A 72,089-nucleotide genomic window follows, 5' to 3' on the forward strand; every position below is an offset into this window, starting at 1 on the left:
TGCTTCTCCCTATAATGAAGTTAAGTTCAGCCACCATGTCATATTCTAAGACAAAACAAAAACACCTAAATACAAAAGAATAGGTAGGCGGTAATTAAGCACTTTACATTAGAATCTAGATTAGTGCATAGGGGAAATATATGTCAGAACTAAGAACACACCGTATATATTTGTGGAGTAGTAGTATTGTTACTATCTTTCAATGCGATTCTGCCTAAAAGCCCATTAACCACTTCCACAATGTTCTTGATGAAGTCCAACTCGGAGATCGAACTGCAAAACAGAAAGTTTAAAGAAAAGATAAATACCCTTTAAGATTATGGAAGATTTAAACTTCTTCTTTTGCTAAGACGAGATTTAAACTTCTAATCATACCTATTTTCTCTATACGACAATCCAATTGATTTAGCCACAAATCTCAAAGCTTTCTTCCATCTCAAGACCCTGAGGCGTGGATGCTTCTTCTGCAAGTTTGGAAACGGTTTGCCAAAATCTCCGGTCTGTTTCTCAACGTGGGAAGTCTTGACCTTATAAAAGATGGGTATCACGAAGTCAAGTTGCTTCCTCAACAAGCAATTCCTGATCTCAGCGAGCTCGTCCAAGCACCACCGTGACTCCAAGTAGCTTATGGAGAAGATGACGATCACGATCCGAGAGTCTTTGATATGGTTAAATAGTTCCTTTAACCGTTCTCCCGTTGCGTTGCTGTCCGTGAATACATTTACGTTGCAATCTTTCAGATGATGTTTGATATGTGGCACTAGTGTCAGCCGCAGGTCTTTCCCTCGGTAACTGATGAACACTTGAGGCCTATTCTCCATCTCAGACAACAGTTTTGGATCTCTTTTTTCTTGAGGGTGATTTGAGGAAAGTCAACCAAACAATCTAGACTCTGATTAAGCTCGTTGTTACTTAATTATCAAACTTTTAATAGTAGAAGTTGAAAAATCACCAGGTAACTAGCTAGGAAGCATCATTTGCATGATTTTTGTATTTGTTTAGAAAAATATGTTATCGAGTAGTTGACCAAACCTAATTAAAAAATGTGACACCAAGGCAACTATCGTTTGCAGGTCGTCTGCAGCTCATCAGTTCGGTGATTCATAGTTTGACAAACTTTTGGATGTCCGCCTTTCGACTTCCGAAACAATGCATTAAGGAGATTGAGCAGTTATGCAGCGCTTTTCTATGGTCCGGACCTGATCTCTCATCTCATAAGTCTGCAGAAGTCAACATTGTTTATGGCAGGAGTGGAAGATGAGGACAGGATCCAAATCCTGGACCAGTTTCCCTTTGCGGCAGGAGCTATGCCGGTTCGATACCTTGGTCTCCCTCTGTTGACAAAGAGAATGTCAGTGCAAGATTATAACCCCCTTATTCAGAGAATCAAGCAACGAATCAGCTCATGGACAGCAAGGCAACTATCGTTTGTAGGTCGTCTGCAGCTCATCAGTTCGGTGATTCATAGTTTGACAAACTTTTGGATGTCCGCCTTTCGACTTCCGAAACAATGCATTAAGGAGATTGAGCAGTTATGCAGCGCTTTTCTCTGGTCCGGACCTGATCTCTCATCTCATGAAGCTAAGATCGCATGGAAAGATGTGTGTAAGCCACATGAAGGAGGAGGTTTGGGTCTGAGGTCACTAAATGAAGTGAATTTGGTTTGCTGTCTCACATTGTTATGAAGAATATTGTCAGCTAAGGATTCGCTTTGGGTTTGCTGGATTCATCGGTATCTGATAAGGAAGGGCTCACTATGGAGTGTTAATGAAGAAAGCTCCTTAGGGTCTTGGATATGGAAGAAGTTACTTAAGTTTCGACCTTGCATCGACGCTCACGCGGATGGAGATTGGTAATGGATCCTATACATCTTTCTGGTTTGACAAGTGGTCTCCCTTGGGAAGATTGATAGATTTGACTGGGTCTCGAGGATGTATTGCTTTAGGCATTCCAATCAATACTACTGTGGAGGTAGTAGTCCAAACATACAGACGTCACAGACACAGAGTGGAGACTTTGGTTCAAATAGAGAGAGAGATTCTAAATCTTCGGATCAGAGGCCTATCACTAGAAGATGACACTCGACTGTGGAAAACAGGGGCATGGAACTTCCAGTCTTGTTTTAGTACGAAGCAAACTTGGGAGATCATAAGAAGTCACTCCCCACGTGTTACTTGGAGCAAAGGGGTGTGGTTTAGGGGCATGACTCCAAAGTATTTGTTCATAACATGGCTCGCTACTCAGGATCGTCTAGCTACAGGGGACATGATCCTAAAATGGAACCCACAAGCTGATACTCTGTGTTTGTTGTGTAAGAGCTCCATGGAATCAAGAGATCACCTATTCTTCACATGTTCTTATTCTCAAACTATCTGGTATGGCCTTGTGGGTAGGCTGTTAGCCTCTCAGTTCTCTAACAATTGGAATCAGATTCTGAGTATTGTGGCTAAAGGTACTAGAGGGATGCAATAACAACTTTCCTGATTCGATATGCATTTCAAACTGCAGTATACTCGGTGCGGCAGGAGAAAAATGGTCGTTGGGTGGGAGAACGAGAGTGGTCAGCTGCTCTGTTACTCTCAAGAATTGATAAGCAAGTGCGAAATCGCATCTCTTCAATAAACAGGATAGAACGTTCAAGACTACAAACTGCTACGCAACTTTGGTTTGGAAATCGATAGCTTATAGTTAATCTTGTACAGAAGTTGAGTTAATATCATTCTTTTTCAAACAATGATGCATTTATTGTACAAAAAGTTTTGAGATGAATAAATTTAGTATTCATTAAAAAAAAAAATTGTGACACGTTCTACATGCATATAAACTAAGCTTATCGTACTGAATTTGAAAACATCAGGAAATGTTAATATGATAAATCTTTGGGAGTGTAAGTGAAGAAGTGATGGTCAGGGTCTTGTCATGATTTAGCCCGGCCCATCATTTAAACCCAACTAACTTATTGAAAATGAAAACATCTCCCAAATCAAACTCATCTCAAGTCATCATAAATCTAATCGTTGCTTAATTAGTTAACTATTCTACTCACACATTTGCTTTTGGATTGTGATAGCAGATATTATCCATAGCCAAAGAGCGCATATCTCATAAGATCGTAAACATGCAGCCAAATAAAATTTCACATTAAACCCTTTTCAATCTGCCGTGAGTTCGGCGCATTTGTCTTTGACTACATCTGAACTGGATAACAGTGTTATTAATATAAACTAATCTGATTATTTTTATTAGTTCTGCTGTTTCTCCTTTATCCATTAAATTCCTCTTTAAATTCTAAAAGAACGCGTTTTAATATTTTTTCTTTATGGTTATATCGAACGCGTTTTAATTCATTTTCGTGGTTGCCATGTGACTGCGAAACAAAATAACAATAATTAGAATGAAGCTTATTTGTCGCTTTTGAATTTTGATTGGTAAAATGCTTTTGTGACAATCATACGATTTTATTGGTAGGGAAATATGCAGTTTCGTTCTACTCATGTATTTAGAAATGAAGTTATGATATTGATTGGGACTGTACGCGTCGTTTGTGGAAAGTTTATATCTAATGATCACTTTATACCGCCATGTGAATTTCCCATAAGCGGTAATTCTAGGGAAAAAGTATAAAGAATTAAAGTGATGCAAAAAGCAGTAAGTGGGTTTGTTCTTTTCCAACCGTCGTTAACGGTTAGTTTCACCGACCAAAGTAAATGACACTTAAAATTATTGCAAAGGACCAAGGTCTCTAAATAAAATATTTTATGCGCTCATGAACAGTGAAACTTATTTTGTCAACAAATACATCAAAATAATTTGAACAATTAAATTAGTACTCCCTCCATTTTTTTTTTAAAATGCATATTCTGAAAAAAAAATTGTTCCAAAACAATACATTTTTTATATTTCTAATCTAGTTTTTGTTAACTAATAATAAAAAAATAGTAAAGTTCAAAAACATTGTATTATTTTGAAACGGAGCGAATACTAATTTTAAAACATTATTATTTTGAAGCGGAAGGAGTAGTATTTAGTCTAGAAAAATATAATGTGACGGCTACATCCTTTGTGTTGAATCTGAAGATATTTATATAAAATTGAAATTTGAAACTAAAATAGCAGGCAAATGTGACGGCTACATCCTTTTTGTTACGTTACAATTTGAATTATCACGGAGGAAGATTTATAACAGAGATATTTAAATTCTTTTAACAATTCAGACAGTTTGATCTCCGAGGTAATGTTGTTTATAGTGTTCAGAATATTTAACTAGATAGGGAATCCTTCTGAACTTTTTTTTATAAGAATATTCAATGAAGTTTTTAAAAGTTATCAACAAACAACTTAATAAACAGTTATTTTAAAATTTTAAATATTATTTTATCATCACTTGTTTTTTTATTTATAAATTTTTACAATATTATTATTTTTTGTCCAATATATTATGACGATACTTTACGCAAACTACCAAAGACGAATATTCTCCACTCGGCGGATGCTACTAACATTAAAAAAAAAGTCTTTCGGACAAGACATGTCTTCCACCATTTCACTTCCTTCTTCCCCCTAATAAACTCCCAAAACCCTTTTTCAAAGTTCTCTCCTTTATCCCCGGAACCAAAAAAAAAAAAGGAACTCACTTTATCTTCGATTCACCCACACACTACTCCAATGGCGCCGTCAACGGAACTTCAAGGCTCCTCCTTCCTCCGCCGAATCAGCATCCGCCGCAACCAGATCGCCTCCATGGACGCCACTCACGACCAACACCTCGAGGAACTCGATTACTTCCAGAAACACGTCTCCGATTGCCTCTCGGAGTTACTCTCCCCACCACCGCCGCCTCCTTCCTCCGCCGCCGCCTCTCAGCCGTCTGATCCGATTCTCTCCATCCCTTGGCTAAAGAACCTCCTCGACGTTTACATGTCCTGCGAGACAGAGTTCAAAGGGGTCCTCTCAACGGTCCAGATCTCAAAGTCTCCGTCTTTAGAGAAGGGTTTGCAAGAAACGCTCGATCGGATTTTGAAATCGCTCGATATCTGTAACGCCGTAAGTAACGGCATTGATTCCGTTAGTCAGAGCCGACGTCTTGCGGAGATAGCCGTCACGGCGCTTAAACAGCGGCCGTTATGTAACGGAAGCGTTCTTAGAGCTAAGCGCGCGTTAACAAGCCTCCTCGCTGTGTTAAACGCCGACGGGAAAGATAGAAACGGCGGAAGTAGTAGCCGTCGGACGACTTCACGGTCGTGGTCGTTTGGACAGCGCAGTAGCGTCCACGTCAGCAAGAACTGGTCTGCGACGAAGCAGATTCAGGCGATGGCGGCTACTCTAGTGCCGCCACGTGGAGCAGAAGCCTCTGGAGTTTACATAATGAGCAGTGTTATGGTTCTTGTGATGTGGGTGCTAGCAGCTGCGGTTCCTTGCCAGACAAGCAACGCTCTCGCGGCGCCTTTGCAGCTTCCGAAACATCAGAGCTGGGCTAGCGCCGCGTTGAACATTCAGGAGAGGGTTGGCGAAGAGATGAAAGGGAAGGAGAAGCGTTGTGGTGGAGGGCTGATGGAGGAGATGGTGAGGATGGAGAGGGTTGGGTTGTCTTTGTTGGAGTTTACGGAGAGGTTTAGGTTTCCGGCGGAGGAGGAGGAGGAAGTGGCGGAGAAGGTGGAGGAGATGGATGAGATTTGCCGGGGGATGGAAGTGGGGTTGGAGGGTTTGAAGAGACAAGTGAGGGAAGTGTTTCATAGATTGGTGAGAAGCAGACTAGAGATTGTCTCGGTGCTTGATCAAGCTACTGCAATCTAATTTAGTATAAAAGCAATAATCTTTGGAAAAAAAAACTTGATGTGTAATAATCTACAACTCGTATACATACAGACACACATATATGTTTGGTTTCTGGTATATGAAAACTGAAAAACTCTAGATTAGTTTCATAGTGCTTTCCCGAACCTGTTCTTCTTCTCCTGACTTGTGATTGTTTCCAGAAGGTTCTGTTTGTTACCGGGTCGGTTTGGTCCTGTTCTGCTTCTATTAGTGTCTGAAGCAGTTTGGCAGTTGTTTCTGATGAAGCTTCTTTGTGATTTTGTTTTTCTTGGTCTGTAAAAAAGAATCAATGATTATTTATGCATACAATGAACAAAGTGGTGATTTGATTGGATATGTGTTCTTGTTCTAAAGGATATTTACTCTCTCAATTGGTCAATGGACGTAGTCTGTGAATCATTGGTCTCGTCGTCGTCTTGCTTATTACCTTTGATTTAAAACAATGTCTTGAAACAGACGACCAAAGCAGAATTTCACATTAGAGGTTCTGAGATTCTGCAAGTCCTGTGCTTTTAATGTCGAGACTAAAATTTTTACAAAAACCAAAACAGCCTGGAGATGCAGGAAAACACATGAGAAACTTAAGGAGAAAAACAAGTGTAGATACTGAGCTTGAGCAACAACGTTTTTGAGATCTGATTAAGAAAGGAATAAGGTATACTTTAGTTTTATAATCTAAATGGATTTTGGTGTGAAGCAATGATAAAAAAACAGAGGAAAGAAGCTCGGGTGACGATAGGCAGATCTCTCAGGGTCTTTCTATATCAAGACAGATAATGCAGACACTGCTCCACTCCTTTTGTGAGGTGATGGTCCAGAAATATAACCTTTTATAAATGATGGGAGATTTAGTTGTAATATGGAGCTCTTCCATGCACTTGCCATTTTAATAGATGACGACATTTTTCAGGAAAACTTTTAAACCTTAAAGTCTGCACTGATCTCTGTGTCCGAGACTGTGAATACATCGACAAGAGTCTGAATCAACTCTGCCGAGCTTGATACCAAAGCCTTCATGGTTTTAGCTGAAGCTTTCTTGGAATAGTGAAATCTACTTTCATTTCTCTAGTGGGGCTTAGGCATTCGTTTGTTCCGATTTATAAGCATCTAAACAAGGAAAAACTGCTCTCGTAGCGTCTGGTGACCGATGCTCAGACCATCGTATTTTGCTATTTTTACCTCTAAGTAAAATAACTCTATAATAGAAATAAGATGTACTCCAATATATTCCTCTAAAATAGCAAATCTTTAAATGTAGAGTAAGAAAATAGATGAATGTATTTCTTACTCTATAAATAAAGAAAAAAATAGAAATTTCTATTATAGAGAAAGAAATAGAGGTGGGTTGAAGTAATTTCACCTCTAAATGCTATTTATAGAAGTGGAAATAGCAATGAGTTGGAAATGCTATTACACGAGGGCCAGGATACACCGGATTATTCAGAAAAAAAAAACAAGGAAAAACTGAGTGAGATTAAACTGAGAGAAACAATAAAATACTGCATTAAGTAAATACAAAGGAATCCGCTAGTCTGGACAAATTTTGGTGGGGGCAGAATACACCGGATTATTAAAAAAAAAAACAAGAAAAAACTGAGTGAAATTAAACTAAGGGAAACAATAAAATACTGCATTAAGTGAAATACAAAGGAATTCGCCTGTAGAGAAACGGCCACGGCTTCATGCATGAAAGATTTGTTCTTGGTAAATTCAACCATCAGTTTGGCTAGAAGTGTCTCCAGTTGCATTTTCCCATAAAGTGGGCAAGCTTAAAAATGATATTCTTTGCAAGAATATATGAAAGCTCTGCTGAAACAATGGGAGATTGAATTAAATATTTCTCCTAAGATATGTGTTATTCACACCAATCTTAATAAACAAGACAAGCTTCCCTCGGTCTGGATATTATTTGTATCGATGAGGCTACGCATCAAATCTTTCAATGTAACTGAGGCTTCGGATGCAAAGTCATCCTCCGAAGTTAGACGACCTAAAGCACAGAAAATGAAAGTAAACCATACACTCTATCACTTGCTTTCTTGATAAGCGTTTATGATCGAAGAGAACCGAATAAATTTCTCAAGACGCTCTTGAGCACATCTTTCTAACCTAACAGAGCAGATACACAAAACAAAGATTGCTTGTCACCACAATTACGATATTTCGTGCGACGCAAGAATAGTTTCGATACCAGCAAAAGTCCACTAATATATAACTGAAATGTACTAAATGAATTCATCAATGTGATACCATTGGACGTTTATCAGTGGAGAACTTGAGAAGTGGAGCAAAGCCTACCTAAATAGATTCCCAATCATGAATGGAGAATGAGACTACGAGTTTAGAATGGAGCGCATTTCGGCGGCGGTGGTGACGAGATGGCGGTGCTGCGAGGCGGGATGACTTTGAAGTAACGGTCCATAAGCTGTTGAGAGATGTCAATGACGTCATCTTTGAAGGCGATGTAATTGTTTTCATCTGATCTGTTTTCATGCCCTGCTTTAAAGTCCTCCATAGCTCGTAGAGGTTTTGTTTAGGGTTTAAGGAACAATAATAAACAAGTTCCTCCCAGTGACAGACAACAATAGACCGGAAAATAATCCGGTTTAGTTTACCATCTCTAATTGTCAGTTGGTTTGATTTGATTTGGTTTAGACCAGTTGATCCGAATTGATTTATTTCGTAGTTTTCTTTCTTTCTATTTTGACAAAAGAGCATTCAAAATAAACACATTAACGTTTTAGAGACAAGAATTCATAGTCTTACCGCAGAGAAAAGTTTGCATGAACATTTCCATGGTGGTTAAACTTTCTGATCTACGAAAAAATTATGCAGAGATTAGAAGAACCAACAATGAAATCAAAACTAGTAGCTAGTAAGAACCACGACCAATCCACCAACCATTACTAACCATGCTTTCCTCTCCCTTGTACTAAGATTTAAGCCTTGTTAGCAACATGTGTCAACTTTTCTTAAAAACATATGTCAATCGATTGTTTTTTCCTCACTCTCAAAAATTTGATTACAATTTGAAAACATTTGCTAAGACCAATAACAACTTGGTTTACAAATATATAATTGATTAGTTCAGTAATGACACGAAAACGCGTATATGAGAGACATATCACATCAAATCCAAAGTAATTTAACAGACGGATAATAATAGTTTTATTGGCTTAAGTAATCATTCAAGCAATAATAAATATATAGGCAAATTTGGCAAAAAGGAACAAAACCGTGCAATGGAAAAGTCTATTTTTATTCGTAACATAGAGGTTCCTTATATAGGAGATTATACCGTCATAGATAAATGAAAAGATTACAAATCATAATCTCTTGGTTATGAGCCATCCACAATCTGGTTCATAACACTCCCCCTTGGATGTCATAACCATTTAGAGCTTGTAATGTGCTTTAATGTTGTCTCATTAAAACCTTACCAGGAAAACCCAATTGAGACAAAACTATGGTGAAGGAAAAAGAGTACAACACACATTACTCCCCCTGATTTGGACATTACTGAAGGTCCCTTGGACCTCTCCAATTTTCTGCAATCCGTGGGTAATGAAGATCTTAGGCAGAATATGCTTCGTCCTCGAACATGATAATTGGTTCTTCTTTACCATCGGCCATGCCATAATCTGAACGAACATATTGAGTCATCGACCTCAAATACACACACACAAAATCTTGGATGATGTTGCCGTGATATGCGTGTACCACCATGTGTAAAACATAACATGTCTGAAAACAAATCAACAAAACCAAATAACCCCTCTTTGGGCTGGTTAGTATACAATAAACCAAAATCAAAGCCTTCTTCATCGTCCTTCTTATGGACCAATCAGATCAGTGTCTAAAACAAGACTTTTGCACCGTCCATCTCAGGACTAAATGGACTTCTTTATCGTCCACCTTTGGACTGAATGGATCACTGTCCAAAACAAGTGATCTCACGCCCATGTACTAGATAATGGGTGAGACTGGTCCATATTAAATCTCTTGAGTACCATTTTCTGTATATACTATTTGATGCACAAGGATTTCATTGTTAATGTACTCAAACTGTAATCCCAAACAAAACTTTGTTTTCCAAGATCTTTCATCTCAAACTCTTTCTTGAGATATTCAACTGTTTGGGAAATTGTATCCAGAAATTCCTAGGATATTCAGATCATATACTTTGTTGATTATCAATATTGTTCTCGATAACTTGCTGTACTTTCAGCTCAATATCCTCTAGTACTTTCATTATCCAGTGGACCATATAAATATGCAGTCACTACATCAACTTGCTGCAAGTCTAATTTTCTCTCTTATATAGCCAGACTTATGAGAAATCTAAAAGTAGTTGCATCCACCACATAGGAGTATGTCTACTCATAATCTATTACTGGACTTTGTGAGAATCCTTGTGCAACATCAGCTTTATATCTCACGATTTATATTCCTCACAAGACCCATTTATATTCACTTGTTTTAACATCATATGGCGTCTTAATCATATGGCCAAATACGCCTTTCATCCTTAAACTATTTAACCCCACGTTTCCATTCAATCCAGTATGTTCTACGAGTGCGCACTCTTATATTGACGTGAATTCATGATCCTCGCTTATATTCATAAATTCAAGTGCTACCTTGTATGCAAATAAATCATCTTATGTCGACATTCCTTATTGGTTCTATTATGTTCCAGACATGATATAATCGATTGAGATTCATTATTATCAGGACCTTTAATACTTTGCAGCTTGGCGTCCCAAGCTACATTGTTTGGTGCCTGTACCTTAGAGCCGGCCGGCCTTATCTCCATGTCTGAGATGGTTTCCTTAGTAACCTCGGATTTGGATTTTGATTATCATTCTCTGCACCTTTCTTTTGTTTCCGAGGATTCTTATCTTTTGGAACCTATTAGTCTACCACGTTTCATACGTTGTCTAGACTCTGTAGCAACTTGACTGTGTCTCTTCTTGGACATCAAATTCGTTGGTGCTTTACAAGCTTGTTTTTATATGACTTAGTCATTCTTTTTCGGGTCAGCAAATGTTTCTGGCATTTGATTAGCTAGCTTTGTAAATGTATAATCTTTGGACGTCTATTTTACATTCTTTAGTCCGAGAATCCTGCCAAGACATTGATGGTTGATTTCATTCTATTTCTTTTACCATTCTTTTACCAGCTTTATTATTTTTCTTCTCCTGGTCTTAAAATAATCCGTGTACCTGGCCTCAAATATAATCACCCATAGTTGGCTCAATGTACTTTATTATTGTGGGAGAATCATATCCAACATATATCCCCATCCTCCTTTTGAGGTCCAATCTTAGTTCTCTGTGGTGGAGCAATTAGTACATAGACAACACATCCAAATGTCTTATGATGGGGTATGTCTGGCTCTTGACCCGTTAATAATTGTAATAGGGGATATCTATGCTCACTAAATGGTCTAATGCGTATTAACTTAGGTGCATGTAAATTTCGTGTGGCCCAAGCTGTGAATGAGAGTTTTTGACCTCATAAGTTATGGTCTATCAATCAGCTATTTGCGTTTTAAAAGTTTTCAGCCAAGCCGTTCTTGGTATGGACATGTATTACAGAATTGTCCACACTTACCCCCATGGACATACCATAATCATTTAAACGCTTGGGACATGTATTCACCAGTATTATCTAGACATATAGTCTTTATTTATGAAAAAGGGCTCGTAGCCGTTTTACTGGTGATGGCCTAATGAATTTTCCTTGTATACATGCTACACACGTGGGATTCTTTGGGATAACTCTTCTTATCTTTTAATGTGTGCCTTTTGAATATCAATTTTCGAATCATGTTTGAAATTCTTTTCACCATCTTTATAGACCAAGTGGGTTTCATGATTCTTCCCTTTCAGACTCTCTTTGATAGAGGTCACAAAAATGTTTGGGAGTCCTTCATATCTTAGCCCAATGGTTCCCCATTCCACATCTATGGCACACTGATTTGGCCGAGCTTTGTGGTTTAAAGGATATACCACGGCCACTGCCTTGACCATGGCTCAAATTGGATTGATACCCACGGCCTCTGCCATAGTGATTCTCACGGCCAAATGTGTTATAGTGGCCATGGCCACGTCTTTTCCACCCTCCACGGCCATGGCCGTGTAGTCTATCATTCTGGACGTGATTACCTTTTCTTTTCTTCTGCGGCCTTATTGATATCAGGTAATGGGGTTAATCCATGAGGTCTCAATTCACTGTTTCTCATCAGTAATCCATTATTTTGCCCAGCTAGCAATAGACTCATCCACGGACTTATAGTCCTGGATTCTGGGATTCCTCCAATCAAATAGGGCCTTTGGTAATAACACTGTTCTTTGGTGATCATATCTCGATTTTTAACTCTGTCCAAAGGTCTAGAGGATTCTCTATAGTCAGATACTGATATTTGAGACTCTTAATAAGATGATGGCTAATAATTAATATTGCCATGTATCAATCTTTCTCATTGGCATTATTGCCTTCTATGATACATTCACCAAGTCTTTTTGACTTTAGGATAATCTTTGTATCCAATGTCCACCGTAAATAATTATCTCCAGAGAGATTTAGGGTAGTAAAATCCAGGTTGATTTTCGACATCTCTAATCATATATCACTCAATATTTAGGTATAATTTTCATGCGGCCTTACTCTTAAAAATAATCAATTCGGATTTCAATCTTGTGAGGACAATGAGACTATCAATCTTAAAGACATTTAATCAATCAGTCAATTTCTAGCAAATCTCAGCAATACTATTTCTATGTGCTCATAATATTATGGTTTATCATGACTAGCAAAAACGGATTCAATTAATCATGCAATTAGGGTTTAACAATCAATGAATTTTAGCAAGACTAGTAAAAAGATTTATTAATCACTCAATCAGTTTCAAGGCTGATTTTAGCAATACTAGAATATAGATTTCAAGCATAAATTTCAATGAATCAGTTTCAAGGCTGATTGGTATTTAGCATAAACTATGTGTAAATAATTTATCTAGTATCCGAATTTATCAAACCTCAAAAACATATAATCAGATCAATCAATTTAATCGAACTTAGCATACAATCTTAAACCTCAAGACATTAGCTTTTATCATGAATCTATCAACCTAGCATACGGATTCTCAATTCTCAAAGACATCCAAATCAGATCAATATAACATATCATACAGATTATTTAGGGTTTCTATTTAAAACAGATCAGATTACAAAACTATCAATCCTAGCAGATGATATTAAACCTCAAGAATCATGTAATCAGATCATTCAGATTTTAAACAAGTAAACCTCAATCAATCTATCAACCTATCAGATTATATAAGCAAAGCAAGCTAGCAACCTATCGGATTCAATCAATGTTTTAACAGGCTGGTCGGTTTAAACAATTTTAAATCAGATGAACAATTAACCAAGCAGGATGAGAAAATAAATCTATCAATTTAACGGTCAAACAATTCTAGCAACATAGCATCAGATTCAATCAGATTTAAAACTTAAATGATCAAAACCAAAAACAGTTTTGATTTCAAAATATTTGATTAGGGTTTTAATATGTGATTTGATAATTATAGTATAATTAATTCTGATACTTATATTATTTAGGGTTTATAGATATAGGGTTAGGGTTTATCGGATTTTAACTTGTAAAAACCGATTTGGGGTTTTAATCATGTAGGAACATGATTTAGGGTTTGGGGTATCGAACTTTTAGAGCTTCGATTTACTCAATTAGGACTTTTGATCTATTACCCTATGGTTTTGATTCATAGAGATTAAGGTTTTAGGGTTTCATTCTTTATCAATCAATCCATGTTCGATTATGGGTTCTTAGGTTTTGAATTACCTTTTAACCTTAGATGATTGTTGAATCGGACCACCAAAGGAGTTGACCGCGAGCTGGACACGAACGGGACGCGAGCTGGAATGGATCGAGTCGCTTCTATCGGGTCGCGGACGTCCTTTGTTGCTTGATCGGGAACGCCTTGATCGTCGGACGCGAGCTGTCTGATCGCGAACGAGGAAGAGGCCGCATGCTGGAGCTGCTCTCGGGTCGTGAACGTCTGAGCTAGGATCAAGAACGCCTTGGACTGAAGCTGATCGGGGACGCGAGCTGGAACAGATGTGGGAACAAGAGACGCGATCAGGGTTTAGGGTTCGTCGGATCGCCGGCTAGGGTTAGGGTTTTAGGGTTTTTCAATTTGAGTATTAGCTTAGGGATTTAGAGTTTTGTGTTGATAACATATTATAAAAGTAAAGAAAAAGTCTATCTTTATTCATAACATAGAAGTTCCTTATATAGGAGATTACACCGTCATAGATAAATGGAAAAATTACAAATCATAATCTCTTGGTTATGACCCATCCACAATCTGGTTCATAACAAAAACAACTATACTCTTGTCCCCTTAGAATTAAAACCAAAATCATTGTCCCTATAGTATAAACAATAATGAAAATCCAATTTTGTTCTTTTCTTTAAAATACAGTTAATAAAATTAACATTTTACTTTAATGAAATAAGAAATATAAAGTAAAAAAAAAACAGAACTCTATCGTCGTCTCCAACTTCTTTCTCAATCAAAAAGGCGATTTCGTTTTAGCCGTCAGACACCTTCTTTCTCTGGCCCGTCTAAGTTCGTCGGAAAACTTCAACTCACCGTCACATCTCTCTGTTGTCCTCCTTCTTTTGTCTTTCCTCTTTGAGAACCACCAATTACAATCACTTTGTAATCTCCGCGGATTACAATCAGAGTTGTTAAATCTTATTAGTTCTTTTTTAGGGTTTCGATTTGGAGGATTTTTTTGGGTTTCGGTTTCGATTTGTCTTGACTATCTGTTTCTGTGTCTATGGGTTTTGATTTCGGTTGCCAATATGTTTAGGGTTTTGATTTTGGTTGACTATTTGTCTCTGTTGCTGTGTCAAGAGTCTTGATTATGACTATCTTGACAATTTGTTCCTGTCTTGAGTCTCTGTTTTTGTACCTGATTAATCTTTTCTCTGGTCTTCACTATATGGTTTATCTTGTATTTGATTTATCTTGTCGCTGGTCTTGACTATCTTATTTATATTATCTATGTGTTATAGTCTTGTTATAGTAGCTAATTTATATTGTTAATAGTTTCTGTGTTACGATTTTGTTTCTCTTTGTAATGGTTCTTTGAGTTATGAGGCCGGTGGAGGAGGAGAGAGCTCGGAGACAGTGGCTGCAAGATGATATGTTGTTGTATAGAGGTTTTATGAAGGTTAAAGAGAGGGGCTGCGCAGTTAAGGAGCGTATCAGTAAAATGAGTCAAGGGCTGTCTTTAAGGTTCTGCGTTTTTGGAAACAAAACCAGAAGGGCAACAAGGTTTAAATCTCTTTCTTGATTCCTCACTTAGCCTATATCCGCACCAGTTTATTATCTAGGCAAGTTAAAACCTTTGTAGTTATTGTCTGTGTTTATGTAGATAGAAACACACTTGGTATCAGATTGGATTAGCCTTGACTAAAAACCACTACCTATATACTTGTCAGGAGCTTATGATGATGAGGACCTGGAACACTTATCAGTTTTCAGGTGAGGTTACTATGATAGTATAATTTGTTCTGAATTTATCTTTGTTCTTTATAGAGGAGTTGTTGTGTCAGAAGAAGATTAGTGGTGGTGTGAAAAAGAATGGTGGTCAAGGCGATGTGGTGGTCGTTGGATTCACGTCACACAGATTTAGGTTGGATGAAGAAGATCTCTGAGATCCAGTGAGAAGGCGGATTCACGGTTGAAGGGTCGAGACGACTAAGAAGATACACCATCGTTCCAGCTTTCTTATTTGCTCTTCTCGATACAATTTTGAGTCCCCCTGAACTCTGAAAGGCGAGTTGCCCTTTTCTTTTATTATTCTCTTTATTGTTAAGTCATTTATATATGTGCTGAAGCTTGTGTTTTGTGGTTCTGTTTCTAGGTTAGAGGAGATTGGCTTTTATTTCAACATGAGGTACTTTGAAGATACGGTAACAGTTGGTGAATTTGGATGATGTTGAGAAGGTGGTGGCCGTGAGCAAGAGGTGTGGTGGCCATGAAGATGGTTTAGATTTTTTTTGTTTAGTGTAAACAATTTTTTTTTGTTTAGTTTGATAAACCGTTTTAATTTTGTAAACAATTTTGATTTATAAAAATATTTTAAATTTATTTTTTATTTGTATTTTGGGATTTATTTATTTTTGAACATTTCTTTTAAAAAGACCATATAAATGCTATTATAATGTTTACCCTATAATAACAAACTATTATAAATGCTATCATATAGTAAAACAACAATAGCATGTAAAAACTACTATAATATACATCAATAGATGTGCGTCCAATAGCAATAGACCAAAGTTTGGAAGAACTAGGAAAAAGAGAATAAATCCCAAGATGCACATCCAAAATTGTTGCGGTAACGAAGAAGACTCACATTTAAATTTTAAAAAAGAAATAAAAAAAAGATTTAAGAGATTTAGGGAATATTTTCTAATCGTTTTTTTCCTTAATTTTCGGATCTTGTTTAAAAATCTAGTAGAACTTACATTATATCAATGTTAGAAAAGAGATGAAGTCGTAGATAAGGAATATTGAGTTTATAGATAAAAGAAAACCGCGTATAATGTATGTTCTGTCAAGACAGATATGAGAATATTTAGTATGTCATGTAATCTACCAAAAATACATAACATAGAAGAAATTGTAGATTTATTATTCTACCACACTAGATGGATATGTTTTCGGTGTATTGCGCATTCTACGTATGGTAGATCATTGCGTTTTCGGTGTATTGTGCATTTTACGTATGGTAGATCATTGTGTCTTACCTAGACTGTATTTTCTAAGTCTCCGTAGATGGTAGATCTGATATTCTAACACTTTTAGCCCATTTTTGAATTTACTATTCCAAATTTTTTTTGAATCCAAATTTTTTTTTCATATATGCACATGCTTGACTACTTCATATTTTATATTTTTCTTAATTTTTTTGCATTGTAAATATAATGATATGAATTTTTAGTTACAAAAAGGGTAATAAAAGTCCAAAAGTAAAAAAATTGATTTTATACTAAGAAGACAATAGCACAGATTAGTTGTTCTTTTTTCCAAATTTCCCTAATAAATATCAATAGCTCTAGTCGACCCAAACAAAATTGTGACAACGAGAAGATTAATAAAAAAAACAGTAGTGACAATGTCATCTTATCACCATGTTATTAAAGAATGAATTCGTGCATTGAGACGTACGACATAGCATTCCTTTGTACGGTACTAACTTGTTTTGTTTAATTGTACGGAACTAATTTGTTTTTGTTTAATTGTACGGAAATAACTTGATTGATGTTATTAAATAATACTAAAACTAAAATATACCGATTAAGTTACTCAAAATACATTTATAATCAAGTGACTGGTAAATTCATTTTTTTGTCGATTTCCATTTGGCACAAAACACTGCGGATATATTTTACAGGCTAATGCATATAGTAATATATTTCTGTGAGGATACATAACATAATTCATACATAGATGACAGTGTCATGACAGTATCTATATATATGAGACAATGACTAGAATTTTAATCCTTTGTGCCGGAGTTGCAAAAGATTTAATAGGAAATTCATTAACTAGTCATGAATTATTAATCCATCAAAATTTGTATTGTTTTCTAATAAAGAGATAATCTATCGTCTGTTAATGATATACTTCTATAGTTTCTTATAAAATCTTTTTAAAATATTACACGTTTACGATATGTGGATCTAAACCTACATGATAGATCGGTTTCGGGGCATATATTGTTAGTTCTAGTGGTGTTATCAAATTAATGAACGTTAACATTCAAATCTGCTTAATTATTGCAACTGGTATTTTAATTTCTTAGTAAGTATTCAAATCTATGAACAAGTTTACCAAGGTTCCACTTTTTTTTTTTGAACATAGGTTCCACTTTCTTTTGAAGAGAGAGTAGTGCCAAACTCAAATATAACTCGGTAAAATTGACGGCAAAAATATATTTTGGTAAACTTATTAGTATGATTTATATATTAGATAACAACTGCAAAAATCTATCACGGATTCCTTTTCACGTATATATGGTTTTATTTAAATAAGGACCAATTATTAGAAAGATAAAACTGAATGGTCAATCTATAGTGATTTCATGCTTAAGAAACATATACATATAGTTGTTTATGTACGTTTACGGTATCCGCACAGCATATGCAGATTAACTAGTGCAAGTGGAACCCTACCCATGATGTCACGAGTGTTATTCGTAAGTATAGATAACTTGTAGAAATTAAATTCATTTTGAAAACACGGCAATGATGATGTAAGAGCTACCATATTTTATTTAATATTTGGTTATCACCAATAAAATATATTCACCAGTGATTTAGAATAATATTGAAATTTATACAATGGACGGAGACGCACCTGTATTGTCTGTATGTATCGGAATGTATATATAGAACATCAAGTTGGTGCAAGAGGGGATGAAGATTTCTTCCCAGTTGCAAGAGCTACCTGACTAATATCCTTTTAAAATGTTTTTAATGAATTATTTTGTTCACTTTGAGTTGGTTGCCTTTGCACATTGGCTTTTATGGGACTTCAATCACCCGTGCCAACTTCCATTCTCCCTCCCCTAAAAAAGAAAGGCTATCATCTATTCATCATGGACCTAAAAACTTTAAGAGCTTAGTACAAAATTCCACAAATGAATTTTTAAACAAAATATATAGAAGCTAATAATAACTATGAGATATAATTAAAAGTTTAACAAATGTATAGCTGTTGCGAATATAACACACTGGCCTATATCTACCTATCATTTTATTTTGTTTGTGTTTATAAATTCAAACTAATTTATGATCAACATTTGAATATCTCTGAGTATGTAATATATAGTTAAGAAATCGTAATTATAATTTTAAAGAAAATAGAACAAGCAAAAGAAGAAGATATTATTGGAGAATCTTTCTTTAGTCTTAGTTGGAAGATATTGTTCTTAAAGGTATCCCTATTCTAATATAGAGGCGTGGGGTTCTTGGACCAAACTACATATTACCACAAGGCTTAAGATAAAGTAATAATACCCTCTAAAATTTTTTTATACAAAAGACGGTTACTATCATATTTGGGCACTATTCTATAAACATACTTATTTTAATCCAATTGCTCGTTACGTGTACACAAGGTAAGCTAGACTTATGTGCCACATTAAACACACACAGTATTTACAAGTTTGAAATTAGTGACAAAACCAGTTTATATATAAAAATGCTAGTGTCCTGTGTACGTCATACATGCATGCATGTACAAATGCCGCTTTCAATATTTAATTTTAGTAAAAGCAATGATATCTAAATTTTCTCTAACTGTATATGCTTCAAAAAAACATATTGATATTGCCAATATGGATTTTTTTCTGAATTTTGTGTTTGAATGATAATTTGAGATATTTTGTCGGAGATGGATATTTGACAAGTAAACAAAATTGAATTAAAATCCAAGTTTAGGTACGAATTGACTTTTTCAAAAGTCTACTGAATAAATTGTAAAAGCTGAAATGACTAACGGGTTTAGATGGGAAACGGAAGAAAACCCTAAACAACAAACAGTCCATTTTTTCCTTCTTTATATAAACCAATGTTGCCCAAAAGGCATTTTCTCGTCAAAGAAAAAAAATAAGATAAAAGAGGAAACAAAATCTCGAAGAGCAAGAGAGATATGGGTGAGGTGGTTTATATGGACGAAGGAGACTTAGAAGCAATCGTGAGAGGCTACTCAGGCTCCGGTGAAAGCTCCGGCGGGTCTTACCTCCCATTTGAGGCGGCTAGTTTCTACGAACCGGAGATGGAGACAACCGGTTTAGATGAACTCGGTGAACTCTACAAACCTTTTTATCCTTTCTCTACTCAAACTATCCTCACGAGCTCCGTCTCTGTTCCCGAAGATTCAAGAAGTTTCCGAGATGATAAAGAACAACGAAGACATGGCTGTCTTCTGTCTAACGGATCAAGAGTTGATCATGTCAGAATCACAGAGTCCAAATCCAAGAAGAGGTTAGTTATACTTCTTGAGGTTCTTTAAATGATAAAAAAAATATCTTGAATATTGTTAGATTGTCATATGAATAAAACTGGTTTTAAGTTGTCTTAATTACGATTACAAATCACTAGTAAAATAGTAGTATAGGAGTATATTGTTACCAAAATTGTTGTATCTCCAACTTGGTTTTGTTTTTAATAATAGACGAATATATGCTCCTTGTTGAATTTAAAAATATTATGATTTTTATTTCGACAGCAAGAAGAACCAACAGAAGAGAGTTGTTGAGCAAGTGAAAGAAGAGAATCTGTTGTTGGACGCATGGGCGTGGCGTAAATATGGGCAGAAACCCATCAAAGGATCTCCGTACCCAAGGTCTTAAATAACTAATCCCGGTTTTGTTTGATCTTATTCTTACTCTTAGCCAAACGTAACCGGTTTAACTTAATCTCTCGACTTTCGGTTTCCTTTCTTCAGGAGTTATTACCGGTGCAGCAGCTCGAAGGGGTGTTTAGCAAGAAAACAAGTTGAAAGAAATCCTCAGAACCCGGAAAAGTTCACCATAACGTATACGAACGAGCACAATCATGAGCTACCAACCCGGAGAAACTCACTAGCTGGTTCAACTCGAGCGAAATCTTCCCAACCCAAACCGTCCATAACCAAAAAATCTGGAAAACAAGTGGTTTCTTCTCCCACAAGTAACCCGGTGATCACATCCCCTGATGAATCTTCCGTTGCTGTTCAAGACATGGGGATTTCTGAAATGAGCACGTACCAAGCAACCGAAGAAATAGAAGGCATGAGTACCAGTTTACCATCGGATTTGTTGTCTGGAATCGGAAATTTTCCAAGCTTTACTGGTGACTTCGATGAACTATTGAATAGCCAAGAGTTCCTCAATGGGTACTTATGGAATTATTAGAGAACGTTAAGTGTGTATGAATATATAGTCAAACTTATATTATAGTTGCATTGCGGCCGTTGAGAAAAATGTATAAATGTCTAGTCTCTGTAGGAGATTAGAGCGTCATAGTTTTCTTCTTGTTTCCAGCTTAACTTTTGAGTTTAACCTAATAAAATTCGTTTTTCCTTCTTGACATATAAATTCTAAGACAAACCACCATTTTATCCAAGTTCTTACATATCAATTACAAATATGATTCTAGAACGACTAAATCCATATTTGTCACTGTTCTAAAAAAGAGTCCGCCTAAACATTAGACGCGTAGGCTACAAAATGGAAGTGTCCTCTGGACGGTCTAGACAGGCATTTTAAAAGATTTATTATGCATTATAGTCACCACACCAGTAAACGACATGTGTACACAGCCCTAGAGAACTTTTCTCTCTGGCACGTTACCCAAGAACCCGTTCCGATGGATTTCCCCAGATCTAACCACGCCGCTCTTCCCTCCTCTCCCTGATTCTGCTCTGTTCCTCTCCATGGCCATGATGGTGACTACTCCTCCGTGGTGTCTCCGGCCCCCTCCAGATCCGCCGCCGTTGTCGTTCCTTGGCTTGATGCAGCACTGCTCCTCCTCCTTGAAGATAATGGTGACAGCTCTTCCTCCTCCGTCACAGCCCAGGTCTCCTTCAGATCCGCCGCCGAACAAGCACTTTCCAGCTGAAACTCTTTCTCCCGTCAAGCCAGCAGAACCTCCAGACCCACCAGACGCCTCCGTCAGCCTCGTTCCTCTTTGAATCTTCGTTACTTCCTCCAGATCTTCTCCACAAGCTACTCAAATCCTAGACCTGATGTTTGATCTTTCAAGGGTGTCAAGTAAGCTCAGTGATGGTGATGCTGCTCTTGTGGTCACTTGTGACACTATCCTCGTCTACTGGCGTTCTTTTTTTGTGTTATACAGGTTGTCTCTTTGTCAATGTTCTTTTCCTGTGGTATACAGGTCGTATCTTTGTCAGGTCGGGAATGGGTCTTCTAACAGCTCTTGTTCAAGCTTTCTGTTTATGCATTCGCTAATAGACGTCCAAGTTCACCTTAGTTCCTTACTCTCTGGTTATCCCTATTCTTTTGAATGGGATGCAATGCTAGATGTGTGGGTGATACAAACTTTAGTTGGTATTGTACTGATAGACTCTGTGTCCTTTGGCTACATCATTATGTCTCTTGGCTGTTTCTACTATGCTATAGAGTGTTCGCCCCTATTGCTTCTTGGTTTCAGATCTGTCTAACTTCTTCCAGAGTGGAATACTTAATGTTAATTTGCAGATTTTCAGCTAGGTGGTGGTTTCAGATCTTGATTATCACCACTCTGTTGAAACCAACTTCAAATTTCCTATTACCATTGGTCTTGTATTGTTGCTGCTCATGTGTGGTACTGTCAGCCTTTAGATTGGAAGATTACTCAACAGATAATTCACTCTCTGTACTGTTCAAAGGCTCAGCATCTTGGTGTCACATCTCTATTATTCCTAGTGTTGTCGAGATACGAGGACGTCTCTGTAATGTGGATGCAGCTTGGGATGCCAAGGCTAGGAACTGCGACATTGGAGTCATCTTCTCGGGTGAGAATACCATCACCCTAACAAACCTCTGCGAGTCTCGCAATCATGTATAATCAGCACTCATGGCTGAAGCCATTGCTGTCCGTCTTGCGGTAGCTACTGCCGTCTACTCAAACATCTGATCCCTTGCAATTCTCTCTGATTCTCTATCACTCATCAAGCTATTGAAGAATGGTGGATCTCAGCCGGAACTTTTCGGTATCATGTTTGATATCTATCACTACTTGTCTTACTTTGATGTTATATCTTGTACTTTCATTTCTCAAAACTTTAATGGAGAGGCTGATCCAGTGGCAAAATCAGCTTTTTTTTTGGTTGTAACCATACCCCTAGTCGGGGTGTAAACTCTTCTAAAGTAATGCATGCTGTTTGATCAAAAAAAAAAAGTCACCACACCAGTATACTGTGTGCACAAAAACAAAAATCACCAATATATTGTACAACTCACCCACTTAGCCGCGTTATAAGGAGTCAAATGAACGTGAAAACTATTTCTCTAAATAATTATTGGCAACGAATTTATATTCAAATAAATGGTCAGTTGTTGTTTGAAATAGAAGCTTGATCTTAATGGTTTTACGCAAAATTTTAATAATAGCTAAATGTTACTTTAGTTTTTTACTTTATTTAAAAGTCAGATAGTATAATTAGTCTAAGCGAGAATATATATATATATATATTTGATTCTAGTATAAGATAAATGACATGCTATATTCGTTAATTTTTTTTTTTTTTGGCAAACAAGTATATTCGTTAATTTAGCAACTAATCAATATGTCTAGACTTATGTAAAAATTTAAAGTTAGTCTTGAACATTTAATTCACATGAATGGTTATCATAATAAAAGATCTTGGCCCGCAACAATTTTTTATTTGAGAAAGAAATAAGTCCAATATATATATATATATACAGAAAATCAAATAGATTTCATTTTAATTAGCTATAATACAATTATATATGTGTTTGTCCATATATTTTTGAGGCAAATGATACATCCCCTGGTTAAGTATTAAATTTTGCAGTCTAATAGTTGTTGTGATATTCTTATTTGCTAATATTTGGTTTGCCCACAGCTAAATTTAAGAGTGAGTTTGTCTGGTAGAATTTTTCCCGGTGCTCTAGTTAGAATTCCGGCGAATCAGAGCTGCAACGGGCCCAATAAAGGCGGCGTTGATGTAAGTTGTGGGCTCTGCATGAGCGTAATCTGATCTTTTATCGCTAAAGTGATCTGATGAGTCCGGCCCCCCAACAATTGCGCCGGTATGCTCATTCGGGTTTGGTTGATCAGAATTAAAGTATGAAAATCCTCCTTTGCAGTCAATTTTGTCCGGCTTAGATTTGATTGACGGTAAAGATGAGCTTCTATGATGAGGCTGTGTTGGGCACTTGTTCCCGAATCCCACCATGTAAGACATTTTCTTTGGATTATTTCCAAGAATGTAATCAACCTGAAAATAAACCGACCGGTTAAAAAAATGGGATGGTGCACAAAACTAGTCTAGTATGGAGCTTATTTTATTACCTGTGATTTGGCGAAATCATGAATTTGTGACGCAGTGAACTTGGTTGAACCACACTGGATTGAACCGACCCGGGCTCGAGTTAGAGTTTTTGAGTAATGGAACAAAACTGTTGTAGCCGTTGTTGCATATTGTAAGTTACTACCGTCTCTAGTAAACAAAAGGCCACCTGAATAACCAAAAGTATAAACATAATTATAAAAACCAACACCAACCAAAAAATATAATAATAGACAAACCAATTTTTTAACAAACCAATTTTTTGGTTATCTAGATAACCAGTGAAAATTACCAGGAGTTGGTTTAATTTGTTGAGAGCTACTTCCTGGCATCAATGCGCAGACGAATGACTCAACATCGTTCTTAAATTTTCCCAATTCATTCTTCCCGTTGTAGAACTCCTTAAAGAAAATAAGTAAAGGAGAAGTACTAATTAAATTCAAACTAAATTTTCTTGTTGTAGAATTGTAACGAACTTGATTTATATATATATGAGTACTAACTGATGCGAGTAGAGCCTGAGCTCCGGCGAATTTATTGTCCCAGCTGAATTCATTCACCGCTTGGCTCCAACCTTGATTGCTTGCGACATAACTTAGGTATTTATTTTCTCCTGTTGCCTTGTATAGCCAAGCCGCAGCCCATAATAACTCGTCCTTTTTACCACAAAATAATTTGAAAATAAAGTATATTATTGTTATCTCAATACAAAAAGTAATTCATTTATATTACATGTATTCGTTTAGTTTATTTAGAGATTGGATTGAGCCATTTATTGAATCATGTGTACGGGTCTAGTTTGGTTTAATTACATTGTAGCCTGAGTGTGAACAGTAGAAAGGGCAAGATGCTTGATATGAACCTCTGTGCTGATCAGCAAATTCAAATAGCTGCAGAAAATATATAAAGCTTATGTTAAACCTTTTGATAAAAAAAAACTTATGTTAAACCAAATAACTAAGCATACATGACCTCATGATTGAATCTTAGGATCATAAGGTATGTTGGAATTCATATGTATATAAAGTATACTAACGGATTTTGCATGGCTTAGAAGCGTGGATGAATATTTAGAATCGAACGATTTGAAAACAAGTGAGGCGGAGGCAAGAGCGGCTGCGGCTTCACTGGCGACTTCAGATCCGGGGGAAGAGGATGATATCTTGTAGAGAGTTCTGACTGTGTCCATATCTTCTGGCCTCTGCCAACAAGCATGATCTGCGTTCCCATCTCCTACCTTTCATAGCCATTATAAAAACAATTTTAAGAAATGGATTCAATTTTGATATTTTAATACGAATCCCACTTTTTGGGGTGTACGATTCATACTAATTTTCATAAAAAATCTAGTGAATTTTTTTATAAAAAATATTAATATATTTTACATAAAAGAAATTTAAAAAACTTGAAAATGCAACCGTCCATACTTTTTTTTAACGGCCGCCATACTAAAACGAATTTGAGTATTCGCAGTGTGAAAAAATAATCTTATATTTTTCTCAGACCGTCGTCGGCATCTTTTTCCGTTCGGCATTTTTAACCAGAACATACCAAACTGTCTTGGTTCGGATGGTTAAGATATGATTACTTTGGATTTTGAACAATATAAAAATGGATTTTACCTGTGTATATAGTGTGGTGGGCGAAGGATGAGCCCGGATGATAAAATCGGTTCCCCATTTAATAGCAGACCGGAGATAACCGAGTTGGTTTACAGAGGAAATCTCTTTTTGGTATTCAATAGCGGCCCAACTCAATAAGGTTGTGGTAAATGCCATTGGCCACACGAATTTTACGTTGTCGCCTGCATCATAGTACCCTCCAATCAAATTTACCTGGAAAATGAAAGGAAAAATTCAATTTTTTAACAATAAAAGCACATCACGATTCGATTAGAGAAAATTATGCCAAAATATTGATGAGATGCGGTTTACGTTATCCGGTGAACCGTCGGAGAGGGCAGAATCAGCTCGCCAATTAACACGTTGTTTAACCGGGAGTTTTCCGGATCGTTGGCCTTCAAAGAACAAGATGGACTTGTTTAGTGCATGTCCATAATCAAGAGTTCCCAAGCTTTGGAAAGCCATGATAAGAACAACTAACATTACCAATAAGAGCTTGCCCATTATTATCACTATAATTTTTTTTCAGAAATATTTCCTTTTTGAAATGGTTTTTGCTCTATCTTAATTATGCATGAAATAGTTCATGGGGGTATTTATAGATATTCTATGCAAGTTAAGTTGCGTACGTAATTTCATTTCATGATCTGTTTCACGTAATATTAGGTTAATTTAGCTACGCTATTTTTTTCTTCTAATAACCTTTTATTAAACTTTTTGTTTAATTAAAAAACTGTGACCCAAAATTACCAACAAGAATTAAGTCTCGATAAATACGGACTCACAATGAAAGGTTTTCAATATAGCAAGTTGTTATTATTGACATTTCAAATGAATCTTCATTTGCTAACCGAGGAAACATCTCCTATCACTGAAAAAGGAAAGGTATAGAATTCTTCTCCCCACGAGAGGGGAATAACGGAGACGGAAAAGATCCCAGTGAACCCACCAATAAATTCTTCAAATAAGAGAAATTTACTATAACGCTCAGAGGTTAAAATTTACGGGCTTGAATTAAAACTTACAGGCTTAAATTAAAACTATATCACATCTCATTTCCCTGATCATGGCTTTATCAATCTCAAACCGATCTTAAGCTAGCTAGGATTAGTAATATCTCTTAACTAGATCATCTTATTTGGATCACTGATTTGATCTATCAAGTTTTATGGGTTTTCCACTAAATATAATTAACAAACGATTATTACCAAACCTGAAAAATATATGGACTAATTGTGAATTTAGAAAGCAGAAATTACAAATTAAGTATGAAATATTCCAACCTTTAACTCCCTAAAGACACACTTTTAGGACAGTAACCAACTTAGCTAATAGTATTTGTCTTCAAAAATAACCGGCGTTCAAAATACTTATTATATGCAAACCTATGTTAGCCCGTTTTCACTTGGAGCGGGCTCACTGCCAGTGAATATATTTGCCCACATATATTCTTAAGTTTCATTTTTCAGTTTTTATATATAAAACCATCTTATTTCCGATGAAGAATTTTTACTATTGCAATTTATATCGTCTGTCTTAGAAATGCATATGAATATCGATCTCGTGTTAACAAACAATAAATTTGAAGGTCTTACATATTCTTATTGGTGTAAAATTGTTCGTCAATTAAGTTCCGAAAAAAAATATTGCTCGTCAATTATGTTTACTGTTTAGATATATGTCCATAATTCTTTTTTTTTTTACTGATAATAATTCTTTTTGTACGATATGTTATAGATGTTTCTATGTTAGAAGATTAAATTTATCTCAACAAAATCCCACTATATAAAAGCAACTAAATTGAAGCAATTTTAGACAAGCCACATCAGCATAAATATTCAGAGCCAATTAAACTGCCATGTCACTGATAGAATCTCTTTTTTATTGTCTTCTTTTGCTTCATCTTCCTTTCGATGAATAAATCTTCACCGGTTACAAATTATTTACTGCTTCTTCAATTTACTAACGCCATCAGATCGACACCTCTTTACCTTTCCTTACCCTCCCCATCCTCGCTATATAATAGTGGCTAGGTTCAAGTCAGATATAATCCTCACAACCAATCCAGACACAATCACCAACCCACCAGGCAAAGCAAAAGACCAACCCCATCCGGAATCAAGCACGGAAGAAGCAACAATGGAACCAACAATCTTCCCAACAGATGTATGAGAGTTCCAAACACCCATAATCAACCCACGCTTCTCCTTCCCACACCAGTTCGCAACCACATAGACAACACAAGGCCACCCGATAGATTGAAACAACCCACAAACGATCTGAATAGTCATGTAAAACCCGAGAAGATGCACGTTGAGGATCCCACTTCCCATCATCCCAAACACGAGAAACAGCCTCAGATCGATCATATCTCCTAAATGCCCTGCGAAATACATACTGAGAGCGTAGGAAGATAGGAACGCTAGATCGAGCTCGCCGAGTCTCTGCGTTCCTTCGGTTCCTTTGAACGGAGCCCATCTGTTGTCGATCGGAGAGTTTGATTGTTCGTTGACGGAAGGTCCGAGGACGCTCTTGACGATGCTCGGAGGTTTGCGAGAGGCGTGGAACGAAGCGTAGGCTAGGAAGGTGGTGATGAGGACGAGGATTTGGTGGAATGTGAAGGTTTTGTTTAAGCTTGGGAAGAGAGAAAACGCTGGAGGTAAGCCGCCGCCGCCGATCTTGGATTGCATCTTGAATCAATGGTGGAGCATTTCTTGATTCGGAATAAAAAAAAAAGAGTTGATCTTTGAGATTGTTTTTGCTTTATTTTCTCACGGTAGGTAATGGGTTGCTACCAGATTTCTTCAAGGCGAAGGACTCAGAGAGATTTTTTCAACTTATTATAAATAAATCATTTTGGTCAAAGGGTTGCGTAAAGTTGAAATCATTTTGGCTAGAAAAAACACGATAAAATAATTTGTGATATGGTCCACCAAACTCCAAAGCTATTGTATGCCAAAAATATTAAAAAAGTAGAAAAGAAGTGATGTACTACGTTGAAAATCTTATTTTATTGCAAGTTAAGAATAATAATATTGATAACTTTGTTACGGAGCACCGACAAATATCGCTTATTAGCAAAAAGATTTTGCAACAATAAATTTTCTCTTTTTTTGATAAAAATATAAAATTAAAATAATTTTATTTGTTACACTGCTTGGCCTATAAAAGCAATCAGAATTTTTCTAAAGATATATTTACACACATTTTGGTGAATACCATAATCGTTATTTAAGAGGTGTATAATTTTGAATTTGTAACAAAAATAAAAAGCTATTTTTATATAAAAAATAAAAGACTACATTATATTTACTTTTTCGTACATGTACTTCGAATTTGCAAGATTATTTAACCTATCTACACCAACAAAACCTTTTGATAAATAATGCAATGTCGATTTCGGTTAAGGCTAACTCATATAAAAGATAATAATGTCTAGATTCCCATATATTTCATATCTATATGTGAAATATCATTTTATGTTCATCATCAGTGACATCATTAAAGCATACAAAAGTACTGAATTAAAAAAAAACATATCTATCTCTTGGTTTGGTTTTGTTTGATCCATGAAAGAATAAAACAGTTAAAATATTATTTGAGGCATTGGGAAGAAACAACAAAAGATGAGGTTGAATCCATCTAAGCCTCTTCGAAAATCTTTTGACCTTTTTTCGATACCAAAACAATTGAGATTATTGTGTACAGATCAAGTCTATATTTTTATTATATGTAGTCTAGCCAAACGATATATCTCACAGCCTCACATAATTGATTTTATCATAGGTGTGTGATAAATGATTCTTTGTGATTATGTCTCTTTGTTTGTTACTTACCATTCTCTGTGTTTTTTTCATTCATATTTTTTTATCTCAAGTATCCTTTTAATTTTTTGTTTTATCATCATATTATATATTTGCTTTTATTTAAAGTACTACATAAATATTGAAGAAAATATTTTGAATACATTATTCATTACCATTTTCATAAGAAGAATTCAAAAATTAAAAAGATGGCCTACATAAAAGTTTACTAAAATTTATGCAAAAAACTATTCCAAATTAATTTATTTCTGTAATATATATAGTTAAATTAATCACAAAATAAAAATACTAAAATATATATTTCTAAAACAAATTTAAACATATCATGTTACAAAGTAATTAAAATAAAATTTTAATCGTAAAGATGTAATCCGCGCGTAGCGCGGACACGAAACTAGTGTCAATATAACAAAGATTGTGCAAGTTTTTTGTTTACAAGGGGTCACACTCAAATACTCCGGTTTCATGCCTAGATTTTTGGATATATATAACACATTAATCTTGTCTATGCAAGAAAACGCAATAAGTGGCGTTTATCACGTTTCAGAAAGGCTGATCGACCATTAGTGATATGGGGATGCCGTGCCGTAGAAATGGCGGTATAAATATTTAGCACCCATTCCTCAAAACGTCAATGTAAGATTTTGCAGTTGGTTTTGATTTTCCTTTCCGCTGTCATAAAACTTTTAATTTATTCATTATATAAGTTACAACTAATAAATATGATGTCCCTCTTCTTGCAAACCTGTTGCGGAATATTTTGCGTGTTTGTTCATTGTATGTTTTCTCCTTTCTCTTCATATTTTTTTTTCAAGAAAAGAAAGGAACACATCAAGCTTGGGATGGTCCATCCATCGAATGTACTACTTCATTTTGTTTAGTTATAACATATACAGTTATGCACTACAGTTATCCTTTACAGGATTTTTGTTCTAGCTGACTCTCGATGGCCATTGACGTTATCTTCATGGTTTTAGAAAATTGGTATACCGTGTAAAAGTGTGAAATTGTAATGATTTTCAGTATATGAGATGATATATATACTTTCTAATGTTTCTCTATTTTTTGTAAAATTTAATAGACTGTAAATGATTTTTGTGTAAACCCACATGCATATTGTTTTTAAGGTTGCCGATATTTTCCCATGTTATTGTAACTTTTTTTTTTTTTTTTTTTTTTTTTTTTGCTAATCGAGTATCCTGGTTCCACCGAGGTGGTCCAGACTAGAGACCGAAGTGAGCATGGACGCTGCCAGGACATCACCATGTGGCTCACCGTGTAACGGTCTTTGGTCTCCGGTCTCGGGTGCTGCAGCCCACATGTATATTTCTGCAGTGGCCAAAACTCGAACCCAGAGGCGGGCACTCCAGCTGGAGCTCCTATACCACTAGACCAAACCAACTTGGTTGTAACTTCTTTTGATGTACCGGTGAATGAAAGAAAATCATTTCGGCTATCTGATGCAACTAACTAATCCATTGAAAAATTTCAACAGCCGTCAAGATTCTAGAACCCTCGTATGATACCTTTTCAGTTTTCACATGTGAATGATACTATTATGTTCTTTAACTACTTCTGTTTTAGTGATGCTACTAGATTAAGATCCGCGCAGAATAAATATTATATATATAAATTATTTTATGTATTATATGTTTTTACATATTATGAAATAATAAATATATATTGAATAATTAAAAGTCAGTAACTATTAGATATATAATTAAATTGGTGCGAAAGTATAAATCAATTTTATTAATCCAAATTTTTTTTAAAAAATTTGATAGGATATGTAATTAAATTTAAATGATATTAACATACATAGTATATTTTTAATATTAATGTCTATTAAATGATGCTTTCTACTCATATGTTTTTTTGGTCATGTGTATCTTTAATATCAAAAATTTTAAATTACTGATAACAAAAAATTTATTGTGGGATTAATAATTTTAGTAATTGATAATTTAAAAAAAATTATCAATGTTAGTTCAAAACTTTTATCAAAAAATAATTATTCAAAGTAAATTTTGAAACTAAAACATTTATATATTCAATATGGTTTATAGTTTAATTTAGAATGATATATATACATATATATTTTAAATATTAAGGATTAGTTAAATTAGACTTTTACTTATATGATTTTGTAATCATTTGTATTTTGTCATAACAAAAATTTTAAACCATAGATCGCAAAATTTGAATGTGAGACTTTTAACAGTTTTAGTAATTTATAGTCATTTTTTAAAATTCAAAATATAACATATACAGAAAAATCTAAATTTTTATAATATGGTTATTATGTTTTTTTTTTAAATTATTTTAATAGTTTAAAATTAAACAAATTTGATAGAAGATACATTATTTTTTTTATCAGATCTTTATTATTCAAAATCATTAATTGTTATATATACTTTATCTACATTAGGCAATTCCGTAATCTTTATTTAATGAAATAATAAATGACATTAATAATAAATTTATGGTTAGTTTAATAAAAAGCTTATTATATAATTAGATGGACCAAACTATTTCTCTAATAATTCTAAGAATCATCCTAGTGATGACACGTGGCTACAAAAAAAAGTTATAATGTTTCACAAATAATATATAGGGATTATGGTAGTGCATAGACATTCTTGCCATTTAGTACTATGCTTACTTTGCCTCCGTTTCTGCCAAATGAGAACTTTATAGACGTTTTCAACCCAAAAGAAGTTCAGATAATTACAACATGTAAATATTAATTTTGGTCAGATTCAATGGTCATAATAAATTGAATTACAGAATGAAATAAAAGGAAGTAATAAATAATTAATTGGAGCAAAATAAAGTGATGGACCTGATGGCAAAGCATGTGACAAAGTTTTATGTCCACTATTCTATTTTCGTCTAACGCAACTTCGTGTACGTTATACATCTCCCCATTAATAATGCGCTAATTACTCAGCCAATCTTCATTTATGATTGACTTACCATTTTTTATTACTATATGATAAGAAGTTAAGAACTATAATTATTTCAATAACCTCACGCAACAGAAAATCAAAAGAAAAACGCCCAGTTGGTCGTATCTACTGTGTAGATATCATTGTTTTTCGCTTGAAGCAGAATATTTCTTATGCTAAACTTACACTTCTCTGTCATTCTGAAAATGAACGAAATCTCTGAGAAGTACCAGATACATCGATTTTAGTTTAGCCATACTGCAACGTACAATAACATCCTCATGCGAGTCTCTGACTTGCTTGTACAACGTGTACTGAGGGACAAATCCACACTTTTTTGTTTCCATCCAATATCCAAAGTTTATTGACATTATAGGATTTTAGCAAGGTATGTGTACATATATGTTCTAACATAGGTATCAGAATTTGGACTGGAGAGATCGATGAGGCCGGGAGAACACAGACGGATCGCTTAGCTAGCCAGAGACGACCCAACTCAGTGACAGGCAAGTGTCCCATTCTCAAGGTTTCCGATTGTGGGAGAAGTAATATGATTTTTTGTCTACTAAGGGCCTGAATGGTTTAAACGCAGCGGTTGCGGTTGTGGGAGTTTGCAGATGCGGACGGTTGCGGTTTCTAACGGTTTTAATTGATTTGTATGACTGGTTTTACAGTTAGAAATTGGTGCGTTTGCATGATATTTATGACTGGTTAACTACCAAATGGAGCAACGGTTAAATAATAAATTAACAATATTTATATTTTATATAATTATGAAAATATCAAAAATAATAGAAAATATTTTTATTTTTTAAAAATATTATATTAAATCAACATTTTATAATTCTAGTTTAAAACTTTTATTGAATATTTTTATTTTTGTATTTATATTGTTTAAAAAAAATTATCCTTCCGCAACCGCCCGCGACCGCAAACGCTAGCTAGAAGCGGCTTTTGAATTTATAAGGTTTAGAGCGGTTTGAAACAATTAATAGCGGTTTAAGTGATTGTTGCAAAACGCCAACAACTGCTACCAACCGCAAAAGCTGCGTTTGCAGGTGATAGCGGAAAACCAGTCATACCCTGGTAGCGGGAAACCAAGCATACCCTAGATACAGCCAGGCCGGGTTTAGTTTAAGCATTGATGGGTCTTATTGGATGATCATATATTCCGGCCCAAACTATACCCATTTGACTATGTTTTTTACTTTTCAAATTTATTTCTATATGTAATTATCTAAATTGACTTCATCACATCCACTTGACATATAACACTTACTTGATCTTTCCTATAAAGTTCCACGAAACCCCGAGGAAAACAGTTCCTCAAATCATTGGACTCAAATGTCAATCAAATTGCTGCTTTTGTTTGTCTGCTTCGTTCATATTTTTCTAATTAATTTCTGTTATGAAAAGAATTGTAACTATTGTGTAAAATTGATGTACTTTAACTTAATGAAAGCGTGAAAAGTAATTAATTAAAAACTTGCAACAAAATGTTTTACTCGAGATTTTGCTATAAATACCAAAAATAAATAGTACGTCTCATTCGAAATTTCAAAGTAATGAAACCATAGCTACAGGTTTTTAAATCGTAATTTCCTTCTTACAATACTCTAAACATTCATTGGTTTCTTTGAATTTGTTAAAAAAAGTTGTGATCTTCAATATGTTACTGTTGTGTAAATTTCTCTAAACAAAATTAATTATTCAATATTTATTTATTTTCTCGAAATTTATATATATAATTCAAAGAGTATAGATGTATATCTCCATGTATTTTTTTTTTTTGGGGAATTTTCTTTTATTTATCTTAAAATTAACAGTAAAAAGGAAAAGGATTTTTTTTAAAATTACAAAAAGGAAAAATCGTGGAAAAAAAAGAGAAAATATGTATTTGCTTTTTCCCTTTTTTATGGTATTAAATCCTGTGAACAAAAAAAAAAAAAAAAAAAAAAGAAAAAAAAAATCCTGGGAACATTCCTAACAACTCATCGAAGGAACAATCTAGAATTGGATCTCTTCTCTTTATATACACTTCTGGTCCTTTCGTGGGTACAAGGCAAAACCTTTGCCTCTCTACTTCATTCGAATCTTCTTCTTCTTCTTATCTCCCAATCGATATGGCTAAAGAACTTGCAGCTCAGGCCAAAGAGGCTTTCGTAGACGACGACTTCGATGTCGCTGTTGACTTATACTCTAAAGCCATTGACTTGGATCCCAGTTGCGCTGACTTCTTCGCTGATCGTGCTCAGGCTTACATCAAACTCCAAAACTTCACCGGTAACTTCTTAGTTCTCTAATAAAGAACGTAAAGGAGAGAACTTTGTCTTTTTTGGGGTTAATGGGTTCTTGTAATAAAAAAAAAACGATGCTTTTGTTAGAGGAGAACATAAAGTAGAGAACTTTGTCTTTCTGGGGTTAATTGGTTTTCATGTCTTTAGGTTTCTTAGTTTGGTTCGTTCTATGTACAGTTAGAAGGAAGTTTGGTTTTGTCTGATTCTGTGTGAATTAAAGGTTTAGTTTTGGTGGTAGTGTCACAGCTCTTCTTCTAGTGAAGAGACTTTGTATCAGTTTTGATGCAAATATGTTTTCTGATTCATTGGTTCTGACTCTGACTTGTGTTCTTGATGAGCAGAAGCTGTGGCAGATGCGAAGAAAGCTATTGAGTTGGATCCATCATTGACCAAAGCTTACTTGAGAAAAGGGTATGTCTTTGCTATTTCATCTTTCTGTATTGTTGTTGTTGTTGTTGTCTTGTGTTATATAGGTTTCTAGTCGATATCTGAATCCTTTATGTGGCTGTAGAACTGCCTGTATGAAGCTTGAAGAGTATCGAACTGCCAAAACAGCTCTTGAAAAAGGTGCCTCCATTGCACCAAGCGAATCCAAATTCAAGAAGTTGATAGATGAATGCAATCTTCGAATTGCAGGTATGTATAGTTTGTTGCTTGTTGTTGTCTGATTGGTTATGTTTACGAGGCATGACTGATTGTATTTTTGCAATGATTAGAAGAAGAGAAAGATTTGGTTCAACCGCCGGTAAAAGTTGATCAGACCCCTGTGCCTGCAGAACCAGCCAAACCAAAGTTCAGGTAGTTTCATTGTTTAAAACTATAATGCTACTCTTTCAAAGTTTTAAGAACTGTTAAATAATCTCTTGCTCTTGAGTTCTCAACAGACATGAGTACTACCAAAAGCCAGAAGAAGTTGTGGTGACCGTTTTTGCAAAAGGGATACCGAAGCAGAATGTTAATATAGACTTTGGTGAACAGATTGTAAGCATACTGCATCCTAACAACACACCTCCATGATAAACGCTTTGTGTTAAATTGTTCTGTGGTTTTTGCAGCTGAGTGTTGTGATTGATGTTCCTGGAGAGGAAGCGTATCATCTCCAACCGAGACTGTTCGGAAAGGTAACTGATTATTCATAGAATGAATCAATGTTCTGAGCTGAACACACTGTGTTAATCTTTTGTTTCTTTTATTCAGATAGTACCAAAGAAGTGCATATATCAAGTAATGTCAACCAAGATTGAGATCCGTCTTGCAAAAGCAGAGATCATCACATGGACCTCTCTTGAACACGGCAAAGGGCCAGCGGTTTTGCCAAAGCCAGATGTCTCAACAGGTTTTTCTACTTTCTACATTCTTCTTTTTTGGTTTGAGGTTTGAATCACAGTCTCTTGACCTCTAAAACTTTGGTGCAGAGGTTTCAGTGAGACCGGCTTATCCTTCTTCCAAGAAAGTGAAGGACTGGGACAAGATTGAAGCTGAAGTGAAGAAACAGGAGAAGGATGAGAAGCTGGAAGGAGACGCGGCTTTGAACAAGTTCTTCCGTGAGATATATTCGAATGCTGATGAGGATATGAGGCGTGCCATGAGCAAATCATTTGTGGAATCTAATGGGACAGTGCTCTCAACAGACTGGAAAGAGGTTGGAGCTAAGAAGATCGAGAGCACTCCTCCTGATGGTATGGAGCTCAAGAAATGGGAGATCTGATGTGAATATGATTTGTGTGGGTTTTGCCTTGGTCTTAAGGGTTTTGCTTACTCTGCTTTGTGGACTTAGGTTCTTTGTATTTGCCTTAAAACTCATTTTGTTTATACACAAGCAACTGAAAGTTTTAAATCTAAACGTTCTATTCTTTATTCATATGAACACGTTTATTGGAGACTTGAGAGTGAAGAATTTCAATTACTTTCAATTTTCTGATTTAAGTTTTTAGACTCTTTTAACTTTTATAGATGAAAACTATGACTGTTTAGAAAAAGACCATGGCAAATGTTTCTTTCCGAGTAGATCACTCGTGGATAACTAATCGTAAAAGCCTGGCCCATTAAAGATGATCTTGTACTTGCAATTGACACATTTAATGGCCCAAAAGAAGCGTAGGCCACAAGAAAAGAGACTACAGTTACGTGAGCCTGTGACAAAAAAGGAATTCTTCCCTAACAAAAAAGGAATTGTTACAAAAGTTTTGAAACAAAATGTTAAAATATTGCATTAGGTTTAAATCACTACATTCCCTTTTTAAATCACACATGTACATAAATATATGTCATTTTAAAAATATTGTAAAGAGTACCATAAAATAAAAATGTAAAGTTACTTATATATCTAGTTATTTTTCCTTAATGACAAACTGAAATGTAAAATTTACAAAATTCATCGATCTATTTACGAAAACGTAAACCTTTGTGTTGAGGTCAAAATTCGTATATACATGTACTTTTGAAACAAGGGTTTTTGCTTATAAGTTGTAGTTTTGCAGCTATCCGAGAAGAAGAAGAAGACGTGAAACAAGAATTTAATTTTGGTGTGTGGGTGAAGAAACATGATGGATCCTATTCTACTCCTATTGATCGTAACAGTCTCTGCGTTGGCCATATGCATATCAATTTTTGTATGGGTTTGCTGTTGCTCCGACAAAACACCAGTTCTGCCTCTTTAACCAAATTAACAACCATTGGACTGGACTCTATTATAGTCCGTAACTATGTTTCTATTCTATCCTCGATTTTACTTTTGGTTCTCTCTTTATGAATTATTTATGAACTTTTAGATTAGTAACCTATATGGCATAAGCAGATTGTTTATGCGATGGTACGATATTTATCGGTAATATTTTATTTTATTTTGTTTTAATAATAACTAGATCTCGATCCGCGCAACCACGCTGGTTTTTGTGTTCATTTATTTTTATATAATTATTTTGTTTTCAATTCTAAATTGGTATATATTATAATATATATGTGTCTATCAATTTTTAAACATAATAAGTTTACTGTATATTTTTTTTATTGAATAGATTGTTTCAAACTTTCACATGTATCTGTATCTTCTTCTATCTATATATTTTCGGATTATTATTTCATTATTAAAATTATAAATATATATATAAAGATTAGTAAAATATTGTTTTATTGTCATATTCAAAGATATTGTAACATTTCACAAATTTAGAATTTTTTTTTAAATTAAACTTTTCACTTCATAGATTTATATTATCGAGTAAATAATTAAACATTTAGTTTTTGTTTAATTTTTAAAATAAACTGTATAGTTTAAAATTTGTTTGAATTGGTTTAAAGTAGTAAAGATTAATCATTGTTAGATAATATGATTTTTGTTATTTAAAAAAAAATCTTTATAATTTTAAAAGTCAATATAGACAAATATTTAAATTTAGCATATAGAAATATAGTATTACAACATTAAATTATATCTACTTAATTTATACTATCTATAAATTCAATGAATCATCTATTGTTTAAATCCAATTATTGATAGCCCAATAAAAATTTCTGGTAGGCCCAAAATTTAAATAATAAGATTAGGTATTAAATGTAACATGAATTTCTAGGAATAAGTCCATTAAGTCCATTTAAAAAAAAACACACATGAATGAAAGTTGTGACTTCTGTTTTAATATATAAGATATTGTAATTTTATATATTTAAATACTATTTGAATGATTTTGTCATACTTTTTAGCGTTGTTACTTTACATGATTACTAGAGTATACTAGATGATTTATATATTTAATGTCAAGGACGTTATCCACAAAAGAAATTTTGTATGTCGATTCGTTATTCTAACGTCTTTCAGTTTTGCGTTTATATTTATAATGGTGACGCACTGCCACTGACGCATAGATCATAACGAAAGTGTAGAGGCTGTTTGACGGTGAATCGGTCATACAAACTAGGGATTAGAAAGACTTTGTAGCCGTATATGCTCTCCATGTTGTCGAGATACCCAGGGAACCAAACTTATTAAGAAAAAGCCACATGAAGCCATATGGTGCCACAAGAATTTTGCAGTCTGTATATTAATTAAGCAAAAAAACTTGCAGTAGATTTTACATTTGCAAGTTAATGTAACTTGGCATAAAAATATGTTTATTACAGCTCATACAAGCAAACATGTTAATTACATTTAAGTTGCAGTAGACGTTACACTTACACATTAATGTAACTTGGCCTAAAATTATGATGTATATTTTTGCAATATAGTAATCGAAAAAATTCCCTAAATACAAGGCGCTTCTCCAATACTCGATGCAATTAACATGCTTTAAGATCTATTTGACCACATCAACTTCATTATTTTCGAAATACTAATAACTAGTTGGTGTTCATAATTTGTTTTTATTTTCTTTTATTTTTGTCAGTTCTTGTAACATATAACCCAAAAGGGAACAAAATACTTTTTAGTTCTGTTTGATACGGTTTGGTTCATATTCGATCTTTTCAAATATACTAGGGATTTTCCCGGGCTATGCCCGGGTTTCTAACTAATATCTTTTTTTATTTAATTTATGTAATACCTATATATTTTATACATGTTATATAAATATGAATTATGAATGTGCAAAAACAATTATTCTCCAAAAATATATAGGCATGTGTATTTTTTATATTGGTTTGCTTTGATTTATTTATGTTTCTGGTTCTAGAATATAGGATCTATTCGGGAATTTAGAAAATTTGGTTTGATTACAGTTTAGCTATTTCAGTTTTCCATTCAGTTTGGTAACACAATTAGGAACCGGCTAATATCCGAGATAATTTTGGATCTAATCTTGGTTCCGGTTTGGTTTCGGTTATTCGGTTGATTCGGGTTAAAAAGTAAAAAAAAAAAATTTCAGATTAAATATTATATTTTCGGGTTTTGAATAAACCTCGGATAACTTAAAATATTTTGGATAAAAAATATTTGGGTAATTCGTTTCACAAATAGTATTTTAGAAACATTTGTTTTTATTTTAAATCTAAATATAGTTAATATTTATAATTATATATTATATTATAAAATTTTGGTATTCATTCAGTTATCAGTTTCAATTTGATTTTGGGTTTTCGCTTCTACAGATATATAGGATGCTCAGGTAATTGATAGGATCCTTCCAACCCAAACTGAACCTGGTTCTTTGGTTCGATTTTTCGATTTCAGATAAATGTTCCTATATCTGTATATGATGGTGAACCACAACATGATATGAATACATAATTAATTAAGGATTAGCAGAGCCGTGCGACCTTGAGACCAAAAGAAACATTGGCTTAGGGCATCATTTAAAAAAAAAACACTTAATAGCATATGTTTAGTTAATATTACCAATCATAAGTACTAATATATATTTTATATGGGCTTGAGTTTTAAACTATAATATTATCAGTAGGCTAAATATGGGCCACAACACATAAAGACATTCATTAATACTTCACTAATTAAAGTTAAATTTACTTAAAAAAATTATTCATGTAATTTTACAAAAATTAGGGTAACAAATCCAATTTCACGACGTCTTCTGTCTCTTCCAACTTCTGATCACGTCTTCTTCTCACACACAAACCTGCAGTTCTGATTTTTGAAGTTTAAGATTTATTAACAAAGTAGCTTTATCTCATTTTCTCACTTACAATTCAAACTAAGGTAAAAGTACTACCTATTGTTATCTATTTTCATCTATTTTGTGAAACAGTGAATAACAATCAGAATTTTATATGTTGATAGAACGATGTCATCGAACAAAAGACATCAACCGTGTGGACCAGACAACAGAAAAAAGAAAAACAAAAAAGACGAGGAAGCAAAATCTCAAAAGAATGGTTTATTAAGGTATTTTAAAAAATCTGAAACTCTTGATACCTTTGTAGAGAATAATGATGAACAAGAACAACATGGTACGTCTAGAGAAGATAATGATGAACAAGAACAACATATTGAAGTGCTAGACTTTTTGCAAAGTGTTCATGATTTTTATCCGAACTCATCGATTGCTAATCGAATATTGTTGACCATCCCTGTTTCGGTTGCATCTGCTGAGAGGAGTTTTTCGAAGTTGAAGCTAATAAAATCTTATCTTCGTTCGACTATGTCACAAGAAAGATTAAGTGATTTGGCTATCTTATCTATCGAGAGAGAACTCTTAAGGAACATTGATTTTGAAAGTTTAGTCAATGAGTTCTTAGAGAAGAAGGGAAGACAAATTATGTTTTAGAATTATTATGCAGTGTTTTTTTTTAATTGACTCTTTATAAGACATTTTTATGAATGAAGGCATATTTTTTTTCTCGCTTACGTATGGTTTTAATGTTCGCACGGCTCTGAGGATTAGTTATGATCTAATTTTTTTTAAAAAAATGTGCCGTCAATGCCAAGAAAATATGTGCGCCCACCGATATACACTCGGGCGGTACGTCACATATACTATAGTTTGATTGTTACTTTGGGTTTCTTAAAAATTTGGGTGGTGCATCACATATTCTATAATTTGATTGTTACTTGTGTTTCTTAAAAATATGTGTATCAAATTGTTTGTGTAATTTCCGTGGTCTAAGTTGGCAATTACATCATTTTTCTAGTGATTTGCATCACATACGTGATATTTACATAAACAACAAATAGAAAATTGTCATTAAAATCGATTTACAAAATTTCTGTTTTGTAAACTTAACAGGTGCGATAGGTAAAGCCAGTTTATGCGTCATATTAGTCTTTCACATCAGCCAAAATTTTATGCTTTTTGTAGCAGCTTAAATTAGCAACATAAGCTATGTAAAACCCTAGGCCTAAACCCATACATCAAACCATTATTCACTGGTCACGCTTGCTCACCACACAACGGTACCAGTTCACCCACTTCTATCTTCCAGTTGCTGCTGTTGCAAAGCCTTCAACAGATGCTCCTCTTAGGGTAAGTACGATCACTTTCCAGTTTTCATACAATAATATTTATTGTTACATTAATCCTAATGTTACTACTACATACAACATTACTGTATACATTCCCGGAAGAATCTGATATAATATTCTGCCTCCAGTTAAAGTAAAGGGGAGAACCGCAAAACCCTTCAAGAAGCTCCAAATTCTCTATTATAGTCAAAGTAAATTTGAGAGCTTCCAATTGGTTCACATGTTCAAAACCCTCAAGCCAGAACTTCTGACCCAGACTGGGACCCTAATTCACTGATCGACGGTGGGAATGTCTTGGCGGAGCAAATGAGAACGCTGATGTTGTCCTGTTGAGTCCGTTGAACCAGCTCCTGTTGTTTTAAATCACATTAATGAGACGGGTATATAATCTCAAATCAGCCAGAGACGAAAAGATCAAGTTATTTCCTCTTAAAATATTATTTTGTTAATGCAATTAAGTTGATTCATTTTACCTGAGCTTTCATGGACGGGAAGACATTCCAGAACCTTAAGGTTTCACCTCCTGCTCCGTTTGCATTCGTTCTCCATCAGGTGATACCGCAAGGAACATAAGTCAGTATGTGTAACCTGTCAGAGTTGCAATCTGAACCAAAAAAAAAAGAAGCAGGTTCAGTAACCACATATACTTAATTATGCGGAGTAATATACAGAGAAAAAAGTCAGAGTGTTTATTACTTTGGAGATGGTTAGGTATTTCCAATATGTTATTTGGTGTTGGGAGCATCCGATGCGTGCTAACCAGCTTGTTTACGTTGTTATGTGATCGTAAAAATAAAATTATTGATTACACTGTACTTTTTTATGAGCAGATACTTGGATAGAAACCAATGACACACAAAAAAACCGCCTAGGATGACATCATAAATAGAAGCAGAGACGTTTTTGGAATGGTGAATAAATTAGTATAACATTAGCAAACGATGACAAACTATTTGGAAAACATATTACGTCACAGTTATCAGTGAATATGTCATACTAAAGAGAGAAATGGTAACCTCCTAGACGTTTACCATTAGTGTTAACAGTCGTGACCAACGGTGGGAGTGTTTTCATAGGATTTGAGCTTCTTGCAGAAGTCTGTTACAGTCTGGTCCCAAAGGTATAGCTTCATCACAGGTCCACTGCAAAAGATTAACACTGACGGATTAAGAGAAGTACAGAGAGGTGGTGACTAAAAAATAAGAAAACACGTACTCATGTGATCGCACTTGAACCAGCGGGTTGCTATTTCCACTTCGTCAATGATGAGATGCTCAATGAAAGTATGTTCATTGACCAGCTTCATGTGGCCAACAACATCTATTACATTGTTGAGGAAGAGTATAAGTTAAATGGCTCCAAAATAAAAAGTCTAATATTTTATCACCACCTGAATTTGAACGCACATTCACTAAACGTTGACAAAAAAAATCCCATTACGACTAAGCTACGCTTGGATGATCAACAGAAGCCAAGGTTGAAGGTTAATAAGTTTTTCTACTAAACTTTACAAACCCAATATTCATTCATTAACAGGCAGCTCTTCCCAGAGTTACTTCAGAAAATGATTAAAATATAGTATAAAGAGAAACCAAAACTCTAAAAATTTGAACTAATTACATTATTTTAGAAAGAATTAAAATTTCTGTATTGAACTAATTTCTATATTTTAAATGCAGGACCAAAAGCTAAAGACTACATCCAATCATAAAACAATGTAACTCAGAGATGATATGAAATATTAGAGAGCTTACCGTGAAGGTCACATTTGAGGTCACAGTTTGTTTCAAAATCCTCATATGAATGGAACCGGAACTGGTCTTCGTCAAAAGGAACTGTCCTCAAGAACCGACATGACATGACATAGTTGTATGAGAAAGAAAGGTTACACTATGATCAACAACACGATATACCAGTTTGCTTTTGAATCCGTAGAAGGTGAAGAGTCTGTAAACTGATCCTTGTTTCATGTCAGGAAAATATTTATGAACACGTCCTGATGGAATGAATCCTTGAATAACAGTTCCCTATAGACGATGTGAAGATCAACATGGACGACGACGATGTGTTTATTCTGTGTTGTAAAAAGAGATTAAAAAAGACAACGATAATTAAAATAAAATCAGGGCAAGCTAAATTTATGAGGAGTATTTCCAGACCGGGTTCTTTTTGCTGGGTTTCGAGCCTCCTAGAAATGGATCGATAGCGTAACTGGGTTTCATGGGGACTTGGTGAGATATCTTTGAAGAACAAAACTTGGCGGAGGAGACGGGGACTTGCCGTTGGGTTTCGTTGCCATCCCTTGAGCTTGAATTGAGCAGGTTCTTGGGTTATGATTTGTAGCAAGGAAAGGAAAAACAGTATATAAAGGATGAGATAGAGAGGGATGGGAAACAAATTCATAAGAGAGAACTTTAGAAAATTATTGATTGATAAGAGGTGATTGCGGTAATGGAGGTTGCAAGAAGTCGAAGCGGAGAAGACAAAGTGACTGAAGAAGAATCGATCAAAGTTGCCATCTAATCGGAGGTTAGGGTTAGGTTCGTTTTGGGCCAGAACAAAATAATTTCAAGGCCACATGAAGAAGTCCAACTTTATTTATTTTCTGGACATAAATGACGTGTCAAAAAACTTACCCCTGATTGGTTGATTTATTTTGAGGACGTGGACATCCTCTCCATTGAGCATATTTTCCTTTTAGTATTGTTAGATTTTGTTGCCCACAAAACGGAAATATGTGCGTTTTAAACTTAAAAAGAAAATATGTTTCTAAAGGAAATTCCTATTTCTATTAGTTTCTCTATTTGTTTTATCCCGTTTTGTTGCAATATTTTAAGAATATAGTAAAAACATACACGTTTACTTTTCATTCATTCCTACTACAAACAAAAAAGTGACTGATTTTCCTCTTCTTCTCTTAGTACGCGGTATGTCTTCTCGCTCCAAAACAAGACAAACAGACGTGTGCCAGCTGTGCTTCTTCTTACTTACATTCGCTTGAGTGAAAATAATTTGGTTTGGTGTAGTTGTTGTACATGAATGCGACCCTACAAATAGCTCATTAGATCATGTGCACACGCACATATATGAGCATGCCTCAATCATCCACACAATTTACTTAGATTACATAATTAAGCAAATTTAGATTACTAATAAAATGTCAACGATTACTAGATTATTAGATAGTTTGTTTGTATTTAGATTTGTAAAATTTAAGAGAGATTTTACGCGATTTATTTGATAGGCATTGCCAATGAATAATTCAAGATCCAATGTAGGATCTGATCCATAGTGACGAGTTTAAATAATTCAAGATCCAATTAATTTGCGTTGAAATATAAAATTGTAACTTTGTAATCAAGGAAATCCACGTTCGAATAAATTGAGCTTCGAGAAATTTTTTTTTTATTTGTCCTCTCTATCCACTGTAATAACCCACGTGAAATTTCAAATTTATAGAATAATGTGGAAATTCATCGTCTTACAAGATAATTCGTTGTTATCTCTTGGAATTCCAACAACGTAGACGGTTCTACACGCAACAAATAAAAAATGGTCAATTTTTTTAAAAAAGAAAAAAGAATAATTTCTTTTGCAAATTTAGTACTAGCTATACTATATATATATATATGTATGTATAAATCCGTTTCGATAAAAAAAAAAGTTTGTAATGATAAACTGTTTAGAAGAATCACAAAAAATTTGCCACAACTGATTCGACACACAGACAATAAATATCATGCATGGTTTGATGCGAATCTAAAGATCTCAGAAAAGACACACCAATATACCAACTGATCTTGCAAAATATATATTTAGTAGATGGATCATAGATTTTGGAAGCATAGAATAGTATATATAGTTGGGTATAGCTAAATATCTGGGATGAACAATTTTTAAAGTTGAGAAACAAAAAATAGCAACTGTCTTCTTTGCACTCAAAACTAAAAACACTAATCTAATCTATGGAAAACATGCTTTAAAACACGATTTTTCAAGTTTTGGGACAGATTGCAAGAATGTTATTTCAATAATACAAGATTCGAAGGTATGGCCAAACTTTTCAACAGAATTAGGAGAGGTACCAGCTCTTCAACAAAATTTTATGACTTCGAAATCTCACACTAACCAATACCAAAGGAGCAAAATCGAATGCATACGATTTATTCAAGACTGTTCGTGCTTTTTATAGAAATTTAATTTTTGTTTATTGTTTTATTCTGGTCAGGATTCTTACACTATTTCTAATTTGAATAATGAAATAGCCTTGGATATTTAAAAGAAAACATGGTGCACCATTCTAATAGATAGTTCATTATGCTTCTATGTAAGAAGTCGAATTTTTTTAAAGTCATATATACTTACTTTCTAAGACTAATGGAAGCAAGTTTATAGTAACATTTTAACATAATATTTGACTCGTGATTTCATATATAAGTTATAGATGACATTCAAGTTAGGGTTTCGTTTAAATATTTTTATCGGTTAATTAATAAAATCACACAATTTTTTAATTCAAGTTTTATCATATTCATCCAATTGATCCGACGGAAGAAAACAGCTCTTTTGAATACTACTTTTTGTGGAAATCTCTTTGGTTCAGTGGTTTGACCAATTGTTCATTAATGCTTCTACACATGGAGGTCTGGATTTCAATTCTCGGAAAAGACAGAATTATGCGAATTAAGGGAGAAAAATGCTTACAAGAGATATGCAGCATGGCGCAAGGAGTACCGTCAAGCGTGGATCCCATAGGGCGGCTCAAGTGATGCAGTCAGGCGTGAATCCTTATATGGCAAGTAGAATTGTCGACTGTAGAATCGTCTGTAATATTTTTCATAGTTGTAATAACATAATTATCCAGTGTTAATAAAAAAAAAATACTACTTTTTTTTTGACATCTTTAAATTTGTTTTTTTGTAATAAAATTTGGATTTTATTTTGATCGATTGACAAAAAGAAAAAGAGAGAAACAGACGTGACATATATTCTCAAAAAAAAAGTGTTCTTATTGTCCCCATACCAAACCTCTTTTGCTTATGACCTGGATTCGGGCACCTCAAAATTTAGATATGCACGATGATGTTCAACCAACCACTGAATGACGGAAATTTACATATACGATGATCATACGTTTTCTAATTAATCGATGACCTTCTGAATTAGTGTTACAGTCGATATGACTTGACGGTTGGATTTGGACATATTTTTTGTGTATTCAGTTGGGTCTTACAACTAATATGATGATAAATCGCCGTATAATGACAATATCTTTATCACCTTGACAGTTGGGTCTTACAACTGATATAGTGATAAATCGCCGGATAGATATATGATGTTTGATATTTTGAAGACGTGTACACATGACTTTGCATGCATGATATTTCAGCAATAAGGATATTTACTCGAGACCTCTCGCACCCTAAGCGAGAATCACACCCTTACTCGGAAGTACTAAGATAATGGACTAAGATTTTGGTTGCATGCTTTGCTCTGCGCCCTTTAGAATCCAGAGACCATTTGTTTTTCAGATGCCCTTACTCTGAAGAAATTTAACAGAAACCTCACTGCGTATTCATTACACAAACGACTGCTGTGATGTCTTAGCTTTGGTGGAAGGAAAATTTTGAGATAAAACAACTGCATTCCTCGTTAGGTATGTGTTTCAAGCAGGGATTGACGCCATTTGGAAGGAAAGACATGGGAACCGGTGTTCAAAAAAAAATACAGACTCGTATAAACTCTCTCCATGGCTGTGGGCAATGAAAATACAGGGTCGTTGGTTCGAATCAAGATGAGTGATACTTATTCTGTTCTTTAAGTGCAAAACTACTCAAACACTATAAAAGAATGTCACAACTACAAAAGTTTTTTTTTTTATTTTAGTAAATTTTACATTCATAAAGAGAAAAGAATGTTAAAAATTTTGATCGAGCAAATATCTTACTGCTGAAAGATGGATTAAATTTTCTAATTATTTTGATAAAGATTTGGAAATTGAATTTTGATTCTGTTATACATCTCTATATGTTAATCAGCATAAGCATATAAACGTTTAAACGTAATGGTTTTTTTCTGGAAGACGGAATAGCAGTCCTATCTCTTGTTGTTAATATTCGTTCTTCAAATATTTTATAATAATAATATTCATAATCACATTAATTGATCGGAGAAACCTCACGTTCTAAAGCGTAGAGATTCGACATACATGATTTACTATTTACTCTTCTCTATATTCATTTGAATAGACAGCACATTAACAACATGTTTATATAAAAAATGTGAAATATGTGGAAACTTTTACTATATAAACCCTCTCCTGGCGATGAGAGTAATCACCACAAACAACAATCTAATCCAGAGAAAAGACACTAAACGCAAGAGATATGGCAAATAACAGTTGCATTGGGTGGAAGTTCAGCGGCAGCGAGGCGGCCAAGGAAGCCTCAGCTGCTTCCCTAACCACTTACACCTCAAAACTCTTTGCCCTGTGCGATCCTCAGGGAAAGCCCATTTTGCCTCCTCGAGGTGAAACCGCCGAGACTTGCCATACCGCTGAAAAGGCTGTTGTTAAAGCCGTCCTCTGCGGTACTGGTAACGCTTATGCTCCCGGTAAAGGCCTTCCCGCGGCAAAATGGTAATATATACTGATATACATTGAACTATAGATGTATCGTTTATCATTTTTTGACATTTTTTTCTGACAAAAACTGTCATTTTTTTTGCTATTCCTAGTGCCGTTGCAGAGTACCTAAACCGTGATGCTATTCCGAAGAAACTGACACCAGAAGACGTGTTTATGACCGTTGGGTGCAAACAAGCCATCGAGCTTGCGGTTGACATCTTGGCTAATCCAAAAGCCAACGTCCTGCTTCCAAGCCCGGGCTACCCATGGGACTTTGTTAACTGCATCTTAAAAAAACTTGAGGTCCGCAGATATGAATTCCTCCCCGAAAAGAACTATGAGATCAACTTTGAAAGCGTCCGAAAGCAAGTGGATAAGAACACGTTTGCGATATTTATAACCAACCCTCACAATCCCAATGGAAACATCTACTCTGAAGCTCATCTCGAGCAGGTAATTTACATATAGTCTATTTAGCAGTATTCACATGGTCTTCTTTGATCTACAGTCTTTTGATTGCGCCTATATTAATGAATCTTAGATCGCTTTGTTGGCTCGGGAACTCGGGATAATGGTGGTTTCTGACGAAGTTTTTCGATGGACCGTTTTTGGGAGTAATCCCTTTGTTCCCATGGCGAAATTCTCGTCAATTGTACCCGTGATGGCACTTGGGTCCATATCGAAGGGATGGACTGTCCCTGGATGGCGAACTGGCTGGGTCGCCCTGCACGATCTAGATGGTGTCTTTAAGTGCACCAAGGTCCGGTCCATTAAGTTTGATCAATCTTTAAGAATATACATGATATGTATTATTATTATTATTATTATTATTATTATTATTATTATTATTATTATTATTATTATTATTATTATTATTATTATTATTATTATTATTATTATTATTACTATTATTATTATTATAATAATAATAATAATAATATTATTATTATTATTATTATTATTAAAGAGTTAAAATGTTAACAGTTTTCTTGCCCTAATCTTGTTATATATGGACAGGTCTTAGATACTGCTAAACAGTTTCTTGAGATAAATTCTAAACCACCAACTGTTATCCAGGTACATGGCTTTCTAGTTTGGATACTTCTTGTAACCATATATACTAACACAATGTCGTAGACTTTTCCACTTATTACGAATATTAATTTGTTAATTTGATGAATTTGTCGATTTTATCACGTAGGCGGCTATTCCTACCATCTTGAAGGATACTCCTATAGAGTTCTTCCACAGGAGGCAGAGCTTTCTGAAAGATAAAGCGGATTTGGCTATTTCAAAGCTCAAGGACATACCTTCCCTCAAATGCTATTTAAAACCTGAAGCATGCACCTTCCTATGGGTATTATATTCTTACTACACAACCTTCTTATTATTTTGAAAAAATCTCTTTTAAGTTTTTGAATTATCTCACAGACCCAGCTGAAAATATCAAGCTTTGTGGACATTAAAGATGATGAAGACTTCTGTGAAAAGCTTGCTACTGAACAAAACCTCATCCTTTTACCAGGTATTACTCAATATCACATGCATCACCTACCTATGATCAACGACTAACGGCTCAGCACTGAAGGCAAAATATATATCTTAGTTTATTAGGAATCCACATCTGAAATGTTATGAGATTAAACGTATGCCAATAATTCGTTGGAAATCAAATTTGAGTTGGAAATCTAACAATATTTGTGAATATTTAACATAAGAACATATATCTTGTGTTGGATTGGTTTAGGGATTGCTTTTGGTCTGAGGGGCTGGGCGAGGCATTCTATCGACATGGATACTTTAACTTTGGAGGATGCCTTTAAGAGATTGAAGAGCTTCTGTGACCACCATTCCACTATATACGGAGCTTAATTCAGTCACAAGGCGTCAATGGCCTTAACTAAAGGGTCAATGTGTATCTTTGCTTAAATCTTCTATATTTGCTATGATAATAAATGGGTGTTCTATTGATTTGAGATAAATCATGAACACCTTCGTATTCGTATTCGTATTTGTATTTGTATTTGTATTTGTAACAAATAAATTTGGTGTACGTATCACCAATCTTGTAATCGTTTCTCATGGACTTTCAATATTTGATGTATTTCTACTTTCAAAAATAAAATTAAGAAATTTCTGTTTCTTTTCATTTCTAAATAATTTGGACTCTGGTCTGAAAATACCATTATAGTACATTAATATTATTCTCTTAGCTATTTCAAAAATAGAAGAATAGAAGCTTCACAGCACTAAAATCTAAAGTCAACTCATCCCACTTTACATTCCTTTTACAAGTCAAGAGTCAACCGTATTTATTTTCATGGTAAACGCTTTCTTGAAAGTTACTTCTTTATTGCATATCGAATAACATGTGTATATATATATAATAATCATATTGTTAAATTCAAACCTCCAGTGTTTATTGTTTTAATAAGCCTCTAAAGTATATATACAAGAATAACTTTTAGCTAGCAATCGAAGACTAACGAAGAGGATCAAGGTAAGCCTTATGCCCCACTTTCTCTCACTACTCGAAGCGACCAACCCGACGAAGCTCAGTACCAAGACCAATCTGTTTCTTTTGTCAAATTTAGTCGCTCAAAGGTGGAGTTTGGAGAAAATATATTCTGTTAAAATACGATGATGACATATTGATAAATTTTATGTCCAACTTCTATTTTATTGAACCAATTATAAATTTAAATAAATTTTCCTATTCATGGTTACTTTTTAATGATATATATTTTGTAACCTCCACAAATATAGGATTCACTCCTCTCAAACAACCGACGGTTATGTATGTTGATAATTATTCTTTCTTTTTGATTTTAACTAAACGCGGATGATTACCTATATTACTCTATTATATACACATAAGCTATATTACTCTATTATACTTATTAAATCAAATACAGAGAAACCTCTATAAATTAATAAAGTTGGGACACCAAAACTATAATTTTTTTATTAATTTATAAAAATATTAATTTATCGATATACTAATTGAACCAAAAACTCAATTTGGGACTATAAAATTATATTATTTTATAGAGATTTTTAGTGTATATTAATTTATAGAGTATTAATTTAAAGAGGTTATACCGTATATAGGTTGCAAAATTAAATAAGGATCCTCCATTATGACTTTTTTTAAATACGTACATGCACAAGAAGACATATTTTTAAGTTAAGCAAACTCATTAGTAGATGTATTTGTAATAATTTTAAATAAAAGACTAAGCTTCTATATTTTAATATTATAAAAATTGAAATAAACTAATTTCTCCAATATTTTTCCGTACATTAAACTGGATTAATAACTATATCACTGAATCTCTAGATCGCTTATAGTCAACGATGAATAAAAAAATCAATTTACATAAATATAACTGAATATTTAAATCTACCTATTCTATTAAATCATGATTATAACCAATTAATAAATGATTAGCCTAACTATTTTTTTTCCATGTGACCTATGTAAAATAACCGATTTTTTTATAACTACAACTAAATATATCACGAATCTAACCACATTCAATATTTGAATAATATATTTCAATAATATAAGTAATTATCTTTCTTCATACATATTAGTTAACTTTTTTTTGTCAACTACAGATTAGTTAACATAAGCAGTTACTTACATATTTTTTTTGTCAACAATTAACTATTATAACTAAGTAACAACTAAGAAAATATAAAGTTTAAAAAAATATTTGAAATACATATGACACAAGTATATTGTTATGTAACTTGACATATTTAATATAATTATCAAAAATTATATTATATTAAATTAATATTAAACATAAATTTGATTACAAAATAAAAAAAAATAAAAATTAAATTTCTTAAAAAAATTAAAACGAAAAATATACCTACATTTTTAAAGGGCAGATCATAGTCTAGTTGTCTCTAATTTTAATTGAATTGACATCATCTATAATATTAAAGCAGAATTTCTACTAGGATTTTGCCATTGGATTTTTAAGTTAATTACAATCAGCCATTTCCTATTTTCCTTTAAAAAAAATAAAAGACGCCAATATATTTCGACCAATCAGAACTCTTCGGATCCAGATTCGGCATTTCCGGATATCCGAATTTTCGGATCGGATCCGGATCGGATCTCAGATCGAATCCGGATCTCGGATAAAAATGTCAGGCCTAGTATGTATGTTAATTAAGTTGCAGTAGACGTTACACTTACACATTAATGTAACTTGGCCTAAAATTAGTAATCGAAAAAATTCCCTAAATACAAGGCGCTTCTCCAATACTCGATGCAATTACCATGCTTTAAGATCTATTTGACCTCATCAACTTCATTATTTTCGAAATACTAATAACTAGTTGGTGTTCATAATTTGTTATTCTTTTCTTTCATTTTTGTCAGTTCTTGTAACATATAACCCAAAAGGGAACAAAATACTTTTTAGTTCTGTTCGATACGGTTTGGTTCATATTCGATCTTTTAAAATATACTAGAGATTTTCCCGGGTTACGCCCGGGTTTCTAACTAATATCTTTTTTATTTAATTTATGTAATACCTATATATTTTATACATGTTATATAAATACGAATTATGAATGTGCAAAAACAATTATTCTCCAAAAATATATAGGCATGTGTATTTCTTATATTGGTTTGCTTTGATTTTTTTTTTTTCTGGTTCTAGAATATAGGATCTATTCGGGAATTTATAAAATTTGGTTTGATTACAGTTTAGCTATTTCAGTTTTCCATTCAGTTTGGTAACACAGTTAGGAACCGGCTAATATCCGAGATAATTTTGGATCTAATCTTGGTTCCGGTTTGGTTTCGGTTATTCGGTTGATTCGGGTTAAAAAGTAAAAAAAAAAATTTCAGATTAAATATCATATTTTTGGGTTTTGAATAAACCTCGGATAACTTAAAATATTTTGGATAAAAAATATTTGGGTAATTCGTTTCACAAGTAATATTTTAGAAACATTTGTTTTTATTTTAAATCTAAATATACTTAATATTTATAATTATATATTATATTATAAAATTTTTTTATTCATTCAGTTATCAGTTTCAATTTGATTTTGGTTTTCGCTTTTACAGATATATAGGATTTGCTCAGGTAATTGATAGGATCCTTCCAACCCAAACTGAACCTGGTTCTTTGGTTCGATTTTTCGATTTCAGATAAATGTGCCTATATCTATATATTGATTGTGAACCACAACATGAGATGAATACATAATTAATTAAGGATTAGTTATGATCTAATTTTTTTATAAAAAATGTGCCGTTAATGCCAAGAAAATATGTGCGTCCACCGATATACATTCGGGCGGTACGTCACATATACTATAGTTTGAATGTTACTTTGGGTTTCTTAAAAATTTAGGTGGTGCATCACATATTCTATAATTTGATTGTTACTTGTGTTTCTTAAAAATATGTGTACCAAATTGTTTGTGTAATTTCCGTGGTCTAAGTTGGCAATTACATCATTTTTCTAGTGATTTGCATCACATACGTGATATTTACATAAACAACAAATAGAAAATTGTCATTAAAACCAATTTACAAAATTTATGTTTTGTAAACTTAACAGGTGCGATAGGTAAAGCCAGTTTATGCGTCATATTAGTCTTTCACATCAGCCAAAATTTTATGCTTTTGTAGCAGCTTAAATTAGCAACATCAGCTATGTAAAACCCAAGGCCTAAACCCATACATCAAACCATTATTCACTGGTCACGCTTGCTCGCCACACAACGGTACCAGTTCACCCACTTCTATCTTCCAGTTGCTGTTGTTGCAAAGCCTTCAACAGATGCTCCTCTTAGGGTAAGTACGATCACTTTCCAGTTTTCATACAATAATATTTATTGTTACATTAATACTAATGTTACTACTACATACAACATTATTGTATACATTCCCGGAAGAATCTGATATAATATTCTGCCTCCAGTTAAAGTAAAGGGGAGAACCGCAAAACCCTTCAAGAAGCTCCAAATTCTCTATTATAGTCAAAGTAAGTTTGAGAGCTTCCAATTGGTTCACATGTTCAAAACCCTCAAGCCAGAACTTCTGACCCAGACTGGGACCCTAATTCACTGATCGACGGTGGGAATGTCTTGGCGGAGCAAATGAGAACGCTGATGTTGTCCTGTTGAGTCCGTTGAACCAGCTCCTGTTGTTTTAAATCACATTAATGAGACGGGTATATAATCTCAAATCAGCCAGAGACGAAAAGATCAAGTTATTTCCTCTTAAAATATTATTTTGTTAATGCAATTAAGTTGATTCATTTTACCTGAGCTTTCATGGACGGGAAGACATTCCAGAACCTTAAGGTTTCACCTCCTGCTCCGTTTGCATTCGTTCTCCATCAGGTGATACCGCAAGGAACATAAGTCAGTATGTGTAACCTGTCAGAGTTGCAATCTGAACCAAAAAAAAAAAAGAAGCAGGTTCAGTAACCACATATACTTAATTATGCGGAGTAATATACAGAGAAAAAAGTCAGAGTGTTTATTACTTTGGAGATGGTTAGGTATTTCCAATATGTTATTTGGTGTTGGGAGCATCCGATGCGTGCTAACCAGCTTGTTTACGTTGTTATGTGATCGTAAAAATAAAATTATTGATTACACTGTACTTTTTTATGAGCAGATACTTGGATAGAAACCAATGACACACAAAAAAACCCGCCTAGGATGACATCATAAATAGAAGCAGAGACGTTTTTGGAATGGTGAATAAATTAGTATAACATTAGCAAACGATGACAAACTATTTGGAAAACATATTACGTCACAGTTATCAGTGAATATGTCATACTAAAGAGAGAAATGGTAACCTCCTAGACGTTTACCATTAGTGTTAACAGTCGTGACCAACGGTGGGAGTGTTTTCATAGGATTTGAGTTTTTTGCAGAAGTCTGTTACAGTCTGGTCCCAAAGGTATAGCTTCATCACAGGTCTACTGCAAAAGATTAACACTGACGGATTAAGAGAAGTACAGAGAGGTGGTGACTAAAAAATAAGAAAACACGTACTCATGTGATCGCACTTGAACCAGCGGGTTGCTATTTCCACTTCGTCAATGATGAGATGCTCAATGAAAGTATGTTCATTGACCAGCTTCATGTGGCCAACAACATCTATTACATTGTTGAGGAAGAGTATAAGTTAAATGGCTCCAAAATAAAAAGTCTAATATTTTATCACCACCTGAATTTGAACGCACATTCACTAAACGTTGACAAAAAAAATCCCATTACGACTAAGCTACGCTTGGATGATCAACAGAAGCCAAGGTTGAAGGTTAATAAGTTTTTCTACTAAACTTTACAAACCCAATATTCATTCATTAACAGCTGACTCTTCCAAGAGTTACTTCAGAAAATGATTAAAATATAGTATAAAGAGAAACCAAAACTCTAAAAATTTGAACTAATTACATTATTTTAGAAAGAATCAAAATTTCTGTATTGAACTAATTTCTATATTTTAAATGCAGGACCAAAAGCTAAAGACTACATCCAATCATAAAACAATGTGACTCAGAGATGATATGAAATATTAGAGAGCTTACCGTGAAGGTCACATTTGAGGTCACAGCTTGTTTCAAAATCCTCATATGAATGGAACCGGAACTGGTCTTCGTCAAAAGGAACTGTCCTCAAGAACCAACATGACATGACATAGTTGTATGAGAAAGAAAGGTTACACTATGATCAGCAACACGATATACCGGTTTGCTTTTGAATCAGTAGAAGGTGAAGAGTCTGTAAACTGATCCTTGTTTCATGTCAGGAAAATATTAATGAACACGTCCTGATGGAATGAATCCTTGAATAATAGTTCCCTATAGACAATGTGAAGATCAACATGGACGACGATGTGTTTATTATTTGTTGTAAAAAGAGATTAAAAAAGACAACGATAATTAAAATAAAATCAGGGCAAGCTAAATTTATGAGGAGTATTTCCAGACAGGGTTCTTTTTACTGGGTTTCGAGCCTCCCAGAAATGGATCGATAGCGTAACTGGATTTCATGGGGACCTAGTGAGATATCTTTGAAGAAGAAAACTTGGCGGAGGAGACGGGGACTTGCCGTTGGGTTTCGTTGCCATCGCTTGAGCTTGAATTGAGCAAGTTCTTGGGTTATGGTTTGTAGCAAGGAAAGGAAAAACAGTATATAAAGGATGAGATAGAGAGGGATGGGAAACAAATTCATAAGAGAGAAGTTTAGAAAATTATTGATTGATAAGAGGTGATTGCGGTAACGGAGGTTGCAATAAGTCGAAGCGGAGAAGACAAAGTGACTGAAGAAGAATCGATCAAAATTGCCATCGAATCGGAGGTTAAGGTTAGGTTCGTTTTGGGCGAGAACAAAATAATTTCAAGGCCACAAGAAGAAGTCCAACTTTATTCATTTTCTGGACATAAATGACGTGTCAAAAAACTTGTCCCCGATTGGTTGATTTATTTTGAAGACGTGGACATCTCTCCATTGAGCATATCTCCCTTTTAGTATTGGCCACAAAACGAAAATATGTTTGTTTTAAACTTAAAAGGAAAATATGTTTCTACAGGAAATTCCTATTTCGATTAGTTTCTCTATTTGTTTTATCCCGTTTTGGTTGCAATATTTTTACAGTATAGTAAAAACATACACGTTTACTTTTCATTCATTCCTACTACTCTTCTTCTCTTAGTACGCGGTATGTCTTCTCGCTCCAAAACAAGACAAACAGACGTGTGCCAGCTGTGCTTCTTCTTACTTACATTCCCTTGAGTGAAAATAATTCGGTTTGGTGTAGTTGTTGTACATGAATGCGACCCTACAAATAGCTCATTAGATCATGTGCACACGCACAGATATGAGCATGCCTCAATCATCCACACAATTTATTTAGATTGCATAATTAAGCAAATTTTGATTACTAATAAAATGTCAACGATTACTAGATTATTAGATAGTTTGTTTGTATTTAGATTTGTAAAATTTAAGAGAGATTTTACGCGATTTATTTGATAGGCATTGCCAATGAATAATTCAAGATCCAATGTAGGATCTGATCCATAGTGATTAGTTTAAATAATTCAAGATCCAATTAATTTGCGTTGAAATATAAAATTGTAACTTTGTAATCAAGGAAACCCACGTTCGAATAAATTGAGCTTCGAGAAATTTTTTTTTTTATTTGTCCTCTCTATCCACTGTAATAACCCACGTGAAATTTCAAATTTATAGAATAATGTGGAAATTCATCGTCTTACAAGATAATTCGTTGTTATCTCTTGGAATTCCAACAACGTAGACGGTTCTACACGCAACAAATAAAAAATGGTCAATTTTGAAAAAAAGAAAAAAGAATAATTTCTTTTGCAAACTGTTTAGAAGAATCACAAAAAATTCGCCACACGACACACAGACAATAAATATCATGCATGGTTTGATGCGAATCTAAAGATCTCAGAAAAGACACACCAATATACTAACTGATCTTGCAAAATATATATTTAGTAGATGGATCATAGATTTTGGAAGCATAGAATAGTATATATAGTTGGGTATAGCTAAATGGATCTGGGATGAACAATTTTTAGAGTTGAGAAACAAAAAATAGCAACTGTCTTCTTTGCTCTCAAAACTAAAAACACTAATCTAGTCTATGGAAAACATGCTTTAAAACACGATTTTTCAAGTTTTGAGACAGATTATAAGAATGTTATTTCAATAATACAGGACCCGAAGGAATGGCCGAACTTTTCAACAGAATTAGGAGAGATACCAGCTCTTCAACAAAATTTTATGACTTCGAAATCTCACACTTACCAATACCAAAGGAGCAAAATCAAATGCATACGATTTATTCAAGACAGCTCGTACTTTTTATAGAAATTTAATTTTTGTTTATTGTTTTATTCTGGTCAGGATTCTTACGCTATTTCTAATTTGAAATCAGATTTTTATTATTCAAAATCATTAATTGTCATATATACTTTAGCCACATTAGACAATTCCGTAATCTTTATTTAAGAAAATAATAAATGACATTAATAATAAATTTATGGTTAATTTAATAAAAGGTTTATTATATAATTAGATGGACCAACATATTTCTCTAATAATTCTAAGAATCATCCTAGTGATCACACGTGACTACAAAAAGAAGTTGTAATGTTTCACAAATAATACATAGACTTCTCCGCTTATTACCAATATTAATTTGTTTATATTTTGGTGCATTTGTCAATTTTATCACGTAGGCGGCTATTCCTACCATCTTGAAGGATACTCCTAAAGATTTCTTCCACAGGAGGCAGATGTTTCTGAAAGATAAAGCGGATTTGGCTTATTCTAAGCTCGCGGACATACCTTCCCTCAAATGCTATTTAAAACCTGAAGCATGCACCTTCCTATGGGTATTATATTCTTACTACATTTTCTTAATACTTCTACCTTTTTATTATTTTGAAAAAAATCTGTTAAAGTTTTTGAATCATCTCGCAGACCCAGCTGGAAATGTCAAGCTTTCTGAACATTAAAGATGATGAAGACTTCTGTGAAAAGCTTGCTACTGAAGAAAACCTCGTCCTTTTACCAGGTATTACTCAATATCACATGCATCACCTATGTATTGATCAACGTTCGGCTCAGCAGTACTGAAGACAAAAATATATATCTTTGTTTATTAGGAATCCACATCTGAAATGTTCTGAGATTTAAAGTAAACATATGTCAATAATTCCTTGGAAATTGAGTTGGAAATCTAACAAATTTTGTGATTATTTAACATAAGAACATATATATATGTTGTGTTGGATTGGTTTAGGGATTGGTTTTGGTCTGAGGGGCTGGGCGAGGCATTCTATCGACATGGATACCCAAACTTTGGAGGATGCCTTTGAAAGATTGAAGAGCTTCTGTGACCGCCATTCTGGGTGCTAAGCTCAATTCAGCCACAAGGCGTCAATGGCCTTAATTAAAGGGTCGAAACATCAATGGCCTTAACTAAAGGGTCAATGTGTTTCTTTGCTTCAATCTTTTATATTTGCTATGATAATAAATGGGTGTTCTATTGATTTGAGATAAATCATGAACACTTTCGTATTTGTATTTCTATTTGTATTTGTAACAAATAAAGTTGGTGTACATATCACCAATCCTGTAATCGTTTCTCATGGACTTTCAATATTTGATGTATTTCTACTTTCAAAAATAAAATTAATAAATTTCTGTTTCTTTTCATTTCTAAATAATTTGGACTCTGGTGTGAAAATTCCATCATAGTTTTTGTTTTTGCTTTATTTATAAACCATCTCTTCATGTTCTGCTCACACCGCCGTCTGTCATGGCCGTCGTGGTCTATGGTCACTGGAACTGCACCGTTAACCGGGGTCTCTATCCAAAATATTCTGCACTTATCTCTCTTTAAGTAATTATCGGTGGGTTCACCGATTTGATTCATCTATTCCTCCTTTTGAGGAAAATTCATACCAATCTTATTTCCATGAGAGGAGTAGATGTTTTGGACTCGTTTCCGAGCATAGTTCTCAACTTCTTCATCGGTTTTTCATCATGTGTAGCAGTGTGTATGGGGCAAAAAAGATGTAATCGAAAGTACTTCGGTTCTTGTTGGTGAAGGTTGGATTTCATCGTCACAATCAAAAGTGATTAAATTCCAGTCGAACGACTCTATCGTAAATGCTTCTTAGACGCATTCAAGCTTTGTACTGAATCCACTGCCATTTTCTCTTGAAGACTTATCTTCAAAAGTTTCCTTTGCTATTGTGTTTTATGTTTTTCTATCAAAGATGATGAATAGTTCCTTGTTTTCGTTGTCTCCAAGTAAATAGAATGAATGAAATCAAGTAGTGTTCCAAAATAAGAGTAAACTATTTTTTTCAATTATATTCTATTTTTTCACTTTATAAAAGAAGAAAAATGAATTGATTTCATAAATGGGGTAATGCAATTTTTTTCTTCACATGGTTTGATTTTTGGCTTCACATTAGAGTAAAGTTAGAGCAAAACTCAACTATAATGGTGATCAGAGGATCCTGAGGAGAGTATAGAGACTTTGTAGCCGTATATTTTACAAACTATAATGGTGTTTCAGTGGATGTTATTATTAGACGAGAAGAGGTGAACAGAAACTCAGCTCTCATTCTCTCGCTCGTGTGGAGAATAGAGAGAATATGGAAATATCAATAATGCAATTGGTCAAAATAATAATAATATGGTTTCTGTCAATCACAACTGTGGTGTGAAAAAAAAAAAACTGTTGTGTGTACAAAGCTTATATATACTAAACCTATCCAGGCCATCCGGTTTGATATAAACCAAACGACTAATCAAATATGTATACTTTAATGTAACTTGGTGAGTTGGTGTAAAAAGTTGCTTAAAAAGTAATTTGGTGTAAAAATTATGAAGTAAATTTTCGTAACATAGTAATAGGAAAAAAAAACCTCAAAAATAAGAAGCTTCTCATTAATCAATGCAATCAACATGTTTAGAAAAGAGCACTCGCATTAAAGATATCTAGATAATGTTCTCGTATGAGAACTTAAAAAAACGTAAGATACTTATGTCATTGTGTGATTTACTAGCTATATTTTTATGACAAAATTTAATGATTAATTAAATTAAATTATAGTATTATATTACAGTTAACTAGGTTATCAATGAATTCTTGTAATGAGAAAGTATATGAAAAACCTACGGTATTTCTGTTCTCTTCTTGCGTAATAACAGCTTCTAATATGTTTCAAGAAATAGGTACCTGTTTCTTTAGAAGAAAAATGTACAAGTAAATTAATATTTCTTAGATCATAACACTGAAAATCACACTTCCATTTTTTTGTGCAATTCTGAAAATCACACTGAAAACAGACCTCCAATGTTTTTTATTATTTAACAAACAAAAATAATAATGAAAAGGTACCATAGTTATTGGAGGGAAGGTGTTGGTTCGGGAATGACAAAAAATTGTCTTTTCTAAAAGATGTCAAAAAGTTATGTTTTTTCTAAAAATTATGTCTTTTCTAAAAATTATCTAAATAGTTGTGTGTGTGTTTTTTAAACTGAATTGTGAAAAGATGCATCCGTTAGTTTTCAATTTTAGAATTTTGTATTTATTTTTATTATTTTATCATTAAAAGGTGCATCTAATAGTTTACGAACATTGATACGAAAGGTTGTATCAATTACCTGTGTCTTTTCAATATCTATATATAGTGTATTGTAGAACATTTTCCTAAAACTCAATTATTTTTTCTATGATATAATTAAGATTTTCTTTCCAATAAATGTGAAAGGATGCAACTTTTCATCTTAAACATTGCATTAGTTCTTATAGATTGTGAAAATATATAAAGATGTATCTTTTTACATAAAGATATGTTTTTTCATATAAATTCATATGAATAATCGCAACTTTTCATATTTTAATTATTTATTTAAAATAGCACATTTATAATCGTAATATATAACTTGTTAGCCAAAAAAAATTAATATATTTTTTTGATGAAAAGACATAACATAACATTTATTCACAAATTTTTAGAATAGTTTTATATTGAAGAGATACAACCTTTAATCAAAAGACACCTCAATGAATAAACACAACCTTTGACAAAAATTGAGATTATAAACAATTGAAGAGATACAACCTTTAATCAAAAGACACTTTAATGAAAAAACACAATCTTTAACAAAAATTGAGATTCCTATAAAAGCACGCAACCTTTGGAATTAATTGAGATTGCTATTATTAGTAGATAAAAATTATGAAGTAAATTTTAGTAGCATAGTAATAGGAAAAAAAACCTCAAAAATAAGAAGCTTCTCATTAATCAATGCAATCAACATGTTTAGAAAAGAGCACTAGCATTAAAGATATCTAGATAATGTTCTCGTATGAGAACTTAAAAAACGTAAGATACTTATGTCATTGTGTGATTTACTAGCTATATTTTTATGACAAAATTTAATGATTAATTAAATTATATTATATTATATTACAGTTAATAATAATAAAACTACGGATATTCTTGGAAAAGATACTACACGCTTGAAGATGATATAGTAAGATTTATTTGATTTCATCAATTTCCTTATTATCGATAATAATAATAATAAATTGATGTTCGTCAGGGTTTTGGTTCAAAATCTGTTTTTTGGTTCCATTCATTTTTTCAGTCTATGAAACATAGACACCAAAAGAAAACCAAATACTTTTAGTTCTGTTTGATACGATTTTGGTTGATATTCGATAAATTGGAATATATGTTTCTGATGACAAAAAATAATATTTTTGGACTAGTAAAGAAATATTTATCTAAAGGGGTTTTTTAATTTCGATTAGTTGTCGATTATATTAGTCTGGTTTGCAAGTTTTAACGATATACTTAAAGCTTACGCGGCTTCTTTTTTGTCGGATTTATTTTCACTTTCTATATACAATAGCGGTTTGATCCATACACCTTTTACGTTGCATTCATATCAAACTGGTCAACTTATTACACACAAATACGCAGTGCCTGTGTACGTCTTCTTGATCTCAGACAAGACAAACAAACCTGTGCTTCTTTAATTACATTCTCATGAGTGATTTTTTTTGGTTTTGTCGTATTAGTTGTACATGAATGAACCCTACAAATAGCTCATTTGATCATGTGCACAAACACCCAAATATGATCATGCCCTCAGTTTAGTTTTTTTTTTTTGTATATGGAAATAATATAGTTTAGGTATTGGACTATAATTCTTTAAATTATAGCTTTATTCAATTTGAATATAGCATATCAGAAAAACTCAGTTTTGAAGAGTTCTGAAGAACACCACGAAAGGAGTGTTGCCGGTTGAGGATTCCGAGAGTCCTTAGGGGATTGTCTTTGTGATTCCAAGATTCGAAAGGGCAAAATAATTTTTTTCAGAAAAAAAACACTAAGCTTTGAAAAATCTGTTTAGGTATTGGAATGTTGTTCTTTAGATTAATTTTGAAAAACAAATCAGTTTTCTTTTTGCAAATTCCTAGAAAACACTTGGAAGTCACCAGTGAAGGACATCATTCTGGAAGGATTCAAATGTTGTTCATTATTTCTTCCTCCTAAATTTATAGGATTTTTTTAGAAAATATAATTTAGTTTGTATTAATTAATACAACTGTTAAAAGAAATGGATTATTTTCTCCTAAATTAATTAATACAACGGTTATATTCAAATGTTGTCATTTGATTATATATTTTTTAGCAAATGATTAAGTCACTCTTTGAGCAATTTCGTAATAGTTTAGTAAATGGTTGACAAATGAAGAACCCCATAAAAGAAAGACTGAAGCTATCATTCATCAGTCGTGAGAATAAATTATGACCGAATACAAAACAAGTATAAAAAACTAAAGTAGCATGTTGGACATAGTGTATTGTTGTTCTGTTTCTTGTTCCTAGTTGTATGCCGACCATCTAAACTAATGCAAAAATTTAGTAAAGAAAAAAATATTGGACATATGCGACGTTATATTGAGAGAAATCATACTTTTTCTCTATCTTCGTCATCGTCACTATCAAAAGACTAACATTTTTGTTTTGTTATCAAGCAAAACCAAAATGTTAATAAATGCCATTTAACCTCCTAACCGTTAATAGTTGTACGATTTTGCTTTGATGTTAAATGCTCAATTCCTAGAGATAACATGACAAACATAATATTTTTTATATCTTGATCTCAAATTTGAAAATAATTTTATAGAATTACATTTATATAAATTTAGTAACAATTTGCTAGATTGTTGACAAATGAAGAAATAAAAGAAATACTAAAGTTATCATTCTTCAATCGTGAGAATATATATTATAACCGAATAGAAAACAAATACTGTATAAATACTGAAGTAAAATTAACGTTGAGAGAAATCATCTATAATCAGAGCCGTGCGAAGGTTTAATGGGGCCTGAGGCGAATATAAAAATGGGGCCCCTTTATAAAATTTTTTTTATCATAGTACAATATATATTTGAAAAAAAATATTAAGACAATAACTTTAAAAAACTAAGACAAAATTTTTCTTCCCTCTTTTTCAATAAACTCTTTAATCAAATTATCATAATCTAGATTTCTAACTAATTCTCTCTCGATCGATATAATTGCTATACCATTTAACCTTTCCTGTGACATGGTTGATCGAAGATAAGACTTTATTAGCTTTAACTTGGAAAAGCTTCTTTCAGCAGTGGCGACAGAAACTGGAATCGTCAATAATATTTGATAAGCAATCCATGAGTTTGGATAACACTCTTCCTTTCCTTTCAAGAAGTTCAAAACTTCAAGAGGTCTCTTGTAATCTTGTGGCAATGCCTCTTTTAGAACCATCAGTTCAAACCACAAATCATCCCCAATAACATCAGAATGATTTCCATGATTTAAAGCTGCTTCAAGATTGGTACAAGATGCCATCAAACTATCTTCACTCGCTGATTTCAGTTTCTCCAAATCAAAGAGAAAACCAAATGTTTGTTCATACTTCTGAAATTGCTCAAATCTTGTTTCAAGAGAATAAAGAGCTTGATCCATGACTTGGAGGAAATAAGAAGTTCTGAAGCTCTCTTCCGGAGATAGATCTACAGACTCATCAACTAACTCTGGTTCCTCATCAAAGAACCTTTTCCTTTTGATGACACGCTTTTTCTGTGTTGGGAATGTGGCTTCAATCTTCATAGCTTCTGCAATTTTTTTAACATTTGTTTTTGCACTTTCAAAGCCTCTCTCTCTATAATTCCGAAAAAAAAGAAAGACTGAAATATGAACAAAGACTTATATATTCGTTGGAGGCATATTTTCTGAAATTAATAATTAAACTTAAATCAACAAAGACTGAAAACTAAAAAAATAAAAAAATTCACCACTTTAACAAAACTGATGATAATATAAGAGACACCTGTAGCACAGGATTGAGAACCAAAAAAGAAGACGTGTGTGCTTGCTTGAGAAAGATTGATGTGAACATTGCACGTAGAATACTTACGAACCAAATATATTAAGTATAACTGCACTTTTTCCTTTTTATTTAGGAGTTTGACATATAAAACATATATTCCTTTTTTCAATTTGGAAAATTGACAATAAAATAAAATACTCATTTTTAAAAAAAGCAATGTAGATAATTGAACTTGTATTGAATAATAAATAGCAAACTTAAACCAATATACTACTAATAATTTTTGGAAATTTGGGGCCCTAAAAAAACTATATATTTTGGGGGCCCTAGGCGAAAGCCTTTTTGGATACACTTGAAGCACGGCTCTGTCTATAATCATTAGAAGACTTGTTCTCTCTTTTTCGCCATCGTCATTATCAAAAGACCAAAAGACCGAGTAGAAATATTATCATAGAAAAACCAAAATGTTAATAAAATGGGAATATGGTATATATGCCACTAAATCTCGTAATAATCATTAATAGTTGTACCACTCACCTTTTGAGATTATATTTTAGATTTTAATTTAAAACTAAAGTATATTAATTAAAGAAAAAAACTCAATCTTTCAAATTCAAATACAAAATTCAAAATAGATATTGTGGAAATTTCTTTAATCCAGTGGTTTAGCATGTTTATTCTACACGAAAAGTTTTGATTTCAGATTTTAAAAAATCCAAACTAGGTAGAACATTGGAAAAAAAATGTTTACAGGAATCCCCATAAAACAAAATCAGTTTTTGTGTAATTTTATAAAAAGAACTTGGAGGTCACCAATAAAAAACATGATTCTGGTCTAAAGCGTGACTTTGTAGCTAATTTCACATTGGAAGGATTAAAACGCTCTTCATTGTTTCTCCCTCGTAAATTTTAGAATATTTTTAGAGAAAATATAATTTAGTTTTTAATTGATGAATACAACTTTTAAAAGAAATGGATTTTCCCTCCTAAATCGCTTATTCAACAGCTGACAAAAAAAAAACTGATTATCCAACACCGCACGATCTGTTGTTATTTCATTATATTAGTGATTTTATTTTAACAAATTTTAAAGTCATAATTTTAAATATTTTAGTGACAGTTTAGTAAGAGGCTAAAAGGTTGACAAATGAGGAAATAAAAGAAAGACCAAAGTGCCGAATAAAAAAAGAAATACTAAAACTGTCATTCAACAATCATGAGGATATAATTACAACTAAATACAAAACAAATATAAAATACTAAAGTAACATGTTGGACTATGCAACATTTACGTTGAGAGAAATCATAGATATTAGAAGACTTCTTCTCTCTGTTTTTTTTTTTTTTTTTTGTAACGCAAACTTCTTCTCTCTGTTCGTCATTGCATTATTAGAAGACTGTTTTGAAAGACCTGGATTAAGTAGTTTTAGGTTTTGTTGGAATGAAAACGCCGATTAGAAATATTATCAATATGTTTTGTTTAGCAAAAGAAAAAAAGCTTGCAAAACCAATATGTTATTTGTTTTGCAAAACCAGTATGTTAATAAACGGGAATATGGTATATATGCCATTTAACCTCGCAACCATTAATCATTGTGAAATTTTGTTTTCATGTTAATTTCTCAATCCATGGAGATGACATGTACAATTCATAATATAAAATAATCGTGAATATCCATTTTGACAAAGATAATTTTATCTTCAATAAAGTTTAAAGAACAAGAAACGTTTATTTATAAAATAATTCTGTTTTAATAATGGATATAACTATATATTATTATCTAAATTAGTTATCATATATTTATGTTTCTATGACTTAATTTATTTTCTAAATATTTTAAATTAATGTGTTTGTTCAATTTAAATTTCAGAAATATTTTAATTTTTTAAGAAAATATTTATATATCTTAAAATATATTTACATACACATATTTTATATAGTCAAATAGATCTTTATTTTAGATATATATATATATATATATATATATATATATATTAATTTATGCACATAATATATATTAATGTAAACAAATCTATATTATTATTTGTGAAGTAATTTTTTTCAACGAAGTTCTCACGTTAAAAGTTAGAATGACTAATATCGTTTATGTTCTTAATGAATTTTTATATATAATTAAAAAAAATTATTAATAAAGTTAAACTTTAAAATAACATATTTTATATATTGTGTTGTTTTCTTAAAATAATATTTTTATTAAAAAATTTAAATTTAAATATAAAAAATTACAGTTAGATATTAATCAAAAAAATTGTATAAAGATATTTTCTAAAATATTTTTAATATGTGAGTGTTTTTAAATTTTGACACAGTAATAAACAAATATATTTTTTTTTTGTTTTCTAAACTGTTTTTAATATGTGAGTGTTTTTAAATTTCGACACAATAATGAACAAATATATTTTAATGAAAAAAAAATCATATATAAACTAAAAAAAATGTAAAGACATATTATATATTTGGCTAACAAGGAAATTCGTTGGTATATCTTGGAACATCAGCGATAAGAATAGAATGACATTGAGAAGATTAGAATGGTTTTACACGCAACAAATAAATAAAAAGTGCTCATTTTAAAAACAAAGAAAATGAAGAAGAAAAGTTATAGGAAATTTACGGTATACTAGCTAGACGTGTTAGTTCTTAGTGTTCCACTTTCATGGCAGTGAAAACCAAATCTCTTTTGGGTGTTCACGTGTTGACACCAAACTTAGCTATGAATTTGCATGCATGATATATATTTTAGAAAACTACCGAATGGATATGAACATATTTTTATATTGCTATTATATAAGTTGTTTGTAAATATTTTAAAAAACTTAATGTAAAATTATATTAAAACATTGTTTATAATGAAGAAAAGAATGTTAAAAATCTGATAAGATTAAATATGACCACTATAAGAAAACAGCGGTATTCTGACGGACATTCCGACGGAAGATGAAATCCTCGGAATATCCCGAGGAATTTCCGAGGATATTCCGAGGAAACACAAAATTTGGTTTCCTCGGAATATACCGACGGAATTCCGAGGAAATATTAATCCGTCGGAATATTCTTATGGAATACCGAGGAAAAAACGTATTCCTCAGAAAAAACCGAGGAATTCCGAGGATATATTATAGCCGTTGGGGGATTTTAAAAATTCCGAGGAAATTCCGACGAACTAGCTGTTTCCATCGGAATTCCGTCGGAATTTCCTCGGGTTGTCGGTAGGATTTCAACTATAAATACAAGCACCCCTCTTCCTCTTCATTCACTCTATATCTTCACCCTCCCTCTTACTCTCTTTACACACGAATTTGATTCATAAAAAACATGTCTTCTTCAAATTATTTTCGTTCTTGGATCGATCGACCTCATTTGGATCCGAACACGAGATTGCTTACAGAAGAATACCAATGAGGTATAACCGAATTCATGGGGTTAGTTCACCGACAACCGGAAGCAAAAACAGGTATGTTAAGATGTTCTTGCTCTAATTGTAAAAATAGAAAGGTTATTAAAGAGTGGAATGTTTGGACTCATCTATATTTGAATGGGTTTACACGAAGTTATAAAATTTGGTATCATCATGGGGAAACTGATTATGAACATGGAAGTACTAGCGAACCTCAGCGAGCGGTTAGATTAGAAGAACCCGTTAGAACGGATGTAGATTATGGTGTAGGTACTGAGCAGATGGTAAATGATCATTTTAGAGGGGAAGATTTACCCAATGCACAAGCTAGGAGATTTTATGATATGTTGGATGCTGGAAAGCAACCATTGTACGAAGGTTGCAGAGATGGTCATTCAGCTTTATCATCTGCTACAAGATTGATGGGCGTTAAAACATATTATAATTTGGCTGAAGACTGTGTGGATGCGATTGCTGATTTTGTAAAAGGTATTCTACCCGAGGATAATGTAGCTCCTGGTTCATACTACGAGGTTCAGAAACTCGTAGCTGGTCTTGGTTTATCGTATCAGGTAATAGATGTATGCAGCGACAACTGCATGATTTATTGGAGGGCGGATGAACAGCAGGTTACATGCAAATTTTGTGGAAAGCCTCGTTATAAAGATACGAGTGGAAGAGTTCCAGTGGAAGAGTTCCAGTGCCATATAAAAGGATGTGGTATTTGCCTTTGACGGAAAGGTTGCAGAGGTTGTATCTGTCTGTTTGCACAGCGCAACCGATGAGATGGCAAGCGGAGCACTCAACAGATGGTGAGATTAGACATCCTTCAGATGCAAAAGCGTGGAAGCATTTCCAATCAAAGTATCCCAACTTTGCGTATGAGAGAAGAAATGTCTACCTTGGTGCATGTACTGATGGTTTCAGCCCGTTTGGCAAGAGTGGAAGACAGTATTCTCTATGGCCAGTCATTCTTACACCATACAACCTACCCTCAAACTTGTGCTTGCGACGAGAGTTTTTGTTTCTCTCGATTCTCGTTCCCGGACATGAGCATCCTAAGAGATCACTTGATGTGTTTCTTCAGCCACTAATATATGAGTTGCAACAACTATGGGCTCAAGGTGCTGAAATATACGATGTTTCGTGTAAAGAAAACTTTCAAATGCGGGCAGTACTAATGTGGACAATAAGTGATTTTCCAGCATATGGTATGTTATCTGGATGGACAACGCATGGAAGGCTATCATGTCCATATTGTCAAGATAACACTGATGCTTTCCAACTAAAACACGGAAGAAAAACGTGTTGGTTTGACTGTCACAGGAGATTCCTACCACCTGATCATCCATATCGTAGGAGTAGGAATTTGTTTACGAAGAACAAGAGGGTGTTTGACAGTCCACCTCCGGAAATTTTTTGGAAAGATTTGAAGACACAACTAAGAGATTTTGGTGCAGAAATGACGTCAGACGTCGTGGACATGAGCGTTTTCCGGTAGATGCTGTTGGAGACCTACATAACTGGCACAAAAAAAGTATTTTCTGGGATTTGGCATACTGGGAGGATCATCTGCTAAGGCATAATTTAGATGTCATGCATATTGAGAAGAACTTTTTTGACAATCTCATGAACACGATCCTTAATGTTCAAGGTAAAACAAAGGATAATTTGAAGTCAAGACTGGATTTAGTCGATATATGTGCTCGTTCAAAACTTTATATTGATGAGAATGGTAGGGATCCTTTTCCCATATACCGACTTGATGCAGAGGGAAAAGATGTGTTCTTTGATTGGATTTCAAACAATGTGGAATTTCCAGATGGTTACACATCTAATTTGCGTAACTGTATCGACAGAAAGGAAGGAAAGTTTACTGGCTTGAAAAGCCACGATTGCCATGTAATGATGCAGCGCCTCCTTCCGTTTTCCTTCAAGGAACTATTACCACGAAATGTTCATGAAGCAATCACAGGGATAAGTGGTTTCTTCCGCGATTTATGCACGAGATCAGTGACTCTTGAAGGTATTGAAAATTTGAAGACTAACATAGCCGTGATTCAGTGCAACCTTGAGAAGATATTTCCTCCCTCATTTTTTGATGTTATGGAGCATCTTGTTATTCACCTAGCAAGAGAATTGGAACTTGGTGGTCCTGTGCAGTATAGATGGATGTATCTGTATGAGCAGTATATGTTCCATTTGAAGAAGATGGTGAAAAATTTAAGTAGGATGGAAGGTTCTATAGTCGCACAGATGATCAATGAAGAAACTTCAAACGTTGCCGAGTACTACTTTCCAGCAGAAGTTCAGACCAAAAACAGAAGACCTGCTCGGCATGATGATAGAGGCGAACGGGCAACATATCACGTTACGCTTCCACACATTTTCACAGACGTTGGACGACTTAGCGGAAAACCAAAGGACCGTCGACTTACTGAGCAGGAGCGCAGTAATTTGCAAACATATTTGCTCACCAACTGCGAAGATGTTCTTCAATATGAGAGGTAAATAAATTAGCTTACAAATTTTTATTTTAACAAGTTGAAATTTAAATCTTAATTAATTACATTATTGTCATCATATGTACAGGATTTTCATGGCAGAAAAGCGGTTCGAATATAGATACACCACAGAGGACGAACTAGAAGAAATGAAGCAGAGAGAATTTTCTGGATGGATGTTTATTTATGTGAGTGCTTTAAACAAATTAAAGTATCATTTATCACATATTTATACTAATTCACATTTATTGATATAACATATATATGTGCTATTAATATAGGTGTCTGCTGGTTTGGCCAGAGGTGAAACATTTGACGATTGGATACGCGAGATGGTCGTTGGACCAAAATTTGTTGTGAAGTCATATCCGAGATTTTGTACTCGAGGATATGCATTCACAACTCAGAAGAGGAGACGTTCGAGTACGATTTATGATGCTGGCGTTTGTTCTGCATCAGGAGATGATGTATACTACGGACACATACGTGAGATTTTGGAAATCAAGTATTTGAGCATGGTTGGATTGCGCTGTACTGTTTTCTATTGTGATTGGCACGACAACACTCTAGATCGAGTTGTGAGAACAGATGCATTTGGTGTTACATCAGTAAATTCGAGGCGAAAGCTGTAATATTATGATCCTTTCATTCTTGCTTCTCAGGCCGATCAGGTAATTAAATGTTAATTATTTAGAATGATTCATCATCATGTGTATTAATTTATAATTTTACTAATAATTTTTTAAATGTTACAGGTTTGTTATATCAAGTACCCCCGGGTAAGGAACAGAGATGATCCATGGGTTACTGTTACAAGACTCAACCCGAGAGGCCGAGATCAGGGAAGTTCTGAGCTGGAAGACCCACTACAACCAAGCACATCCGGCAACTTAAGTGCAGCAGAAGATTTAGCTGGAGTTGGCCTTATAGTCGATTTAACCGACTTAGGAGAGGAACTCGTCGTTCACGTAGAGGATGAACCAGTGATTGGAGAGTTTCACCAAGATCCAGATTCAGATTCATCTGGTGATGATGACTCGGAAACAGACTA

General features: G+C 33.7%; 6 protein-coding genes and 1 long non-coding RNA gene across 9 annotated transcripts; 5 read left to right on the forward strand and 2 right to left on the reverse strand.

Moving 5' to 3' along the window:
* The first annotated feature begins 4,479 nt into the window (after window positions 1-4,479).
* LOC106434678 (protein ROH1-like) lies at window positions 4,480-6,148 on the forward strand. The gene has a single exon (XM_013875538.3). The coding sequence runs from the start codon at window positions 4,666-4,668 to the stop codon at window positions 5,791-5,793; it is 1,128 nt and encodes a 375-aa protein (XP_013730992.2). The 5' UTR covers window positions 4,480-4,665; the 3' UTR covers window positions 5,794-6,148.
* Window positions 6,149-14,371: 8,223 nt separating this feature from the next.
* Window positions 14,372-15,614, forward strand: LOC106434697. The gene is made up of 3 exons (XR_001286812.3): window positions 14,372-15,187; window positions 15,355-15,397; window positions 15,469-15,614. It is a non-coding gene; the product is annotated as an uncharacterized LOC106434697 (long non-coding RNA).
* A 3,852-nt stretch (window positions 15,615-19,466) lies between these two features.
* On the forward strand, window positions 19,467-20,999 carry LOC106434688 (probable WRKY transcription factor 29). The gene is made up of 3 exons (XM_013875548.3): window positions 19,467-19,911; window positions 20,156-20,272; window positions 20,375-20,999. The coding sequence occupies exons 1-3, from the start codon at window positions 19,577-19,579 to the stop codon at window positions 20,820-20,822; spliced, it is 900 nt and encodes a 299-aa protein (XP_013731002.1). The 5' UTR covers window positions 19,467-19,576; the 3' UTR covers window positions 20,823-20,999.
* Window positions 21,000-23,280: 2,281 nt separating this feature from the next.
* LOC106434693 (endoglucanase 20-like) lies at window positions 23,281-26,136 on the reverse strand. Its single transcript, XM_013875550.3, has 8 exons — window positions 25,879-26,136; window positions 25,567-25,779; window positions 24,981-25,181; window positions 24,757-24,834; window positions 24,448-24,600; window positions 24,237-24,345; window positions 23,947-24,113; window positions 23,281-23,872 (listed from the first exon to the last, which is right to left on the reverse strand). Exons 1-8 carry the CDS (start codon window positions 26,068-26,070, stop codon window positions 23,543-23,545), a joined length of 1,443 nt encoding a protein of 480 aa, XP_013731004.2. The 5' UTR covers window positions 26,071-26,136; the 3' UTR covers window positions 23,281-23,542.
* A 1,445-nt stretch (window positions 26,137-27,581) lies between these two features.
* Window positions 27,582-28,256, reverse strand: LOC125590667 (putative glycerol-3-phosphate transporter 5). The gene has a single exon (XM_048764339.1). The coding sequence runs from the start codon at window positions 28,254-28,256 to the stop codon at window positions 27,582-27,584; it is 675 nt and encodes a 224-aa protein (XP_048620296.1).
* Window positions 28,257-34,315: 6,059 nt separating this feature from the next.
* Window positions 34,316-36,496, forward strand: LOC106434696 (protein SGT1 homolog A). 2 transcript variants are annotated; one of them, XM_013875553.3, is made up of 8 exons: window positions 34,316-34,621; window positions 34,977-35,046; window positions 35,147-35,271; window positions 35,352-35,433; window positions 35,520-35,616; window positions 35,691-35,756; window positions 35,833-35,971; window positions 36,051-36,496. In XM_013875553.3, exons 1-8 carry the CDS (start codon window positions 34,462-34,464, stop codon window positions 36,341-36,343), a joined length of 1,032 nt encoding a protein of 343 aa, XP_013731007.1. In that variant the 5' UTR covers window positions 34,316-34,461; the 3' UTR covers window positions 36,344-36,496. The 2 variants fall into 2 exon arrangements, with proteins under 2 accessions (XP_013731007.1, XP_013731008.1); XM_013875554.3 differs by having other exon boundaries at window positions 34,340-34,621; window positions 36,060-36,496.
* An 11,370-nt stretch (window positions 36,497-47,866) lies between these two features.
* On the forward strand, window positions 47,867-59,423 carry LOC106434684 (probable aminotransferase TAT4). 2 transcript variants are annotated; one of them, XM_048763065.1, is made up of 7 exons: window positions 47,867-48,182; window positions 48,281-48,623; window positions 48,712-48,930; window positions 49,188-49,247; window positions 58,442-58,597; window positions 58,686-58,779; window positions 59,008-59,423. In XM_048763065.1, exons 1-7 carry the CDS (start codon window positions 47,932-47,934, stop codon window positions 59,121-59,123), a joined length of 1,239 nt encoding a protein of 412 aa, XP_048619022.1. In that variant the 5' UTR covers window positions 47,867-47,931; the 3' UTR covers window positions 59,124-59,423. The 2 variants fall into 2 exon arrangements, with proteins under 2 accessions (XP_048619022.1, XP_048619021.1); XM_048763064.1 differs by lacking the exons at window positions 58,442-58,597; window positions 58,686-58,779; window positions 59,008-59,423 and adding exons at window positions 49,372-49,527; window positions 49,602-49,695; window positions 49,918-50,312.
* The last annotated feature ends 12,666 nt before the right edge of the window (window positions 59,424-72,089 follow it).

This window comes from Brassica napus, chromosome C7 (assembly GCF_020379485.1).
Source record: "Brassica napus cultivar Da-Ae chromosome C7, Da-Ae, whole genome shotgun sequence".
Taxonomy (NCBI): domain Eukaryota; kingdom Viridiplantae; phylum Streptophyta; class Magnoliopsida; order Brassicales; family Brassicaceae; genus Brassica; species Brassica napus.

What these genes read in the sequence shown, in the direction of transcription:
- LOC106434678 (XM_013875538.3), top strand. Translation starts at nt 4,666, where the DNA reads ATGGCGCCGTCAACGGAACTTCAAGGCTCCTCCTTCCTCCGCCGAATC.
- LOC106434684 (XM_048763064.1), top strand. Translation starts at nt 47,932, where the DNA reads ATGGCAAATAACAGTTGCATTGGGTGGAAGTTCAGCGGCAGCGAGGCG. An exon ending in AACCACCAACTGTTATCCAG is followed by an intron (nt 49,248 to 49,371) that starts GTACATGGCTTT and finishes TTTATCACGTAG; the next exon opens with GCGGCTATTCCTACCATCTT. An exon ending in AAACCTCATCCTTTTACCAG is followed by an intron (nt 49,696 to 49,917) that starts GTATTACTCAAT and finishes GGATTGGTTTAG; the next exon opens with GGATTGCTTTTGGTCTGAGG.
- LOC125590667 (XM_048764339.1), bottom strand. Translation starts at nt 28,256, where the DNA reads ATGCAATCCAAGATCGGCGGCGGCGGCTTACCTCCAGCGTTTTCTCTC.
- LOC106434688 (XM_013875548.3), top strand. Translation starts at nt 19,577, where the DNA reads ATGGGTGAGGTGGTTTATATGGACGAAGGAGACTTAGAAGCAATCGTG. An exon ending in GAGTCCAAATCCAAGAAGAG is followed by an intron (nt 19,912 to 20,155) that starts GTTAGTTATACT and finishes TTATTTCGACAG; the next exon opens with CAAGAAGAACCAACAGAAGA. An exon ending in AAAGGATCTCCGTACCCAAG is followed by an intron (nt 20,273 to 20,374) that starts GTCTTAAATAAC and finishes TCCTTTCTTCAG; the next exon opens with GAGTTATTACCGGTGCAGCA.
- LOC106434696 (XM_013875553.3), top strand. Translation starts at nt 34,462, where the DNA reads ATGGCTAAAGAACTTGCAGCTCAGGCCAAAGAGGCTTTCGTAGACGAC. An exon ending in ATGCAATCTTCGAATTGCAG is followed by an intron (nt 35,272 to 35,351) that starts GTATGTATAGTT and finishes TGCAATGATTAG; the next exon opens with AAGAAGAGAAAGATTTGGTT. An exon ending in AAAGCCAGATGTCTCAACAG is followed by an intron (nt 35,972 to 36,050) that starts GTTTTTCTACTT and finishes ACTTTGGTGCAG; the next exon opens with AGGTTTCAGTGAGACCGGCT.
- LOC106434693 (XM_013875550.3), bottom strand. Translation starts at nt 26,070, where the DNA reads ATGGGCAAGCTCTTATTGGTAATGTTAGTTGTTCTTATCATGGCTTTC. An exon ending in CCGACGGTTCACCGGATAAC is followed by an intron (nt 25,780 to 25,878) that starts GTAAACCGCATC and finishes TTCATTTTCCAG; the next exon opens with GTAAATTTGATTGGAGGGTA. An exon ending in ATGATTTCGCCAAATCACAG is followed by an intron (nt 23,873 to 23,946) that starts GTAATAAAATAA and finishes GTTTATTTTCAG; the next exon opens with GTTGATTACATTCTTGGAAA.